Source organism: Tetrao urogallus (assembly GCF_951394365.1).
Source record: "Tetrao urogallus genome assembly, chromosome: 1".
Lineage (NCBI taxonomy): Eukaryota > Metazoa > Chordata > Aves > Galliformes > Phasianidae > Tetrao > Tetrao urogallus.
In genome coordinates, this window is record NC_136813.1 from 116,957,871 (window position 1) to 117,022,113 (window position 64,243).

Genomic DNA, 64,243 nt, shown 5'->3' on the forward strand with positions numbered 1-64,243 from the left:
TTAAATACCACAGTATAAAAAAAAAGAAAAAAGCCAAAGACAATATGACCCACTTGTCTCAGTCACATAGACAACAAGGAAAGACAATCTGAAGCTTCTGAAACACTGTGAACCATCCGTATTAGTTCTGGAGAGGCATATGAGAAAAAAGCAACAAGCCACTCAAATCTTCTCCCACAAAGAAACTTCCCAGACTATTCTGTTTCCCTGAAGGTTTGGGTTTTTTTTAGGAAGTAACAAAAGACTAACACTTCCTCATTTGTCCTCTGCTGAGGTACCCTTGGCACTTGCACTGTCCCCTGCTCTGGTTAGTGTGATTTCCTGGCCCTGATCTACAACTAGATCAAAGCCAGTTCAGGAAAATGAGCTAGCAGAGACCCTGAAAGAACTGTTAACAAGTGCTGCTGCCCAAGGGAAGTTAGCACTTGAATGTGTAAACATCTGCACAGAGAAATTGAAAGTCCATCATTCAGAAGAAGAGCTACTTCCTACGACAGATTAAGGAAAGCCCAAGGAAATCGACTAAAAAAAAGGGTCACAAAAGTTTTTATCTCTTACCTACACCAAATTATCAATCTTACTTAAAAATCCCAGAGGTCTTTTCCTTTAGAAGAACAACAGAGAGGGAAGACATGCTCTTGAAATGGTCAGGGCTGGAAAGACCTGGGAGTTCTTAGACTTCCCTCTTCATACAGCTGCCAATGTGAGAGAAAGCTGAGTGGGATAAAGTTTTACCTGAGAGTCCCATTTGTATTTTTCATAATTCCTGGACATAGGCTACTTTGCTTGCCAGGAGCTGTCTGACCTCTGACGTCTGATGATGCTATTTTGGTCACATTTCACTCTCCTTAGACATCCTTGATGAGTCTAAAGCTGAATCAGGAAGTGAGCACGTATCATTCTCCTGTAATCCAAAAATACAAGCCTGAAGAGGAGGCAAAGAATAGACAAACACTTGATGAACTGAACAGAGTAGGTATGAATCAGAGAAAGTAGGAAGTGATGCCCCTAGCACAGCATGGCAGCGTCCAGGCAAATTCCTCCCTCTAGCTCATCAGATCTAGTATCCCATCTAAACCCATGCTTTGCTGATGCTTCATTCCTAGAGATATTGCAATTAAAACTCAACATGTGTAATTTCCACTGTTCTGTTCAGCCCTCTAGCAAAATCAATAGCCTTGTACAATTTTTTTTTCTTTTATTTCTGTTCCCATTTGTTTCCTGGTGAAAGCTTAAGAGAAGACAGTTTTTTAGTTACCTTACGAAGTCCTTTCCTTCAAAAGGAGGTCCATAGAAACATAGTGAGGAACTGTGAGAGACCAAATTCCCACTAGTCAACAAACTGTAATTTTTTTAACATAAAAAAGAAAGAAAGAAAAAAAACAGAACCCAAAAAAATAGAAAAAACTTGTAAAATCAGCTTTCTCCACTCCTAAAAAAAGAGCAGAGATGGGGCAAAAGAAACAGACCAAGCTTTGACTGTTATTTACATTATCTGAAGGTAGGAAAACAAAAGAAAAAAATATATATAAGCAAGGAGAAGAAAGAAATAGGAAGAAACTTTGTCTCTAGCCCCTTTCCTCCGTCTGTGTTTGGCACTGCAGAAGGAGTGGCAGAAATGGGAAAGGTGCAGTATTTATAATAAGTAACGACGGGAGAACAGGCCTTCACCACTACTAACTGCTTTTTTAGGAACACTTAAACAGCAATATAAAAAGTTTTTTTTAAAAAAGCAACAACTGAAAATTCCAGCGTAAACTGGAAATCTGTGATCTCATTGCTGTACATGCTATTCCTGGATCTGCAGACTCTCTTGGTCTGCCAATGTTGCTGGCAAAGGAAAAGACATAAGGATGCTGCAGCAGCACCAAGATGGACATGTTCTCAAGCCCCCCACAAGAGTCAGCTCTTGGTGACTGACTCAGTAGCTGACAAAGTCCTTTCTACGTATTTGTCCTTTTCACGTATTTGGTGCCCAATGCCAAAAGGACACAGCATTCCTGCCAGCTCCTGGGAAGATAGAAATGTCAAAGAGAGAAACAAATAAATTAAAGACTACAAAGAAACCAAAACGTGAGTATCTCAGAGCAGGGTTAGATACATATCTGCACTCATTCCTCCATGCCACAGTACAGCCATGCACACGGAGCCAGGCCATCTGTACTGCAGCACAGCCCATGCCCATGGAGCGCAGTCTGTATCCACTGAGCCTACAATTTCATATCAAGGTGCTATTGAGGATCTGGTTACACAGTGAATCCTTCATCTCAGTACAGTCTGTATTGAATACAGCCTTATTCTCTGTAGCAGCCACAATCACTATACTAGTGCAATCTATATTTGTAAAGCCATATCTTCATTTTAAAACAGTCTATATTCATATATTCTATCAAAAACATCATGTCCACAAAGCAATATCCATTCTGCCAGAATGGATTCTAGCCACAAAGCCACTCCCTATATCAAGCCTATTGCATCAGCCATATCCCTATACCAGAAGAGTTTGAATCCAGAGCCAAGACTTTGTATTTAAAAGATTTAGAAATGATTTACCAATCCAGATCTCTCCAAGCACCTCAGGTGCATTGCTCAGAGCAATGAAAATTGAAAATATGTGTCCATTGTAGAGGGAAAGAAGAGGTCTTTGTGTGTCAATCACTTTGAGATTTTCCTCTTGTTTAAAAAAATAATTAAACATCAGAAACTGAAAGTGTGTCTGCTTGGAAGTATGGGGAGCTGGATAGAATAATCCCTGTCATTTCATTCCTTGCCACCCCACTCTTTTTTTAGCAGTGATGAGAATTTCACAAAAACCATCAGTTATTTGTTTCTCCCTCTTCCTCATCAAAAGACTGCACCCCAGAAGAGGTAACATCAGAGACTTTGCGGCTCAGCGCAGCATGTTCCATCTCCTCTCGAGGAGACAGTGATTCCAGGTCCCGGCATACTACATCATCTTCCTCTGGAGAGGGCTTCTTGTTTAGGAGAGGAGCCTTCTCCAGCCGTGGGTTCCCATTATCCTCAAGGTGGTCCTCCACGTAAGTGCTGGATTCAGCGCCACTCCCACCCTGCGCAGTCTGCAGAGGCCACACATGGACCAGCCCCGTGCTCTGGATGAAGTTTTGCTCCTGCTGCTGTTGCTGCAGCTGTTGCTGCAGCTGTTGCTGCTGGAGAAGGCTGCTCTGAATCAAAATACTTTCCTGAAGGTTTGTCTGCGATTCATCAAAATTCTGGCCTAAGTAGGAGCCAGTTGCAGGGGAAGCAATGAGGGACTGATCACTGGTCTCCCAGGCATCAGATGAACCTAAGCAATACATGCCCTGTGAGACGTAGGAATGAGGCCAGCTATCATACTGCGTCTGGGCCATGTGCTCTGCAGGAAAAGAAGGGAAACAACACATAGTCAGACAATGTAGACCAAGCTGGTTCATTCAGATAGCTTGGGTGTCTGTACATAGTACTGTATAGGGCAACAAGAATAAATCCTTTACTGGGGAGAAGAGCAAAGATGAAAGGCAGTTCTAAGCAGCAGGCATATGAACCTCATTACATCCACAAGAGACTGCAAGAGTTGGTGGCTTTCCAGTCATGCCCAACAAGCCAAAGAAATTGGGCTTTGGAGCCTCTCTGTTAATGTTAGATTCCTTGGATAGCAAACAGGTGATGGCTTTCTTTGATTTCAGCCCTGGAATTTGAGGCTACAGTACGAAAAAGGGCAAGTGGAAAGAGAGCAACACAATACCAAGACTGAAAGAGAGGTTTTTCAAGATTAGCAAGAGGTGCTGGAGCTCACCTTGGCTCTCCATTAGTTCCTGGTAATTCTCCGAGTAGTTGCCCGCTGGATTCTCCTGATTTGAGTTTACACTCACATCCTCACCATCCATGGAGGACCAGGCCATGAGAGTCGCCTCTGATATAGCAAATTGCTCCATCACTCCTGTGCCAAAGGAGACACGGACAGAGAGCAGAAATGTGTGAACATCTTCATCCCTTATCCCCTTTTTAACCGCATCTCCTGGTCCCACTGCTCCATCCTAGTTCTACTTCAGCAATGCCCATCACTCACAGTTGGCTCTTGCCCTCCCCACTTTGCATTCCACTGGGAATATTCTAATCACAGTCTCTCATCTCCATCTGCCATATGAACCACCCAGAGGTTCTCCTGAGTATGTTTATCAGGTTTCTGCACATTATTTCAGGGATTCTGCTCTGGAACATCTCAATTAACCCAATTCTCATGCAAAAAAAAAAATAATCAGAGCTACCTGCAAGGAACCGGGCCTCCTTTTCGCCATCACTCAGGTCTGAGTAGGCATCAGCATCTTTGCGTGCCGTCTCGTGCGTATGTTGCTGCTGCTGGCTGTTACCTTTACCCCAACCTTGCCATTCAATCATGTGAGCCACACGGCCTTGGCCCATAGCCGTTGGCTTTGTGACATGGTCCTTCATGCTGCGGGATATCCCTAAGGGACCAGACATTAGAAAACAAGGAAGGGCTATTACACAGTTCCAGAGCTGTCTGCCACGCTGTTTTTCTCTCTTGGAAGTGAGATTTCTCCTCTCCTTTCCTGACTAGGTTCAGGCCTTGGGTTGGGTGGGCTGGGATGTATCCCACCTTTCACTGTATCCCTCTCCAGGAGAGTTTCTCCACCTTTTCTTGGACTAGTTCTCAGGGGGGAAAGAGAAACCCCAAATATGAAAGGCCATTTCCTTCCTTGCCTAGAATCCATTTAGAACAGAGTTGAGCATGAGTGGTGAAACCTGGAAGTGAACAAACTAAGAAATAGAAAATGGGGTTAAACCCAAGACAGTTTGAGGGAATACAAATGAAGATGTCAGAGCTGGGGTGCATGGTGAGAAGCAAAATTTGCTCTTTGAAAGTGCAACAGCTAAGAGATTTATATATCTAGAACTGTGGTAGTGGAACTACTCTAAGGCCTAGAGTACGCATGAGTCAGAAGAGAGCAGTTGGGAAAGCAACAGGGAGCTATAGGAAGAGGCAGAAAGGCTTGTGGAGAGAAGCTGCCAAAGATAAACCCAAGTTTTAAGGACCTCACCAGAGAAAGATGATTTAGCCAAAGCCCCAATCCCATAAGCATTGGAGTTACGTTTCAGCTTGGGGAGGATGGAGGTTGTATCTTCCATGGAGAGCTGAAAAGAAAGAATATGAAGAAATGATATACAGGAAGGAGAAAATAAAGTGAATGGAAATCAGTTCAACAATTCAAGAAGGTATGGGAAAGATGAAGAGCAGAAGCAAGCAATAAAAAGACAACAAAACAGAGGATGGAAAAATTAGAGGCTATTTAACTAATATTAGATATTGCATAACTGTGGTACTGAATGAGGTAAGGCCAGTGGCAAAGGCAGAATCAGGCTGCGAGAAGCCTCCCTTTGGCTGCTTCCAATCCTCCATGGACATGCTGCCCTGTTCCAGCTCTTTATTTGAAAGGCAATGCATGGTTGATGGACAATTCAGGAAGCTTACAATGGAGAGCTGACAATGTGATAAACAAAACACACAAATATGCATCACATCACAGTTATTATTTCATGCACTGGTTTCAGTATTTACTTCTTCTTGTATACATAGTTTACATAGTCTTAAAAATGAATGTGACTTTATCAGTGTATTCTTCATTCATTCTAGTATAGAAATGAGATCTACAATTTTACTAAATTTCCTTTACTCTCTTCTCTGTGTTCATCATCAGTCTCTGAATAACAAATATCACAGAATGCAATCTCTCAAGATGAATCCAATAGTCTCCTCTAAAGATGCTGGGCATTGCATTTGAGATTATATTTTCATAAGGGCTAAACAAGCATTGCTTCTGCTCTTCATTTCAAGTCCATCATGTTCATACTGGGCATCCAAGCACAAATATATTCAAAAGTAGTGACCATGATGGGAAATTTTAAATCCTGACACAAAGCAACTATTCGGTCACAGGCACAGGCCTCAAGAAAACCAAGAGGTGCAGTAAGTAAGCAGTAAAGTACTTAGAGGCAAAGAAAAGTAAAGTAAAGATACTGAACTGCATATAATCTCTGCCAATTGCTAAGCTAAGAAAGGTAAGTTTCTCTGAAAAGTGAGTGTAAATGCAGTAGTTGAGGCATCCTGTAACTTTGCAGCCACACGTGTGTGTGTAACACATGAGCTGAAGCTATCAGGAAGTGAAGGAAGAAGAGTAAAAATTGAGAGGTGTAGTGGAGAACATAGTCCTTGTTTCATGATCCATCTCTTTTGATGGTAAAGCTGGTTAAAGAATGTCAGGCTATGCTAATTCTGGTCATTCCATCCTAGGTTCATTATCTGCCCATTTGTTTCAAAATGAGCCACCTCATGAAAATGAACTAGAATAGAAAGTATCTGCAGGTGGTCTCTACCACTCCAAGGCTGGACAGCTATGGCATGAAGGCAAGAATGAAAAAAAAGAGAGGGAAACTCATAAGCCAGCTTTGACATCAAGGTATACAGAATGTACGCAGAATTACACTGAGGAAGAGAAAGAGGCACTTTGAGAAATCAGACTGCCATGGATTCAGAGTGGGTTGGAAAAATCAGAAATTGCAAATAAGGAAATTGTCTTCTATTATCTTTAAGGAAACATGACTATGTGTACCTTGCTTTCAGCTAGGCAGAAGCGCAGTGAGGAAAAATCTGACAAATTTATTCTGGACAGTTACCGCAATGCACTGCAATTTTCCCACAAACATTTTCCCTAGCTGAGCCTAGGCAAAAGTCCCAAGCTATAAGTGCCACAGTGAATGAGCTGTCAGTAGAATGATGATTGGTTAAAAAACTACGTCCCCTCGTTATTAAGTGACAAATCACAGAAAACTTTTTAAACTTTTGAAAGCATCAGGATTTTGAAAATGCTTACACTACCAAAAATGCATCCCTAATTCTACCTTTCAAAGTATCAAACTATCAAAGCTAATCTATTTGAACACGTTTTTTAATCTACTAGAGCAGAATATTTTGGTAGCAATAATAAACACTATTCCCTTTTCAGGATGCTGGTTTTATATTGGTGGGGGAAAAAAAAAACATGTTTTTTTATGGTGTAGGTATTAAGAGCAACAGGGAACATATATTATTAAAATGTTTGCTTGTTTCTTCTTCTACTTGTTAACTGAAGTTAACTGGTTCTGACCGTTTCCCTCAGGGGACAGTAAAAATTGCCTTACTTCTGTATACAGCTGAAAATGATAAAATACACTTCCTACAAACTCCTGAAAAAGATCAAATGATGCTCTAATTAAAGACTATGGGTTTTTAAAACACGCTAGGTATACTTCCCTTTTTATCTAACAGCGTACAGAAATCTCACAAAGAGAACATCAGAAATGACACATATTTGTCTCAAAAGGAGAAAGGCAAGATAATGGCCAGATCTAAATACCCGCCAGACAGCAAAAGCAAACAAAATTTCAGCAGCATCCTGTGAATCTTAAACAACGCTCAGAATTTCAGTGGCAGTTAAGACTTTCAAAACATGTTTCCATGTCATGTTTCCATCATCACTGCCACTATATCCTATGACTAGAAATGTGAACAGTAGTATGGCACACACTCACATTGATACCATCCCAGGAGAAATCTGTCCGTGTTTGCTGAAGAAAGCAAAAAAGGACATCGTGTTAGTGAAACAAACAAGCTGCAAATTATCATGCACCTCTCTAGTAGTTAGTAATAATCAACAGCCTCTATTCTACCTGGGGAATTAAACAATGTGTCTTTCAATCTGGCTTCATTCATAGAATAGAATCATAGAATCGCTCAGGTTGGAAAAGACCTTAAAGATCACCAAGTCCAACCACAACCTAACCGTACTACCTTAACTTTAACAACCTGCTGCTAAATCACATCCCCGAGCACCACATCCAGACTAGTTCCTTGCTGTTGATTGTGGTGTCTGTAGTGCCATGGTGCTTGAAGATACCACAAGTAAATATGATGATAAAGAGTCTAAGGGAGAGAGAAATACAAACACCTTTTGCTAAGAGTCCCCTTCTAACTTCTTTGCTAAATAACGCAACACTGGCAACCTTGTGTGGGTGGTGCATCCCTCCGAGGCTAACACAAGGAGGAGCCACACTACCTATGTATTTTTAGCATAATATAACAAGTTACAGACTGATTTTCTCCCAAAATTATTTTCTCTTGTAATCTTTCAGTTTGTCCACTCTGATCCAGTTTTTATTTGCAAACCAGATCCATTTTCCTTACCAGTCAGTACAGTAGCAATTCATAGTGCATTTCCCTCAGCTGGGAGGGCTCACATCTCATCATCTTGGTTTTGTGATGTGAGCACGCAGGAAGATTTAGATGAATAAATTTTAGTCATAATAACTATTCCTACGAACATAAATGATCCATGAGATAGAGTTCATGTTCAATGAGTTATAGATCTGTGTTAAACTTCAACTGAGTTTTCCATACAAGGTTATGCCCCACAATTTCTATCAGGATTTCACAAAACTCCCAGTTTCTTAGAGCTGCGTTCCAAGATAGCAGTGTAATAAGGAAATAAAATACCTACATGCTGGCGCTTCATCAGATTATCTAAATTGTATGTTATTTATGAACATTATCTGTGATTTTCAAAATGTTATTTGTTTAAAACAGTTTAATATTTTTACTAATCATGAACCTGAACCTTACAGAGCTGAAAATTCAGGTACCTAAGTTGCACTAATTCAGAACAGGAAATGAATCAGACATTGAGGTACTAAATGGTAAATCAATTGGCAGTGAATTACTGGTGAATAAATTCCTAAATATCAAAATGGAGACAAACACATTTCTTCAAAACATGGTATGGCTGTAGAGCCATGGTGTTGGGCATTTTAGTAAATCCATCATTCAAGGAATGCAGACCTACAGGTTTGCCACAACTGCCACAGTTTTATTCATATTCTATCTACCCCAGTTGTCAGTGGTTAAAAGTACTTTCATTTGCAACTCTTACTCACTCTAGATAATCTATACAGAATGACTCAACTCTATTCTAAACAAACCAAACTGCATCCTTGGGTGTGTATTAACACTCTTGTCCTCTCCGAGATGATCCCAGTGATGCGCAGCACACATTTCTGAACACAGAAGGAACTGAAATTTTTCAGTCTCCTTGGATAAGTGTATCTGGGACAAGCACTCACCTCAGTAGAAGGACGATGGAAGCTGCTGCCATGTAGTGAACTGGTGCTGTCCATATTGATTTGGTCCACATCTTTCAGTCCCTTCCAGTCTACTGCAATCACCTCGTTTCCTGTGGGAACACATCAACTCAGGCTTCCAATTGTCTCTACAATGCATTTTAGCATTCTTAAGTCAAGTCAGTTTAGCATACAGGAGAATCACTGACCTTAAGACAACAGTAGCCTTAAACCAGACCTGATTTTAATCAGATCGCCTGTACATCATCAACTACTGCATTTCACACAAATGTCCTCATGTGAAGTCAAGTCATTTGTGTCGTTCTTAAGCAGAATGTAAGTTTGGCTAAACCATAGCTCCCCAAAATAAAAGAATCATGATGTCTGACTGAGAAATAACCAATTCTTTTTGATATCCTGTTTCATTATTAAGCTTTCGTCACTTAAAAAGGCGTTTCTCCTCTCTAGTTTGAATTGGTTTGGCTTCAGTTTAGAGGCGCTGTCCCTGCTTTGCCTTTCTCAGCAAGATTAAAGAGTTTTTTAATACCTGTCATTACATTTCAGAAAAGTTATTCATTCACTTGATTTTCTTCTTGATAAATTAAACAGACTGAGATCCTTAGGCTTCTTATTGTATAGCATCTTTCCATCTCTCTGCATCTTTTTTTAAAAAGACATTTTTTAGTTCTTCAAAACGCAGACATGAAAGAGTGTACAGTACTGCAGGACTGCTTGCACCCATTCTGCTGAAGGTAAAAATGACTAACCCACTGTATCAAAAACTTGCAGCAGATTCTCACGTTCAGCTGTTGGTTCACCGTGATCCCTGTGCTTTCTGCACAGCTTTCTAAGATTTTCAACCATTCAAAGGCAGTCTGTGCTGCCTGATCTTAGAGGCACTTTAATACAACTTAAAAGATCAAATTAAAATAAATATTAATAATATAAAATTAATAAAATTGAAAGAATAAAGACAAAAAAATTACAATAGACTTAATTTTAATATAAGTGAAACTAAATCTGAGTAGTAACACACTTCAAGTAGCCAAGGAAAAAAGATTTCTCCATATGACTGCTCTGTCCATTTGGCTATCCACTGATCTTTTTATTGCACCATCCTTAAACTCTGTTTAAAAATATTTTATTCCCTTATCCATGTCATGGAGTAGAAGACCGTGTTACATTTAAAACTGAGCTTTTGGAAATCTAGAAAGAAGGACAGCTCCTACAGTGATAATCGATTCCTGGATCAATTGAGCAATCTCTATTCTATTTAAAATAGATGCTTGTGGATGTGAATGGTGCTATTTTCAACAGCTTTCAACGTTTTAGTTGATCTTTGCTTGCTTCACCACAGATGCATGAAGACCCACTTGCTTGTCCTAGCAGCTCTGGCATGTCTACACTGGCTCGCCACCACCAGATCTTCTGACAGGCAAGAGGTGTTGTGTAATACCCTTCCCTACGCAGGCCTGTAAGAAGCATGGAGAAGCCTGAGGCACACTCATTAGCTAGATTCAAAATGCAAAAATATTAATTTGGTATGTTAAAAAAGGATAAGCATGGTGAGCCAAAAACCAGCAGAAAGCAAACGTTACTTGATTTAGCGACCACAACACCTCGTATCTCATCACTTTCTAATGTGTAAGATCTCTCTTTCTAAGAGAATCAAATCATATTTTCCCCATCACACTCAAATTATGTTTCTCTTTATCAGGATAATTGGAATTGAGTGCTTTAATAGTATCCCCCATGTGCTACTGACTAGGCTGAACAAAGCAGAAGCTATTCAGAGAACTTAAAAGAAAAAAACATTCCTATACCCTCTGCTACAAAGCTGTGCATCAGAGGTCAGACTCAAACAGATTTCAGGAGGAGGCAGGATTTGGCTACAATGAGCACAACTACCCTTCAATGCTGTGATACCTTGACTAATTTTCCTAGCAAATACATGCATGTATTTGTCCTTACTGAGTTCCCTTACTAATTTCTAATTGCAATTACTATTAACCATGATCAATTCATGTGCTACAACTGTACAATTTTGTGTTAAATTCTGATCAGTTTATTTAGCTTCAGACTGCAGGCATACTTCTCTGCAGGGCATGTTAGATTGTGTGATAAAAGCCCACCTGCACACCCACAAAGGAGCACAGAGAGACAAGGTCAGAACAGAGAGCCCAAATAGAGCACCTGAATAGAGCGTTACTGAAAATGAAGTTCGACTTGTTGGTGAGGGATCTGTACCAGCATTTGGCTGGGGCTGCAGCCTTGAAGGCTTATATGTCTGGGTGCCAGCAACTGTAGATACCAGGATCCAGACACAGCCACTGCACAGAGTGTGCAGCCCAGCTGAACGTGGGCAGGAGGAGCTGAGGAATCAACAGAGGTGAGTGAGAGTCTGACAGCGGAGTCAGGAGTAGGAGTGAGAGCCCACCTCTGCTTGCTGGGACCAGGTTGCCTCTTCTTGTGGAGGCAGATTGCTTCTTTGCTCCATCAGCACCCCGTCTCTCACATAGAAGGGGAGGCTTGGGGCTGTCCTGCTGCAGAGATGATGTACGCAGTCAGCGATGCTGGAGAAGCAGGAGACACTACCACTACGGAGCAAAAGGCAGCAATGCAAAAGCCTTCATTACAGGCTTTAAACAGCAGTGCCAAGGCTGTTTTATCTCCATTTATCCTCAGTCTCATTCCTGTACGTTCAGCTGTTGTTGAGTATAGTGCTGCGGTGCGACTGCAAATCTCGACATCCTGGCATACAGTTCAAAACGGGCTGCAGTGCTGTTCTGAAAACGTACCACAAAGAGACCTCAAACACAAAGAAACCAACCTCAGGGAGTCAGGTGCTCAGTAGATGTGACTTAACGGTCTCAAAGTTTGGCACAGACACTCAATTTTTTTATCTCAGTATTGCTAACATACTGATGGTTTCCATGAAGTGTTAGACTGTGGAAAATATCATTCTGGCAGATGGTGGCATCAAGTAGTTGAACTGAATTATCGTCAAACTATTATTTGTCTCAAAGTCCATGCTTGCTCTGTAGTAGTAGAAGTAAAAGCCTATAAAATGTATTTATAAATTGAATAATTATTGAAAATTCTTGGTCCAAACAGTTTCACAGATACTAAGAAAGATTTTAGGAGAGAATACCTCTTTAATATCTACAAAATGTTTTGCAAGGCAAAAATATATAAATATCTGCTCAAGTGTTACAACATCACACGCTGTGGTAGAAAAGGAAATCTCTGGACTCTAATTGGCGTTGAGCCTGGGGCAATGTTACTTCCACTTACTGAAAGTAGGAAAAGTTTAGCGGTGGGTTATTTTTTCAATTCTGCTAGAAACAGCCAGAGCAACATTAATACATAGACATGAAAAATCAAGTTCTGCTCTGACAGATGGAAGGAAAGAAACAGAAAATCTGGAAGAGACATGGACAGCAAAGTAGGAAAAGGGAAACTAAAAGTAGCACATTATAATGAGTACGGTTTTTATCTGACCTCATCAACATCTTTCTCCCTTCAGTTAGTACGTTTCTCTGTTGTAACAGTGCTTTTCTTCTCCAAAATATTTCCTTTTCTCTTACCCACCTTCCATTTCATCTTAATGTCTAGTTCATTTGTAAACCTATCACCAGTCACCTCTACAGACACAATTTGCTTCTCTTCACGTAGAGCTGATGAACATTTTTAAGTATAAAGGGGTCACAAAGCTAATTTTTAAAGTGGGATTTTTACAAACACATGCAACTGATTTGTTGTGAAAACGTCCTGAAGGAAGGTAAAGCAACATAATACAGTTTCTGAGGGCTTTTTTTTTTTTTTGTACAATCCACATAGAAAGCACAGAGAGGGATTTTGTATTTCCTTGCACATTTTAAAGATCTTTTTTTTTCTTTAACTTCTTGTAGATTTTTATAACATCATAAATTCTGTCACCTTCTAAGACACAATCGATGACTGATGAACGAGCAGGAAGCAAACTATATGAAACAGTGAGATAAAACCAACACAGCTGAACTTCATAAATATATTAAGCCACACTGTTTACAAATCATAGCTCCTATGTATTTTTAACACAAATTTAATGAGAAAAACTCTGGCAGACACTTATCAGAAAAAGATGTATCCATGACAACTGAAGAAATGTTTCTACTCTAAGTCCTTAGGGGGGAAGATATCCCTCTAGTCTTTATACTACTGGTTAGGTAAAAATCAAGAACCAGTTTTAAGTCAGGCCTTTCAAAATAAGAAATATGGAAAAAAAAAATACGGAAAACATATGAAAAAGAGTTGGGGAAGGAGAATATCAGGACATGTTTCCTCCCCTTTTTTTTTTAAATATGGTAACTGTCATCTCAAAAATTAGAAAATGTGTGCATTAGGATTCTCAAGAAATATGAAATAGTGACCATCTTTATGAACACACTGGAAAACTCCAGGAGTCCATCTGCATGTCAATATCCCACCTTGCTAATCTGATTTATTTATTTATTTATGGTAATTTTAGAGCTCATTTTGGTGCATACTTTGGAATTCTACAGAGATGAAAAATTTTCAGGGTGCATTTTCAGTTTCTTTCCATTTCTGCAATAATAGGAAGTTCACCTAGCTTTAAATGACTTATCTGTCATAATGTTAACAAGTCCATCTTTTCTGGGTTTCTGCTTGATATTCTCTCAGTTTTACTTCACTGATACTGTATGTGTGCCTGTATTCTGTTCATTTAACAAAGTACTTGCTTGAATCAGGCATCTGCATCTATGCAAAAGCCTTTAATAAACTGTTTTGTTGCAACTTCTGTGATGGATGCTCAAGATCTTCTTTAATCTGTCTTCTATATTTTGTTTTGTACTAAATAGGACACAACAGTTTTAGAGTCCTAAATGCTTTTTTCTTCCAACATGATGCTTATGAAGATGCATGCCCTATACCAAACATGATTTGTGTCAATTGCTTTCTGATGTGTTATGTCAATTAACATAAGAAGAAACTTAATAATTAAACTGAATTTTCAGCACTGTTATTATCCACTGTCAGCAAACTGCCCCCTCTTTCTTGAGTTTTACTTTCTTCAGAGAGCAGAAACATTATCATTCTATATTGGTAGGCATTGTTAATGTTGGCAAATGGTAAATTATTCTTTTCCATTCCCTTATTTTCCCTGAATAACTAAGAAAACAACAAATCTAATTGCAGTAATTATGAGCAGCCTTTGGTTCTTTCCAAGATACCAATTTTCATGATACTCATGGGATTGTAATATCTTTGTCAAATAGAACATCATCACAACCTGTCAAATATGGTTGAAATGAATGAAGTGGAAGCTACTGGGAAGGGCCAGTAGATGGGTAGATAGTATAGCTTCAAAGAAATCTTTTTCATTCCCACTTGCTTTCCAGAAAGCCACTCAGAGATAGCTAAATGCTGAGGAAAAGAATAAGCCCCTGTGTCAGGTGAAGCATCCCAGAGATGAACCTGAGATGAAAGCATTCAAATTCTCCTACGTCAAGACCAAAAATCAACCTGAGTTATTTGTATGATTGTTTGAACGTGGATAAGAAAACAGAAATTAGTTAGCTACTGTTTGCTTTTTCAGAGTGTAACTAGAAACTGAACCACTTGCAGCATATGAATAGAAAAATGCCTGTTTTCATGGATGAAAGAGAGATAAAGTGCCCATCAGGAAATCTTGGTCTCCACAAAACAGATGTCTTGGAAATTTCTGGCCAAAAATGAAAACACCTATATTTCTGATATAGCTATAAGATTAGGAATCAGGCATGCAGTTATCAGGCTCTCTTGTTTGGATTTAGGCTATTTAAATTATTTCCAAAATCTATTTCTCTGGCCCATGAATATTCTAACACTTTCTACAGGTAGATCTCTTTTTAGAGCTGTTTAGGATATAACGGAGGATATATTAATGAACAAAATGAATAGACCAACATTTTCCTTCTTGACTAGAAATGCTTTCAAACCAGTGCTAAAGGTTACTGCACATCATGTCCTTGCAACTAAAAAGAGCTGAACATAGAGTCTAATGTTAGACACGGATAGTTCTGAGAAGCAGTCATGTCACTTAAGCCAAGGAAGTACTGCAAAATGAAACACATCCAATTAACGCAACAGCAACAAAAAATCTCAAAGCCCTGTCTGTCTCATTTGCAGAACAAGTATCAGTCAGCATGAACAGAAGCAATGGATTTATCCTCATTCTTCAGTGCTTCTCTGAAGTGCAAAGAATGTGTCCCCAGGGGCCTCATTCAGCACAGTAAGTATGGAAACATCAATATGAACTGAGGTAGCAGCCGTTTTTTGTGGGCCTGTAGCCAACATTGCAGAAGCAATATGCAGCAGGCAACTTCATGTTTTGCTCTATGTATTTAAATTTTAATCTCTGAGGCAAACACATCACATGCACACTGTCTTAGAGCACAGGAATATCATTAGTTGTAATATCTATGTCTTGTAGTTTCATCTTCACCAATGAGAAAGAAGGACCATACCAGCTATTCCGCAGGAGTCAACCAGCAGATTGCATTGCACCTTTCCCCCACACTCCTTTCCCTATGTTTGGAGCAGGAAGAGAAAGGCATCGCTACCACCTCCTGCTTGCATCAGATCAGCCCAGTACTGCCCACTGCTGTTCCCCAGCCAGCAAGATGGGAGGGACATAGGGAAGGGATAGCACAGAGCTTTTCTGCTACCCTGCTATCCTCTTTACCCTTTTCCTCCCTCACTCTAATGTGACTATATATGTATGAAAAACACATACAGAACAACCACCTACCCTTTCTTTTCCCATATGCTCTCTCTTTCACACCATGCCCCTCCTCCGGCTCCTCAGCACCTCCCAGTATTATGTTCTGTTTTCTGACCCTGCCAGTCACTAGGCCAGCCCTACTCCACACCCTGCCCCCCAGCACTGCCTGTGGAGCCCAGGTCTTTCCCCTCTTTCAACCTTCCTGCAGACTTCCAGACCATCTCCCAAGCATTGCTGCAGACAAACACCCAGATTCCCATCCCCACTGTCCCACCTGTGTGAAGATGTGACAGATTGAGGAAGGGTCTCTGTTGACATCAAGGGCTCTCCCAGACCTTTTCTTTCCCTCCGCCTGTGGGGTGGGCAACACCACTGCCAAGGTGATGTCAGCAGGCCAAGGGGGGAATCCAATACTGCATCTTCAAGCCCACTATATTCTCCAGACAGCAAGTTAAGTTGGAGGAAGAAGCAAAACAAGAGTTTGCTCAAAACACCAGCCCATAAGGGAAGTACATACTCTCTGCCAAAGTCCCCATCAACCACTCCATTTCAGAACAACAACACTGGTCAGAGCCCATTCCTTCTACAGCCAGGAGGCATAGAGACTGCTACTTCTCTCTCACCACATTCCTCCTCAAAACCAAAGTGTGGGAGTTGCCAGTAGCAATGATGTCTTATGATATGACAATGGCCACCAAACCATAGCAGGTTTTCTTCCTGCCAACACAAGTCACTCCAGAGCAGGCAACAGGCAAAAGACTTGCTGCAGGCTCTACTTTTTTCTCAAGTCTCTAAATTCTGAGTGTAAGGGTGGTGGTATCTAACTCCTGCCTCCAGACTTCTCCAAATGCTGTTTTCCCCATCTTTCCTCATCCTCCCCTTGCTTTCCCTGGTGAAGTTGGCATTTCCCACTAGCCCTCTACTGCAGGGCTGCAAAGGACATCATTCTGCAACAGGAATCTTGTACATCCAGAACTCCTCAAGGGACATACCGGACTTTCACAGCTTCTGAATTGAACACTTCTGAATTGGCTGCTTTCTGGTCCAAGAAAAGGTCACTGGAGAACGGAGACTGGAAGTATTAACAATATAAACAGACACCCAGTCCAGAGAAGACAGTTCTCATGCCTCCTTCCTGTGTGCATTAATGTCTGAAGACTCAAACTCAACCCAGGGTCTGTCAGTGAAGTGGACAGATAAGGAAAGCATATCTGTGGGCCCAACACCCATCCCTAGAGAGGAAACACACTTCCTCTATATCCCTAGAGGAGGCCACTGCAGTCCACGTCTGGACCCTCAAAGACAACCAAGAGGGCAGGGCGGGCCACAGCTGAGCAAGGGAAACATGGCCAGTGCTGTCATTCCTCCATGAAGATCTCAGCTATGGCATCTCAGAATGGTTCTCCCCATCTTTGCATCTTCAGCCACTCCAGTCAGCGCTGAATCTAATATCCATGGCCAGTGGGGGAACAAGCTACTGTCTTTGATACCTGCCAAAGACTAATTGTTCTGGTAAGAAGATACAGTTGACTCTTACCATGGAAGACTCCAACCTCATCTTCATCAGAGAGGGCCCTATTCAAGGAAGTAAGGGGACCAAGGAAGCTAAATGCTTCCCTGTACTCTGGGAACAACATTTCTGTCCACACAACTAGCAGGTATACAGCACTGCTGGTACCACTAGCAACACCACTACTGGACAGCAAGTTCCTCAGCTCTCTTACCTCCTTCTCTCAGCATAAAATCCTATCATGAAACTCTATGGAATGGAGGGATAATCTCCAGTAGGGGCTGGTTGCCCTCCTTACATGGAGCAGGGGGGTTTTCTATTGTGTTCTTGCAAGAGACTTTTGCTGATTTAACTGTCAAGCTACTGTCAACATGCTGCAGAGATAGAAAAGCATGTGACACAAAGATAAAGATTCTTGTCACTACCTTTGGTAGAACAGTAACCTTGTTTACCTTGGAAATACAACCCAACAAGCTCAAAGTCACTGAGGTTATGGCTGTCATTTGATACATCGTGTAGAATTCCCTATGTAGAATGGGAGTCAGTAACCTAGTTGATGTCCATACCATGATATCAGGGTCAGAACATTATAATTCCACTCACTGATACGTGCCTTCCTTGGTTGTCTGGTTTCTTCCAAGTGCTATTGTTGAACAGAGACTCAACAATAGACCATTGAAAGCACACCACACCCTGGAGCAAACTCCACATTTCTCACTATGCTGCCTCTATCTCAATCTCAGTAGTTGAGTATAAACTATTCCTGGCTGAGCTGCAACTATTTCACACAACCACACGTTCTAGAATTATTTTTCTCACATCATCATGGTGATTGCCATCACCTCCTGTAGAATAACACTATCCTATCAACATTTTAACAATCCGATGAAGAATATAATCTGTATAGCAGTCTCCCAGGAGCTCTGGATCAATACATTAGAGAAGAGGTATATATCTCCCTTGGCCCAAATGTGCTAGAAATTAAAGCAGGAAGCTGTGTGCCAAGCTCTCCTACAACTACATGAAAGCAACAAGGCAGTGGAGGAATTTGCCAGAAATGCTTAACTGAGGATATTCTCAGGCTGCAAAAGCAGGCTGCCCCTTAGGAATTCAGTGGGTTCACATGCAGACAGTCATACTGGCCCTGGAAGGACTTTAGGACCAACACACCATTGTCTGGTTGCAGACCAAACTTCTTTGGGAGATGAATAATAGCACTTGCTTTGGTAAGAAGTACAAAACACAGTTTGCATCTTTGCAAGGGGTACTGCTCCTCAAAGAGGTCCAGAGCAGATGCAAGAAGGTGGAAGGATCTTATCTGCAGCCCACTTTCTACATTTGCCATGCTGTGAGGGAAAATACTCAGTGACTGACCAAGACTTCCTGGAGCTCCTTCTCACTGTGGCTCCAATCTCCACCACATGTTCAGTAGAAAAACTTAAGGTTCTGCAAGACCACACAGGCTGAGCCTCCTGAGGGAGATTTTTCCTTCTGTTGCCAGACGCATATGAGAGTTCTTCTGACAAAAAAAAAAAAAAACAAACTCTAGACCACTGCAAACTGAGGAAAGGCTGCAAAGCATCAACCCTTAGCAAGCACATAATGTAGCTGAATCTATAATGTAGCTGAAGTCTGTGCTGGGTCCACCCAAATTAGAGCTACATGATACCAGTACAGAGTAATGAAACTGTACCTGATCCAAGACCACACTGAGACAATCTGCCATTCACTTTATTTGCCTCCTGGTCCCCCAAACAGAAGGAAGTATTTAACAGAATAGGTCACGGCTTTTTTATGGGGACTCTGAAGGCATTCAGTTTCAACTCCCGCTTCACAAAGTTTCTCCAGCAGCTGCATACGTCCACAGCAAGCTTGCTCAACAGGGTCCTTTTGGCTTCAGATGGGGAGTGAGTCAGGGCTGCCCCTGACTCCAGCCATAACCACTCTACCACCACAGAGTCCTTCTTTATATTCTCTTAGAGCATGATGGACCTGGTGTTCAGAGAACTAAACTTGTGGGTGGTCTCATAAGTATACATTACTGACATGTCTGGTTTCTAAAAGATGTGGCACAGATGGGTCTACCAAATACTGTATGTAGCACCTTCTTCTGCCCAAATAAAACAGATCAAGAGGTCTGTCCTGGGAAATGCTTACACGGGCTGCTAGCAAACTCGTGGCTACACTCCACCAGTACCAGTAGGGTACACATCTCTTGCTCTGAGAGTCTACCCCTCTGCTATCAGCCACCTTCTAGCTACTAGCTGGAAAGAGTGGACGGTCAAGGCATCTTGAGTGGCTGCAGAAGTGGGCAGAACATATGCAGTAACATTTTCTTCAGGTAAGTTCTTGGTCATCCATCAGTGAATACTGACCATGCCTCAGCACTGCATCAAAACCCCGTACTTTACCCATGCAACACTGACCAGCCTCTGAGAGAAACTGCTAGAGTTCTGAACAGACTCTTGCATAGCTTAGGCAGTCCAAGCTGGATTGTGCTGGCATATGCCTTTCTCCAACTCTTCTGAAATGCCTACACGCCTAGCACAAGAAGCCTTCTGCAGGATTTTCTCCTACTTTTGCTCTTTCACAGAGCCCTCCTCAGAACCCAGAAGCTCTGTGGTGCAATCAAGTCTCTCATGATCACCAACAAAGGGAAATGTCTTTTGAGCCCCTGCTGCATAAAACCGACCTCTTGAGCAGGCAGTAACCTTCTCACTGCATGGAAGGATGGCCCCTGCGACATTACCAGAACTGTGGACCACTGGCTGTATGGTCAGTCAACCCTACATCACTTGCCTGGTGTACTCAGATTACACCACTTCTCCTACCCAGTGGGCAAGTCCCACAGGAGTTTAGATCCCTCCAACACTTAAGTCCATGGAGGTCCTCCTAAGGCCTTGGACTGTGACTCCCTGTTCAACCTACATGCCACTCTGGCAAGCTCTGAACAACCAGTTGACCATCCCTGAGAACACTTCTTCACATTCATGCATGAACTGAACAGCTCTACTTCCTCACCATCACATCCTCACCATCATATCCAAACCAGATGTAGAACCACTCATTGTCGGGAGAGGATGAGGAACCCTGCTGGCCAGTTTCTACTCTCTGCTAATCGTCCAGCCCATGTGGAACATCTGATGAAAGATCTTACATGATGGAGATAACACAAGTTTATAAGTTTGTTCACAGGATCCCCTGACTCATATCTCTTCTGCAATGACAGCCTGACTTCTCCAGAATATTTTATTTAGATTTTGGCTGCTCTTCTTACTAACTTAGTTGTACAGTTCCCACCACAAGCCATGTTTAATTCTGATCCTTTTTAGTTCTTTTTTTTCATTTCACATTTATTAACATTTACTAGCTTACCTGGTATGCCTGTCTCTTTTACTTGCCCACAGTTTCCTACATCTTACAATTAGTTTAAAAACTGACTTCACGTTACCTACCTTCCAATCTTACAGCACCAAAGTAATTGTAACAGTACATAACACAATCAGTAGTTCAACTTTTTCAGTCTCAGGTTCCTCCAGAAGTCTTGTACGAATACCACTTAATGATATTTTATTTTTTTGCCTACCTACTTTACAACATCATGTACTGAGGCTTCAATCTGAAGCTGAGCTTCTTATGCATCTTTAGCATGGGAAAGTTCCAGAGGATAAACTTTCACAAATTCCACCACAACAAGGAGATGCAAATAAATATTATTTAATGGCATGAGGATTTTTTTTTCTTTTTTTAAATTATTATCTGTTTGCTTGCCTGCTTGTTTTCTGCTATGGTCTTAAACTCTCTCAGTAAACTACAGCCTCTGTAGTATTAACATTATGCACTAAATTCTGATCATTGCACAATGCAAATTATTTGATTTTTTCAGTCCTTTTGACTGGTTCCTGGAGCAAATGTTTTAACTCTTACATCACACTCAACTTACACCCTAGACATAGAGTTAACTGAAGCCTACTGAGTTTCCTGCCTTCACTGTCTTTCAATCTTTCTGTGGCTGTCACTGTCACTTGTCACCAGTCTGTCTAGTGACAGTAAAAATGGTCAATAACTCCATAATAATATAATCCCTAGAACTTATTTTCCCTATTTAGGTCTGGAACATCAATCCACATGAACATTTGGATCACCATACTATTTTTCCACTTCTGTTAAGAATTTCTGCAGTGACATTTTCCCCATGAACTGTGTCTGATCAGCATCCAAACAAACAAACGCATCCTCCCAGGATACAGAGACTGTTCCCTTTTACAAATCGAGTACGCTCCTGGATTTGAGAACTTGCAGCTTAAACTCACAAAGAAACATCTCAGTTATCCAATCCCATCTTCTTAAAACAGCTAAGGCTAGAAATATTCCATTCTTTAGTTACATTTTCCATTGCTGCACTTGAAATACATTTTCATTTTTTTAAATATTGCCTTTTACATATTCAGATGACTGAGAACTCAGTATAATTCTTGGTAAATTATTCCAGTAGTTAAGAATTTTCACTATTTGACTGTTTGCCTTAGTTCCAGTCCAAACATGTCAGCCATCTTTCCACTGATCTTAACTGTTTTCTGCCAGGTTGAAAACACAGATTGTTTTGACGCTTTTTCTTCACTCAAGTACTTAAAAACTGTCACCGAGTCACCACTGTAAGATTTGATTCATGGTTCACATAGTTATTTTCTAAATATTCTCCTGTCCTGCAGCACTTTCTGAAATGAGAATAATATAATTAGACAAAGATTTTTCTATTATTTTTTTCCTCACAAACACCAAATACAGAGAAAATACAATCTTCCCTCTTCACTTCAATATCCAGCTCTTCATAGATCAAAGAACCACAGCTTCTTTGGCTGTAGGATCACAACAGAAGCTATTGATCCACTGATTATCTGTTCAGACATCTCTAACCTTTTTCAATGTGACTGCTTTCTATTATAGAGCTCTGGTCCTGTACCTGCTGTTCACATTCTTTCATTAGATATATGAGTTGACATTTAGTTAGTTTAAAATACACACTGTTATTCAAGATTCAGTAATCCAAATTAATTAAACTGTTCCATTTCAGTAATTTATCTTTTTCATTTGTATTTTTGTTTTTAGTACTTCATTCAATCTTTCTTTCCACAAACTTTATCAATATTTTAGATTTCCATGTTATACCGCAGGTACTGACACCTATATTGAAAAATATGGAATCACATAAGAAACATGAACGTTCCAAACATTATTCTATCGTTGTTGCTATTCTGATGCACTTAAAATGTACTATATTCGTATAATAATAGTAAAAGAATAAGTACTCAATTTTTTGCTAACTGACCAGTGTTTTATATAATTTATATATCTTTTTTTATTTAAACCTATTCCCAAAATTATAGGTGAAGTTATTTCCATCACTGGCATTCTTGACTGCAGGGAGTCTCACTGATGTCACGATATGAAGTTAGCTTGCTGAGATCTGTTATGAATAAACCCACTCTTGACTGGCATTTTATGCTTCTAATAAGTACCCAAGTCATCTCACAAAACTTTAAAAGTTTTGATAAAACCTAACTTTCCACCCCCGGATTTTCCTTAGTATTTCAAGATTTACTGGGGAAAAAACTCAACAACCTACAGCTTTGAATTTTTGCCCAACTGTTGAAACGCTCTTCAGTGCAAGTTCTCTAAAACTGGCTATTTTAAGAACCAGTCTGACATTATTGTTGTTTGCTGTTGGAAAACATATTAAATGAGATGAAAAGTATTCTTCTCTATATCCCCCCAAGAAAACAGGCCAAAAATACATTCATTTTCTCTGCTTCAATGTACATCATTCTATAGAAGCCATTGACTCCCAGCTCTCAAATAACTACATGTAAGAATTTGCAGACTCAGTATGCTTTCCTGCATTATATCCCTCAAAATCACATAAGCAGTGCTGTCCACAAAAATAAATGTCTCTGGGCAATCAGCAACATGCTCAAAACAGCTGTCCTGCGCTAATGACCTTCTCTAATACACTTAGCTTGGACTTGTTTTTTAGTAGTTTCCTTAGAAAACTAGTCTTACGCAACTGGGCGATTTGTTAGCTCTCTCCCTGCAACAACTTTGAAATCACAAACTTATTTCAATAAACCTGACAAGAGAGAAAGAGAGAGAGGTCTCAAAGATGATCAGTTTGTAGACACTTCATGATAACTGGTCGCAAGGTCAGTGACAGGGTCTCCATTCAGACTCTTATTGGCAGAAATAAGGTCTTATCCCAGAGCTCTTTGGCTGATTTTTCAAAGTGATCAGATAGAGAGCAGCTCAGAGGAAGAAAAGTCCAGACTAGAAAGAAATAGGAGCTATTGCTTTATTAAGAGAGACCAAGCATAAAGCAGTCTGGTAGGAAAGGTGTACCTTCATCCCTTTTTTTACTTTTCTACCTCCCAGCTAAGAGAGAAACAAGATATCCAGATGTCCTTCTTCAAGTATGCACACCCTTTTCAACATAGGTAGAAACAGAGGTTTCTACAGGGTCCTTTGCATTTCTCCTTTCCACCTATGTGCATGCAAGTAAACAAATAAATCCCTAATGCCATGACTCAGTTTTCTTTCTCATCACCTTCTCCACTCCTAAACTTCTCCCTCCCAATTCTTACCACTGCCACAGTTACTCACTGAGAGGGAAAGGAGGAACCAGACAGTGCATCTCCTTGATACGTACTGCATATACTATACTTGCCACAACAGATCTCAATCCATACAACCTTCAGATCTTTTGTGGAGATGAATAAAGAGAAAAAGGAAGGGGGTGTACACTGAGTCTCCCAGGTGCTTACCCTGCTCTTTTCAGTCTCCTATCATGCTCCCATTCTGCTGAATCTGAAGTAGATGAACTGGAAGCGAGTGGTCTTTGGCTCCATTTCTCCTTCTGTCGATGCTGTGAGCCATCAATAAACTTTGTGCAGTGCAGCCAGTGAAAGAGCAACACAGAAAGTATGGGCTCCTCCAACCTTACTAGCATCTGCATTGCTTCTCTCTCTAACTGTATAGTGACCATTCTGTTATGAAGTCCAGCAAATCTGCTAGCTAGATTCAACAGATCATATTTGACCCAGTGAGTGACAAATGAACTGCCTTTTCCAATCTGCAACCCAGTGAGACTGCTGCTGTGCATGAACATACACCAGCTAACACGAGCTAGTTTTTCCACAATTACCAAGTTAAGCAGACATGGAGAGGATTTCAACTGACAGCTAGAGTTCTTACAGTGAGGTGAGATAGTCTGTGGAATATGGTATTCCAAGTAGTTAAAGTGATGGACAGAAGAATAGTAGGAGTGTACTAACGCGCAGAAACTTGCAGTCCTCTGACAGCACATGACTGAAGCACTGGGTAAATCTGATTCAAAAAGTCAGCCACTTCAGGCTTTGGGTTCTAAACACAGGATCACAGGGTAATTCAAGCTGGAAGGCACCTCTTGAGTTCCAAACTCAGAGTCATTTGTGAAGTTAGATCAAGTTTCTCAGGACTTTAGCTTGTTTGGTCTTAAACAGACAAAGAATGGACACTGTGCAACCTCACTGGGAAAACTGTTCCAGTGATTGACAATTCTCATGGTCATAAAGGTTTTCTGGTATCTAGTGCAAACATTTCTGTTTTCTCTTCCCTCATACTTCAAAAGTACTACTAATTTCTTGGAATATTTTTTCCAAGATTTCATTTCCCTTCATAAAATGTGTTTGCTGCTGGCTTTTGCGAAAAGAAATCAGAGACATCACTGGGAAAAAAAGCCTTGAGTTTGACATTCATTTAAATCTATTTGAAGAATTAAAGAGAGATCACACTAGTCAGAACAATCAATTCCATATGTCTAAGCTATGGTCAAAGGAACACTCGCAATGCATTCAGAATGGAATACATGCAGATACGTAGGCAGGCCTGAAATATCTTGAATTTGGATAATTCCATTACAGAAAATAATCAAGCTGATCTTTGCATGTGGTTGGCACTCAAGTATCTACAGGTTTCCAACTGGATATTGCAGCCTTAAATGTCCAGCAACCTCAGTGATGAAAGCCTCCTTTACATTCACTGAAATTAAGTGCAGCTATCATGAGAGGCACTGGGCAGTGAGGAAATGTGATGGAATGAGTGATTATCACCAATAAACAGACCTGACCTGTAGCTGTTATCAGAGGCAGAAGTGAGCTCTGATGCTAGAAAGGGCTCTGGATTGTTGTGTAACTGATATAACACCATGAAACAGAAAACACGTATGACACTGAGATATGAGTGGGAGCATCCATGGAGAAGGTGACTGGATATCCACTCAGTCCTTTAAGATCACCTTTCAATTTTCTCATACTCAAAGAAATACAAGCCTAATCACTGCCACTGTGATTTCTGGTATCTCTTATAGGACTGAAAGATGTAATATGATTTCATTTCAGTCTTACACATACGGAGCTGCTCTGCTATGTTCCTCTCCATTACTTTCCCCAGGGAGAAATAACTGGAAATTTTATACTTAGGAAAGAAAATGTGAAGTTGAGGAAAGAAAATGTGAAGTTGAACATCACCAAACGTGCAGACTATGACTTCTAACTAGATCATAGGAAAATGTCCCTGGGGGAGATGGAGAAATCACGTGGTTTGCTTAAAATTGGAATGGAAAAAGGCCCAGAGCAAGCTCAGGGCACAATCCTGCATTGGTCCCTGTGTGGTGACTAAACTAAATGTGACTGATTGTGATCTTTCTAGCACTGATTAAACCCCTCAAATTCTGCATTCAAAATCTGCTACATGCAAATTTCAAGGTAGAAACGACAGAAGCATAGCATCCTCCTATCTCTGGCTTCCTCTTGAAAAGGCAACACAGAGCCTGTATATTAAACATTCTGCAGAAATCTAACCAGTACACCACACAGCAAGAACACAAAGTTCTACTCACAATAGGGTATTCATTTCCAACCCTAGAGCTCAAACCTAGCACTTAAATACATTGCAAAACAGGGAATACAACCAATAACTCCATGAAGGCTGAAATGAAAAATCTAGGCTGTCCAATGAGAATTGCTCCTAGCAAGCCCAAGCAAAATTAAAAGATCCAACCTGCACCCAGTTCAGCCTCTAGTATTGTAAAGAGATGCATATGAATGTAAATCTATGACCTACATGTATGAATGATACTTGCAACACATTAGTTATACTGGCTTTTTGTAACACAGACACCAGGTCAGAGATCATAAAAATCCTACCATGCATAGGAACAATTAGCTTCATGGTTAAGCAAGAAAGCTTTGTGGCATTCTTAAGTCCACAGTGGTTGCTACCAAATGCACGTTTAGTATTTATCTGAATAGTGTTGTGGTGAGAGGGACCAAAAATTAATGCTATCGTAACAACACACACTGTTAAAAGTGGTATAGGACATTTGTCAGACAGTGGGAAAATAATGTCCTTGACAGCGTGTGTATATAAAACACATGGGAAGGGCAGGAAAAGAGGCAATGCATGTTTTGATGTGCTGCAGCACACAGACCTGTGTGAGTTTAAAGAATCTCAAATCTTTGCCATGCAAACATTCCAGAAAACATAAAAGATTTCTTTAGGTCACAAGGCCATCTGCGACCAGTTAAGAAAGAAAGACTAGTTGTGGGAATTAAAGCCTAAGGCAGACATTCGAGGCTGCAGTGTAAAGTTTGCTTCTGCATGAGTATATGCTTATGCTCACAAAGGGCTTTCTCACTAATTCAAGAGGTGTCACAGCAGCAGACTTTGATGTAGCCACTCAGATTTACTTTAGGGACCTGGTTTGATCTGCTTGTCCTCGTAGTTTTCCCAAATGTCAGAGTGCCTGTGTGCTTTTGGGAAAGATTGGAGAAATAGGTGTTTCACCAAACGAGCTGTTTTTCTCTCAAGGGCTGTTTGGGTGGCTTGAATGACGTGTTTCCACATATCTGATGTCTTCATATGCGGCGTGGATGGAAATCATTTTTTTCTGTGGGGAGGAAAGCGTGCCCCTCAATCCCAATTTTACCTAGAGGGACCTGCGCTTACCTATCGAGGGACCTCGAGAGATCGAGGGATATATGCATGTGTGTAGGAGGAGAGAGCTAGGTTTGCATAGCCCAAAGGCTTGGAATCCTCTCCGAAAAATGCGTGGCCCAGTGGAAATACGCTATTTCTCCTACCGCGTCCCCTCGAAATGGCTCCGCGAGAAGGGAAGGATTTCGTTTTGCTCGCCGCTCTCCCCCGAAGCGCATGTAAGGGGGAAGGAGGAGAGTAGACGTGCAGATCGCGCAGCGTTATGTATGCTCGGGCGACAATAAACCGCCGCCGAGCGAAACAGGGAGCCGCCGCCGTCCGCCCGCTCCCGCCGCGGGAGGCACGCCCCGCACCCTCCCGGAGGCAGCGCGCCGACCCGCACCTCCGGCAGCGGAGATGCCCCCGGCTGCGCCCCGCGCCGACCCTGCGCTGCCTCTCGCCCCGCCGGGAGCGGGCAGGGTGCGGCGGGGAGCGGTGGCGGGCGGCTAATGGCGCTGAGCGGCGGCGGGGAGGAGGGGGTACGAGGGGCGGCCCGCGACCCACCGCGCCGGCACCGTCGTGCGGAGGAGCGGGGGCTGCGGCCCCCCGAGCATCCCCGAGCACCGTCCCCGCCGACGCCTTACCCACGGTGCGGGATCCGATGCAGCCCATCACTCCGGCAGGTCTCCGGGAAGAGGCGGCGGTCTCGGCGGCGAGGAAGCGGAGGACGAAGGCGACGGGGAGAGGTCGGAAAGGAGCCGGTGCCTTCAGCGGGAGGCGCCGGGCTGGCCCAGCCGGGACCGGCGCGGGGTCATGGCCAGGTACGAGCGCGGGCTGCCCCCGGCGCGGAGACGCGGGCCGGGGGATCCCGCGGGCCGGCAGCGCGGCGCCGATTGGCTGCCGGCCTCCGCGGCCCGGGGAGGCAGGGCCGGGCCGGGCCGGGCCGCGCCGTCCGCCCCCGGGGAGCGCGGGAGCGGGGCGGAGGCGGGGGCCTGGCCGGCCGGAGGCGGGCGCCGCGCGGCCTCTCCCGCCCTCCGGGACAGCGCAGGTGAGCGGCAGGCGGGCGGTGCTGCCGCACTGGCGGGCGACGAGCAGGTGGGGCCGGGGGCGGAGGGGAGCGTCCCCGGAAGGAGAAGCGAGGGGCACGGGGATGCTGGAGATGGAGGCGGCAGCACAGGCGGGCTGGAGGGCGGCGATTCGCGCTGGTTTCCCGGTAACTACACTTGCAAACTTGATTCAATTAAAGGCAGCCCCCCTAGCGGCGGCGGCGGACGAGTCCCCCGGGAGGGGCCTGGCTTCTCGCAGCTCTCGCTGCCGGAGAGCCGCCGAGGGCGACGGCGGGGGTCCCCGACCTGATTTGCATCTTCCAGAGATGCTGCCGCCCGGAGCGCTCCCACGTGCGGGTGCAGACTGCGGCGCTGCCCTCCGCCCTTCCAGCGGTGGACAGGTGAAAGGAGAGAGCTCAGCCCTGTGGAGGATCGCCTCTGGCCTTTCCCATGCCTCCCTGCCGGCATGGTTGTAAAGAAGGATCTCCAGGGGCAGGTGCTACGTCTGCCCCCTTCGCGGCTCAAATTTGTCCTCGCTTGATGGCAACAGGCAAAGTCGTCCTTGTCCACTTCCCCGGCACCACCGGCTGTCTCAGTTTTCACCTTCCCACCCTCGTGCTGGGATGTGCTCGTGGTTTCTCCCTGTTGCTTTGTGCTTCCTTCATCTACAAATCCTATCCGATCTCACCAGCTTCCTTCCACCAGCCTAGCAAATTAAATTCTGTTGATCCCATATGAGTTATTTTGTTCTCAGCCTTGGGCCTCATTCATTTTTGTTTATGCTCAAGGCAGCTGAGCAGTCTTACTAACAGCAGATATGGGGAATAGGTAAGTTCATTCTCCCATATATGGCTTACGCTGAGCCTAAGGAAGCATTTAAAAAAGAAAGAAAGAGAGAAAGAAAAGAAGGAAGAAAGGAAGAAAGAAAGAAAGAAACAGAAAAAGGCTTTACATAAAGAATACATGTTTTGCCTGAGACTCTGTAGGTAGAGAGGGACTCTGCCTATATAGGCTGCTTACAAAGTAAAAGTTACATAGGAAAGACACGCAGAAAAGAAAAGATGGCAATGTCTGAATACAAGCAGCTGTTACATATGTTCGCCTTCTCTGAAGATCTAGTAAGCATGGTGAACATAACACTCCTTAAGTATAAGAGATCCCAGTCTCCTGTCTGGGTTCCCGAGGCCGCCATGAATGCTATAATGTTCTTCACAGCACATTCTTGCTTTCAGAGAGGATGAAATTTCTCCACAGTTGTTTTTTTCTCCTTCCTCCTCCATGCATTTCCAAATTTGTCAGGTTTCATGCTGTTTTTTTTTTTGTTGGTTGGTTTTTTGTTTTTTTTTTTAATGACTCAATATTTTCCTGATGTGTCTGAACTCCTGAAACCTAAGTTTTAAAAATGCTGGGAAACTGTAGATCTTGTGGAAGTTTGTTACCTAGAGGTGTTTTAGCCTCTCTGAAGAGCACATCCACATTGACTTCCAGGTCTAAACTCAAGGACAGGGGAAACAAAAGCAAATTGAAATAGGAAGAATGGTATTTTAAGACACAAGGCCTGTCTTAGATAAATGTTTTGTAAGCTAGTGACTGCCCAGGCAGCTGTTGTACGTGGATTGATCAGGACAGCTGTCCTGAGAAGGCTTACCAAAAACCCGACCAAACAGCTTTTGCATCTTATCCTTGCAGAGAGAAGATGTATTACTAATACAGCTGTGGGCGATTTCTTAAGTCTTTCTCCTTCATGTTTCAATTTTAATCCCCTTCTCTCCACCCACAGTCTAAAATTGTTACTCTGTAAACCTTTCTGATCTCAGGCATATCTTTGCACTGGTTCATTTTCAGTGGTGGTTTCAGGTAAGTCACATTGACTCCTCATTTTCTTTCCTGGGCTTGACACTTTACCTTGTCTATCACTTTGTCTCAAGCTCATCATCATCCCTGGGTCCTTTCAACTCCGGATTTGGCTTTCCTTTCATTGAACTACAATAAAATCTGCATCAGTCTGTTCTGACTTTGGCCTCAGGGTATGATTCCATAAGTAGCTGAGCAACTCCTAGCACTTACTGTGCCTGAAAATCAGCTTTCCAGTTCTTGATGGATTGGCTTTCTGCTGCTTTAGTGACATGGTAGTTTACACAAGGATCTGGCAAGTGATAATGATGCTGTAAGGTACGGAAAAGTACGGATCAGGCAAGCAGAGCAGAAAAAGAACTGGCAAAGAGGAGGACTTCTCACTTCCAGGGATGACGAATATCCAGTGTTCCCACTAGATTATACCAAAGTGTCTGTTCATTCACTGCACAGAACTACTGACCTGCCCTCATGGCTGGTGCCACGGACTCCTTTTTTTCTTGTTTTGAATCAATACCACCTAGCTGTGGAAGTACTTCTACCTGTTAGCACCCAACCACCCACAGCCATGCTTTATCTGCCATTTCTTATGTTTAAGCAAAAGATAGTGTCTTTATTGGTTCTTACTCTTACATTTATTCATTACAGACCTTATGTATATAAATCTACTTTAAATAGTAAAATTCATTCTCATGTGAAGCTGGGAAAACTTTCTAGGCTATCAGTAGTTCTTACAACTGCTTGACTCTTCCATACAGGAGGTTCCATGCGAGCTTATCATCAGAGAACAATTTCTTGTTTTTAATAAGCCAACACCTAACTTTTCTTCCTAAATTCACTTGAAGTGCAATTTTTATCATAAATTAGCATAAGAAAAGAGCAGCTATTTTACATTCTGAAAAAATACTGCAGCATCTCAGTTATTAGATATAGCTTAGTTTGTTACTGACTTCTAACATGCTCATATAGTGTGTGTAGGAGACATTTCCGCTTCTGACTTTTGATTCAAACAAAGATTGTGTCAAAATGGCCACCAGGAGGATTTTTTTTTCTATTGAAGGAAGATGAAATTCTAAACTCAAGCCATATCTGTTAATGTCCTATGATGTCTTTTCCGCACAAGGCATATTTTATGAATATTCTCATGTATGAGAAAAGCAAAAGGACTGAATCTCTGAACTAAAACAGAGCATAAGCAGAGTAAAGCTGATTGCTTTTCCTGAGGTGCTGCTGCAAGGGTCAAGAAGTAAATGAACAAAACAAAACAAAACAAAAAAGTGCTTTTTTTTCCTTTGAAATGCACTTTCTGACAGGTTCTGAAGATCTTTTTGAGTATTGCAGGTACTTTCTTAGATAATTAGGCTACAGTTTCATGTGGAAAGTGTGTACAGAGTATGTTTTGTGTAGTGGTGATTTAAATGCTGATCTGAAAGATCTTGGTAAATATGTGTTCACATAGGTGCAATGTTCAGTGGTGTAAATTCTAGCTGGAGGCCAGTAATGAGCAGAGTACTTCAGGGTTCAATACAGGATCCAGTCCTGTTGAACATTTTCATTAATGACCTGGATTATGGAGCAGAGTATGCTCTCAGCAAGTTTGCAGATGCCACAAAACTAGGAGAAGTGGCTGATACAACAGACGGTCGTGCTGCCATCCAGAGGGACTTCAAGAGGCCGGAGGAATGGGCTGAGAGGAACCTCATGAAATTCAGTAAGAAACGTACAGTCCTGCACCTGGGAAGAAACAGCCTCGAGCTCCAGGACATGCCACCTAACTGGAAAGCAGCTCTGCAGAAGACCACTAGGGGAGTCCTGGTGGTGAGCAATTGAGATTGACAGACCTGTAGTAAAAAAAAAAAAAAAAGTGTGTGCTCCAAGTGAGCACTTGTTTCAGGGTTGAATGCCAAGTTGACCTGTACAGTTGGGAAGTGACAGGAGCCGTCCATCAGCTTCTTTCCCCCATCCCTGCACTCAGGGAGAGGTCTGAGCAGGAGAGGGTGGGAAGAAAGATGTGCTTGAGCAAAGCTCTGCCTAGCAGAGACATATATATAATAGCATAGAGCAAAGCAGTTTCAGAAAAAGATCTGATTTTTAACAGCTTCTTCCAAATCCATACTGTAGCACTTCCATCATAACCCCGAAGACAAACTTATGCTGTAAATTGTTAATGAATTTTTATTTGCTTTTTAAGACATGCTGTTAAGCATTGATTACCTTTTCTTTAAGCTAGTGATTAATTGTACTATTAAACCTAATTTTCCCTATGTTCCCTGTAGCTCTGTATATATATATATATATATATATAAAATATATATATAATATATATAATATAATATATATATATATATTATAATATATATATTATATAAAAATCTTTTAAGTTAGAATACTGGAGCAAATTCTTCCTGAGAAACACTGCTTGTAAAATACAAGGCTACTGTCACTGTCACACTTGCTTAATAAATATATTAATTTCACATTAATTAATTATCAGGGATGGTGATTATATTACAATAAATAATGTGCCCCATGTCTTCTGCCTTAAGTCCCTTTTAAAGCTGTGCAAATGCAAAAAATTACCAATATAAATCTTGCCACTGAATGTTCCACTTTTAACTAAACTTTGCTAACTCCAAAATAATTTAAAATATCATCCTTCTCTCTGTCATTCATCCTAACATTAATTTCCATCCCCAAAGATCTCATCGGCAACCATGTCTATCCATCTATGAAAAGACTGAAAAACAACTGCTCATTTTGCTTTCCTTCTTTGATTTTTTTTTTTAAATCCTTACTTATAATCCCATAGCATGACCAATTTACATCACAGAAGGATACAGACAACTTCATACATTGCTTCTTGCAAGATGAGTCTTCAGCTGTGGAAAATAAGCAGAGGCCTACTAACTTTGTAAGTAGGAGATGTTTACAAAAAATAATGTGTGTATCAGATCTATAGAGGCAGGAATCACCCTCCAGGGACTGTTGCTCCAATACACTTCTCTGCTGGCCTTCTGCCACTGGCAGTATGGATTCCTCAGTAAATGCTTCTTCTGGCAGAGATCTCTGTAATTGCTTCACAGAAGTAATGGAGTAGATACCACAAGAGTTAATTCTACATCAAGCTGTATTAGCTACTAGTAGGATTTTTGAGAGGACTAAAAAGGAAATGAGATAACAAAATGACTCATACCATTCTTTCTTGCTTGGGAGATCCTTCCTTCAGTGCAGGAGACAAAACCTTTCTATGAGATTCAAAGAATGAAAAAGGAAGTACCAGCCTGGTTCAGCTACTGAAAGGGTGTAGCATATTTGACATACATAAATGGAAGGCTGGGTCCTTTCAATCTGGGGAAATATTTGAGGCTATGTGCATGAACTGAAGACAATAGGTGAAGGTATTGACATAGGATATATTTGCATTACATACTGCAAAATAAGCTCATGCATACCTACATGCACCTCCAAGCAAATGTGATATTGTTCTGCCCATATCTAAAAGCCATAAAAAAATTATAAGTTCAGTAAAATTAATCCACCCACTCAGTAAAGTAATTATCAAAAATTCCTCTTAGTGCTCAATGGCATTTTCTCCTATGTTGCTGAAGAGAAGTAATGGTGGCACCAAAAGATTATTTTTCCCCTTCTCATGCATGGTGAGTTCTCAAAATGGTCTATGCTGTCAAAGTAGAGACACAAACTTTGGATATCCTAGAGGAATCTATTGGAAACTGAACACTGATGGAGCATCCCAGGAAGGATAATGAGGAAAAGAGAAAGAAAAAAAAAGGAGGGGGGGAAGAGAAGAAAAAAAAAAAGAAAGAAATGGCAACTCAAAATTTGGTGAATCTGCTGTAGTGAGAGTGGACAGGGTGCTCAGCATCACGTAGCTAGTATCAAGAAACAAGGTCTGGGGAAATAGTTTTGGAGGGTCAGAATGGTTACATAGTACGCACTAAGAAAAGGGACGCTGGCATGAACTTGAGATGTGTAACAGGGTGCAAATGCCTTTGATGCAGTATGAGTCTTATTCAACTTTTTAAAAAACATTTACTTCATTCTCTACTGAATGTCTCATTCCCAGTGAAACATACAGCAGCTACTTCTCATAAATGTCAATTGAATCTGTACCAGTGGTGTTGCTCAAACTGCATTTTTAAAAATAAACTGCAAGCAGTAAATGTGCTTTCTAAATTTCTAGTGTTATGTAAAAAGGCATGGTATTTTTAGCTTTACAAAATATCAGTTGTCATCTTCTCATTCTGTCCCTATGGTGTATTAGAGATGGGGAACGAGGAGCTTTCAGAAAGTGAAGCTATTAGCTCTTTATGAGGAAGGGATTTTCTGCAATACTGTTATGCAAATCGCAATAAAAACATTCAGCAAAGTCACAACAAAGAAAGTACTTCTTATTTTAAAAGCCAGTATTTCTGTCCTCACTACCAAATTGTTATGTCTGGAATAACAATAGTATAATGTATCCAGAAGCAAAATATCAACCAGAACTGTTCACTCATGCTGACAGAATGGCCCTCGCTTTCAAAAAATTATCCAGAAAATAGTCTCTGACACGTAACACTGAGCACGCAGCTGCTGTGAGTAAGCACTGGCACATCAACATTGACTAAAACTGGTTTTGGAATCAAGTCAGGCCTACTGCTGTTTTTAGGAGATCAGAATAAACCTACCTGCTTTACTATGCTGTAATCCGTATGAGATCTTAAAGGATCTAGAATGACTACCTTTGTGCTGATTTGGGGGTGACATTTCGTTTCCTGTCTGTGTTTCAAGACTTCTGAGGTCTAATGTTCTCATCTGCTGACAAGCTCCTTAATAAAGCACACAGGGACCTTGCTTCTTGCTGTGTTCTCTACTGAAATTTGAGGAACAGGATCTTTGCAGCTATAGAAGAGTCTGGTGAAACCATTTGCTGATACTATATGATGCTTCCTGTAGAGAGGCATCCCCTACCAGAAGCAGACCAGGAAAGGACAGCATCTTGTTTACCGCCTCACCTTAGAGTATATGGACTCATACGTATCAGCACTGGGCAAAGACCCTGTGATTTCCATAGACAGAAAAGTGCAGGAAAGACAATAGCCACCATTTTGGACAGTATTACATCCAACTGATAACCCTTCCACTTCTCATAAATATCAAGGAGTGCTGCATTAGAACAGTGTGATCTTAGCCAGAGCTTAGACATTGCTGTGTCTTTATGCTGGCAGACAATAATGAGCTATTTCTTCTTAATCCTTGTTGATTCTGTGGCTGACCAGCAGCTGCAATTAGGTAATGTTGCCATGAATCACTTATGTTTTAATGCTTACAAGTACTTTCTGTGATGGCTTGTCATAATCCAGCATCTTTAATTTTCAGCCAATTCTGTCCTGAGCATGCTTTAAAATAAGTAGTTTTAAACAGAAACAAGACACCTATTGATTCAATACATGTTTTTTATTCACAGCATTGTACTGTGATCAGCCATCACTATGTTTCAAAAAGCTGCTCTGTTCTCACATTTTCAAATTTAGTAGGCCCATCCTCATACAGTAAGGCTCCGGAACAAAAAGTGCAGTAGATGCAGAAGTATTTCTTCTGCATTTTGGGGGACATCAGCTTTTCACTGTTCCCACAGAATGTTGCTCTTCCTTTTAATCTCCCCAAAGGTGCAGTTGGTTTCAACATGCAGTAAGAGCATTTATCATACTTTCATATTTACTACTTCTTCATTTTACTATCAGCGAGATAAAAGAGTTGAAACAATTGTACACGAAAAAAGTTACGGTCTCATCGTCTCTCCAATAATTTATTGATATGTTGAGGAAAGTGGAATTCTTAAGACACTGGGCAACAAGAATGTAACTTGAAGCTTCGCTCCTTGGTTGGAGGTGTACGGGTTTGGAGAAATGCAATTTTTGAGTAAAGAGCAGACAACTGGAGGCTCTAGGACTCTAGTAAAGATCAGTCAAAGAACAAAGCAAAGAGGATGCAGCATAATGTCTTCTCATCAGTATATGCTGAAAGACTAAATTAATTCTGAGACCAAGAGAATTGTTCTAGCTTCCTAAAAATACGTCACATAAAAGAGTAAAAAAGTTTCTATGTTTTATAGTCCCTCTAACCTTGACTGCAAGCTAAACTCATCAATTTAAATTTAGGCTTTTGGCACACAAGATCTGCTATCTGTCTGCAGTGATATCATGTTTGAGAAGTTATGGGCAATGAAAAGCATCAACTAGACCAAAACTTTGTCCATGTTTTCCAAAGCATTATCCCTCTCAGTACTGATTAGTATTCTGTACCCTTCTCTGTCCTCTTAGTCAAGAAGACTAATTTGCGGTGGGTAGTTTCAGCCCTATGTAATGCCTACTTTTGAAATTTATGAAGGGATGGATATAGTATTTTTAATATATGTTAAAACTTGTATCTCCATGGAGATTTCCTCTTTCTTGAGTCAGAAAGTATGGAGAAACTATGGTATCCTGGTGTGTTCTGCTTTGCTCCCCTAGGTAAGTGGACAACCATAGCTGAGAGAGCTCCATCCCTTTCAAGGTCTTACATTTGACAATACTCTGGCTACGTCATCATGCACTGCCTGCAATTGTTTGGATATCGTATGTGGCTTTTGCACTGTTTTACATTTACTGCACCCTTGTACAAATCCATAATCCTTGCTGTACTACTGCATAAATCTGTTTTCAATATAAGCATATACTTTCTTTTATCAAATCTCATTTTTGTTTTATATTATTAAACTAGAGGCATAATGACCACCTTGGCGGGACACAGTCTTGGTGAGCATGGACATCAAGAGCAAACAAACAGGAGTAGGACCAAGAAGTTTCTTTGAATGAGGTTGAATACTACATATCAAGATGTTGGGAAGAAAGACCACGTTTCCCTGAGTGGGAGGCCCAAGACAAACAACTGATCGGGAGGAATAAATGCGTAAATATCACATTTATTTCTTTTGGCAGCAGTAAGTCCAATACTCTGGAACATCAGTCCAAGTCTCCGGAACATCAGTCACACTGCAAAAAGTGGTTTGATAGTGGTTTCTTCATAATCTGAAGCACTTAGCAGCCTGATGAGATTCTACTGGCTCAATTTCACAAGCATATTTCACTACATTCTGCTCCCAACTTTTAGCCATCACTGCTGAAGACATGACCTGGCACTCAAGAATCCCAGGAAAGAAGTATATTTTCATATGAAGCTTGACCATTGATGGTCTCCATGTAGATTTCAACTGGCCAAACACATTACCTACAGCTGTTTGCATGGAACTGAAGTATTTTGGGTAAAGATAAAGGTTCCAAGCAACTTGTTTCATAAGCCATGGACGCAAAGAGTCAAGAGGTTTGACAAGTATGTAGGACATGCTCATCTTTTTGACCTTAATGGAGAATGCCTTAACTGAAGGAAATATGTCTCCAGAAACATCCACCGCTAACTTAATTGATGCTGTCCCTCAAGCCCTTGTCTGATGTATTTACCATTATCTGGTGACAGATACGGATAGTTTCATTAGTACAGGAAAAACCCTCCACATTGGCATAAATGGGTAGTCAACCAATCCACACAATAGGCTATTCCTATATTATCCCAGCGCACCTTTGGAGAACTGCATGTGCAAATTGTCAATGACTTAGTAATCATAGAATCATAGAATGGCCTGGGTTGACCTAGTTTCAACCCCTGTGCTCGCCAACCACCAGACCAGGCTGCCCAGAGCCACATCCAGCCTGGTCTTGAATGCCTCCAGGGATGGAGCATCCACAACCTCCTTGGGCAACCTGTTCCAGTGTGTCACCACCCTCTGTGTAAAAAACCTCCTCCTAATACCTAACCTAAATCTCCCTGTCTCAGTTTAAAACCATTCCTCCTTGTCCTATCCTATCACTATCCATCCTCATAAACAGCCGTTTCCCCTCCTGTTCATATGCTCCCTTCAAGTACTGGAAGGCCACAATGAGGTCTCTCTCCCCAGAGCCTTCTCTTTTCCAAGCTTGACAAGCCCCATTCCCTCAATCTTTCCTCATAGGAGAGGTGCAAGAGCCCATGGGCATGGCACCTCCTGCAGCTGAAGCTAGAAGGCCTCATCAACAGGCTCTCCCTGATCAGGCGGCCTGTAGCAAACCCCAATCACTAGATGCCCTTTCCTGGACTGATCCATGATTTTAACCCACAAGCTCTCAACCTGATCGTGGCTGTTTCTCAAGACACAGCTCTTTGCAATATATCCACTTCCTAACATAGAGGGCAACTCCGCCACCCCTCCTACCCTGTCTATCCCTTCTGGAAAATCTGTAGCTCTCAATCAGAGTATTCCAACTGTGGGACTCATCCTACCATGTTTCCGTGATAGCAATTAGGTCAAACTTTCCCAGTTGCACCACAGTTTCTAACTCCTCCTGTTTGTTTCCCATGCTGCATGCATTGGTACAGAAGCATTTCAGCTTGGCTATTGGCCTCGTTGACTTCTAAGAGGAGCCCTCCCTAATAGCTTCAGGACAACTCCGGGGCTTTCCTCTACCACCTCCCAAGGTGACAGTGTTCCCATGTTCTTCGTCATCCAGTACACCCTCTTCCGCTGCCATATCTAGTTTAAAGCCCATCTAACCAGCCCAGCCAGCTTGCTCCCTAGAATGTTTGTGGCTCTTTTAGTCAGTCACCTCCCATCTGCTGTCAGCATTCCCCCTTTTTCAAGGCTGCATCCCAAGCCATAGTACCCAAAGTCCTGAGCACAACACCATTTGCAAAACCATTCATTCAGCATGTCTGCCCTCCTCCTTTTGTATGAATCCCAGTCACCAACTGAGAGGACAGAGGAGAACGCTACTTGTGCTCCCAATCCCTTCAGCAGTCTTCCCAGTGCTCTTAAGTCCCTTTTGATCACCTGAGAACTTCTTGTGCCTACCTCTTAATTTCCAATGTGGAAAACTAGTAAAGGATAATAACTGGAGGGCTTGACCTGGTGAGTGCTGCTCCTACCAACATCTCTCACCTGGGCTCCAGGCAGGCAACACACCTCCCTGTATGATGGGTCTGAGTGACATATCAGGCCCTCAGTTCCCTTCAAAAGGGAGTCCCCAATGACAGCAGCCCTTCTTTTTTTCCTAATAGATGCTGTAGTGATATGAGGAGCAGTCTGATGAGCCCTGGACAAACTCTCCTGCATGGATGGACCTTCACCCACATCAACATCCCCCTGTCCCTCCAACTCCAGAGCCTCATACCTGTTATGTAAGGGCACTTGGGAAGGTGGGACAGGTTGAGAGGCATTCCACTCGCTGCCCCAGACAGGGACTTGTTTCCATCCCTTACTGTCTCTGAGGTGACCCCCTCCCATCTGACTGTTAGAGGATAGATGATCCCCCACTGCCTGAAGAGCATCTCCCCCATGCCCTTCACTGTAGGGATGGAGGAGAGTGACTCCACCCATCAGTCTCCTTCCCACAATCCCAGATGCTTCTCAGCCTTTCTACTTCCTCCTTTAGTTCCACCACCAGGCTGAGCAGATCATCCACCTGCTCACACCATACCCAGGTGGTATTCCTGCTGCCCTCCTGTAGCAGTCACAGTGCCAGGCATTCTCTGCAGTCTGAGACCTGAACTGCTGCACGGACATACATACTTTCAAGACTCCACGTCCTTTTTAGCAGCAGCTCCCCACGTGTAGAGACCATGACTGCGTATCAGTGTGCCAAAAGATCAACGACCTGTTAAGTGAGTTAAGTGGCCCCTTATCCCTCCTCCTATATGGCAAGCTGCCCTGCCCTGCCCTGCCTGCTCGCCCTGCCTGTGTGAACTCGTATAATGAGGTTAAACTTTTTGAAAACCTCTTCAGCACTTTGATCAACAGTTAGGGCTACCGGTATCTCAACATCACTTTGCCTACCTACAAAGTGCTGGCAATGGTGGCCTGTTACTGCTGATATCCTATTCCCCACAGTCAGTGGCTCTCGTGTAGGCTTGACCACTTTGTTAGGTAAAGAATGAACTTAGCACACCTTTTCAGTAACACCTGTCACACCTTTACATTTTCAACTTACTGAAAATCATAGCTCTAAGGTCAGCTATCTCTAATAAATTACCACTTTCCACAGCTGCTACTAGACAAACAGCGGCACTATTGCAAGGCCCTGCTAATTATCCAGGCAACCCCAGGAAATAGTCCAGGATTTTTGTCTGGGTTGTAATCATCCCGTTATTTATACTGGCAGTAAATTAACTACCAAACATGCTGGTAACAAGTACTAGCTCCATACCTCTTGCTTTTGGAAAGCAAGGTCTTAAGGAGGCTGCACCACATCAAAGCTGTACACAGATTGTATTTTACTGTGCACTTTGTATACAGTCAGCATTTCGCTTATTTGTTTCTGGAAGCAGACTATTGGACTATATGCCTGTATTGTCTATTTTGTTTATCACTTTTCTCTAGAGCCCTGATTCCTTAATCATCTACAGTGTGTATGCACTAGTTTTTGCTAGGACTCCAATCTGGTTTGAAACAATTACTTATTTTTGTGAGGCTCAAAAGAAAGAGTAGTTTGCTTCAGTATCCACTTCCTACAGAAAATAAAGGTATGGACTATATCAGACTTCATTCTTCGTGACCAGAACTACACATCTTTGTGGTCATGTCACAAAAAGACAAAGCTAGCAGTCTCCAAAAGTCACTCTGTTTACTTGGCTCCTTCAGTTCTCAAGTGTGAATATAATGGCACTCGGGTAGAGACAGTGACCAGGATCCTGTTTTGTGATAATATTACTGAGACTGTAATATATAGATTGTGAGAGACAGCACCTCTGTCCCTGAAGCACTGAGCTGCACCAGCTACTGTGGGAAAGCCACCACAGAACTTCTACTGTATGACATATGAGATTCAGTATGAACTAAGGGAGCTGAAGATCTGGTTTTGCCTCTTATTTTTGGTATGCCTACAAGACTACACAGTGTAACAAAGAAGAAAGGTGACTTCTACAGCAATTAGGATGGAAAGAGGCTTGTACCACATACGGGAAGAGTAAGCTCTTTAATTAGCAGAGTGACACATCTGTTTCTTTGACAGTTAGTTCTGACAAGCGCTATGTGCACAAAACAACTGAATACATCTCAACTTTTCTTGCTGGTGGCAAGTAGTAGGGCATCAGGCTGTGGAAACTGCAAGGGTATAGCTGCTTTCCAAAGCAGAACAGATTTGGGCAGAAATCCACATCTAGCCACATCCATGGGCATGGTGCAATTACTCATCTGTGTTTCAGCTGTGTTCTCTAGGCCTTGGCTGACTAGTTGGGGTTTTCCAGAGTCACAGAACAGCTTATCCTACCCTAAAGGTAAGAGATACTCACTGAGCTAGCCTGTTTGCTCCTCAGGAGTCAGGTCCTGCTGCAGTGACAAGATGTGGGAGAGCAATGCTGCCCTGTCATGAAGGGGAGAGGCAGCTATTCATCAGGAAAACTTGGCATGAGGAAACAAGGAAACAGAAGTGAGACTGATAATATCTGGGAGCTGAACCTCTGCCATATTTCTGTTCAGGAAAGACCTGCCAGCCCTGTTAGAAATGTTGCTTCTCCCCATAATAGACCCCAAGTCTCTGCTCCCCTGGCCACTAAGATGGCCTGTGACACATTGGTATGCCCATGATCATATCACAGAGATGCCTCGCTCCCTCTTTCTTGTATACATCTGCATTGCCTCACTAAAGTGTTTCCTACCAGAGAAGGAGGATTATTTTGTTGTTCTTTACAAATTATACTCTTTCTAATGCTTTAATCAGGGACACTAATTTTTTTGTGTGTGTGATTAGAATGGCCTTTTGAAGTATGTACATATGTGTGTATAATGCAATACTACATATTATAATATATATTATAAATTAATTTGAAGATATAAAAATAATCACAGCATGGCTGAGGCTGGCAGGGCCCTCTGGGTCCATCTGGCCCAAGCCATACTCCAGCAGGGACACACACAGCAGGTGCTCAGGCCCACCTTCAGGTGCCTTCTGAAGATCTCCAAGGAGGAGACCCCACAGCCTCTCTGGGCAACCTGTGCCAGTGCTCCATCATCTGCACAGCACAGAAGTGCTTCCTGGCATTCAGAGAGAACCCCATGTGTACCTGTGTGTGCACACTGCCTCATGTCTTGCTACAGGGCACCACTGAAAAGAGCCTGGCTGTGTCCTCTGGGCACCCTCCCTTCAGGTATTTATGTATGTTGGTAAGATCCCTCAGTCCTCCTCTTTCCCAGGCTTCAGGTCTCAGCCTCTCCTCACAGGAGAGATGCTCCAGGCCCTTAACCATCTTGGTGGCCCTACACTGGATTCTTTCCAGTCAATCCATATCTGAGCCCAAAAATATATTCAGCACTCCAGGTGCAGTCTAACCATTGCTGAGTAGAGGGGACAGATCGCCTCCTCGACCTGCTGGTGATATTTTGTTTAATGCAGCCAAGAGTACTATTAGCCTTTTTAGCAGGAGGGCACACTATGTTCACTTATGTTATGCTTATGTTCACTTGGTTTCTACCCAGACTCCCAGGTCCTTTTCTGCAAAAGGGTGGCCCCCAGAAAGTAGCCCTGGTGCTACGCATTGTTTTCCATAGGTGCAGGACTTTTTGTTGTTGAATTTCATGGATTCTTGTCAACCCATTTCTCCAGCCTGTTGAAGTCCCTCTGAAAGGCAGTGCGGTGTTCTGGTGAAACCAGCCACTCCCCTCAGTTTCATGTCTTTCTGTGAATGTATTGCAGGTGCATGATGATCATCCATATTGATGAAGATGTTCAATAGGACTAGATCCTGTACTGACCCCTGTGGTACTCTGAAAATTACTGGCATCCAACTAGACTTTGTGCCTCTGACCACTGCCACCTCGGCCCAGTCATTCAGCCAGTTCTCAAATCCATTTCACTGCCTGCTCATTCCATCCCAAACATCAAAAGGTTTTCTATGAGGATCTTACAGGGGCAGTGTCAATTACACTTCTCAGAGATCACTGAAGTTCTCCATAGCTGTTGAATGAGCCCCTTCAAAGAAGACAGTCTGCTTTGCATAGCAGCCTTGGTTTTAAAGGGAAAAATCAGATGCACTATCTATCTTTCCTGGGCAGTTTGTTGTTTAGGGACTTCTCCAAAAGAATTCATGACCTTTGCAAATAACTCTGCAAATTCCTGACTGCATGCCAGTTTCACAGATGCAGGAGGATGATTAGGCTTATAAAGACTGCAGCCTGTGCAGTCTCCAAGTGTACATCTCTATATTTAACTCTTTGGCACCCAGCTGCCAACATGCATCCTAGAAGGGGAATGAGGCACTCCAACTTGAAATTACTTTTCAATCAGGACAGTGGGGCCTGGCAAGTGCCCCTCCCCTTTCTGCAAATTGAGGCAGCCTGCATCAGCAGGACAGTGATATCTATATGGTTGTAGTCGTTTATCTGATCCAATGCCACAGCACATGTCAGCCTTCGTCAGATCTAAGCATTTACATGGAGAATTGTCATGCAATGCACAGGAGGGAGTAAGTCAAGAGCATGCTAAGAGTCTATGCTGTGAGAACACAGTGGATCCCCCAAGAGCTCCTACCAGAATGCATTTCATGCTCCAGTCGGTACGCAAGCAGCCAGCCTGCTGCAGGTGGCCTTGCCCTAGACAGTGTGGACCTAACATCGTCTGAACCTCTTGGCCTGGGGACAAAATTGGACCCATTATTTATTCTCAATTTTTCTGTTCCCACAGACAACATTTAAATAAGAAAGTGTATACAGGTTAAGCTGATGAGTAGCACCTTAGAATAAATTAAAAGAAAAAAAAAATAGTAATTAGACTAAACAGAAGCTACATGATTAAAGAAGTAACAGAGATGCAAGACAGGTATGAGTCAGGACTTTTCATTGGTTACAAAAACATGGACTCTTAAGTAGCACTAATAATGACTAATTCATGCTAAGATAAAACGGCACTAATAGATCTCTTAGTATAGATGAAAATTACACAGATTAAGATATTTTACATTATTAACATAGTTAAAGCATTTTGTCCAGCATCCAAATAGCTTTCCTCTGCCCTTTAGCTTGCTGTTAATACTGAAATCTGCAGTTACCTGGAGCCCTCTTGAATTTAGGTAAGATTTTCTTCCCCAAAGGTTTAATTCCCTATTGGTGATCTTGGAAGGAATCATTTTTGTACCCAAGAACTTATGTTTTCTTATCTTAATTTTATTTTATAGCCACCTAATCACTGCCAGCATACTCCTAATTTCAGTGCAGTAAATGAATTTGTCACATCACTTCTGTATTGCATTCATCTTTACTTACTCGTTGTATTTTGCAACTTGATTGCCCATAAGGATTCTTTATGTTTGTCTCCATGAAAACTTAGTCTCTCTTAGGTGTGTTCATTCAACTTCAGGAATTTCTAAGCTTTGGTTTGACAGACAGCACTGGGCCTTGCTTACTTTCGCAGATCTCAAAGAAGGAGCCAGCCAGAACTGCATAGTCTAAATCCCTCCATCATCTGCTTTGTAGTCAGCTGTCATTCCACCCAACATGTGTGGAGCAGTAGCTTTCACACCACAGTACACTCCAAAATACCAGATCACTATTTCCATGGCATGGGACAGCCAAAGGGATTCAAGAAGAGGACTACTGCTTATTCCAGAAAACACAAGGTCAAGCCCATGTCCTCAGGCACAACAAGCCAAGTATACCTGCTGATCTATATCTGTTCCCAGGCAGCTGAACTCTTATTCAGGAATAATATTCTGCTCCTAGTAAGGGGACTGACTGCTGCTGTCTGTATCTCAAGGTACTACTTTGAGTTTGCAGCTGAAAAATGTCTGCTCCTCCAAGCAAAGAACTGCATGAAGAAAGGTTATCAGCACAAAGAGAATTTTTTTTTTAATCCACAAAATCAAATTAAAGTTTTTCTCTATGTATTCTGACATACTCTGATTTGAGAACTCTGTCTTTCACATCTCCAACCAACTAAACAATTACCTGTTTCATATCTGCTTCTCCATTGTGAGAAGTAACATAAAACATCCAGGATGGACTCATTTTCTTTTTTTTATTTTCATTTTCCTTGAGCTGATGTTTTTAACATGACCAGATTGGTGAGACAATAAAGTGTACAAGCATCTGGATTTATGTGGATGTAACCAGAAATGATGAGAGGGTAGAATTTTTTCATATTCTCTCAGCACTTTTTAAATCTCAGTCTGAGACATTCTTTGTTTTCTTTGGAGTCAGGGCTAGCAGTGGGAACAGTGGTATAATACTCTGAGGTCATGCTGATTGTGTGAGGTGCACTGCAGTGTACCAGAACTTCATTACTTTTTACTTCTGCACTGACATCTTTCCCTGAACAAAAAGGAAAAGGACTGTCAGCACTAGAAAAGCAACAGTATTAGAAGACTCAGCACAGCGCAGATAAACCTTCCTTAAACTACACAATTATTTTATGCATTAATTACAGTAGTTAGTGGGACTGATGACATGCCTAGAGAAGTCGCATTATAATAATATTTAGCACTTATATGAGAATTAAATATCCTTAAGAATTTAACAGCTCTAGGCCAGCAGTTCAACAGCTGCAGCTATGGAAGCACTGAGATGTCATGACAGACATACGGACAGATAGATTGGTATAGGTGGCATTTTCAGTTGTGTTGAACTGGAAAACCTTAGAGTACCATTCATTTTCCAGCTGCATCATAAAACGCATTACCTCTTTGTGCCAAACCTGCTTATAAAATTAATTTGTTTACGCTGGATTTCTTAAGCCTTGTTGAACCTCTCTGTGCAGCTCTCTGATGGGAGTATACTGCAGTAATGTACGCTGGGAATCTAATTGGCATGGCTCACGGTTTGCTCAGCCACCTGCAAATGAATTACCGGTGCTGGAAGGTACCTTTGTTTCTAAGAAGCAGAAAAGCTCCAGATCTCATGAGCATCACCAAATACAGAAATTCTAATTGGAGGGGCATTAACCCCAATATTAAGGCTGAATTCTGAAGACAACATTTAATGATGGCACAGAGCACAAGGAATGCTGCCTTCATTGACACTCCTCTTTCCTGAGAGGCGTAGAAGCAAGGAGAATCAACCATTGCAGTTGATTCAGACTGATGCAGACTACACACTCTACTGCACTGGGCCAGGTATCGAGCAGGACCGAGCCCTGGCCAGTGCTGGGCCAAAAACAAAGCCCATGTGCAGCACAGACCATACAACGAGGCAATTCAAGCAGCCGGCCTTTGATACAAAAGTTCAGTTTCTGCTTCGCAGGCAACGCAAGAAGAACAAACCCCACTTCTGCACTGAAGAATCATGGGATGCGCGCTTTAATTTCTGGAAGACAGGGGCAGCGCCTCAGCAGAGCCGCAGGATTTCTCCCTCGGCTCCAGCCCGGCGCCGGAGCTGAAGAAGGGACGGAGGGAGAGAGCTGCAGGGCGGAGTGGGGCGCGGGGAGGGCGGGATGGAGGCGGCCAGGGCCGCGGGCCCCAGCGGGGCGGCAGGATAGGGGTAGGGCAGCCCGGAAGAACGCTTCTTGGTCGCGATCGCCGACAGGAAAGCCCCCGAGAGCCCCTCTTCGTGAGGCTGGGGGCGGGGAGCGCGCCAGATGTCAGCCCGGGGCTCCCGCCGCAGCCCGAGCCGGCCCGTCCCCCTCGGGCGCTCCTTCCCCCCTTACCTCATTGCTACATTCCCCGGCGAGTGAGCTCAGCTGTTCGCACAGCCTCTCTCCTTTTATGGTCAAACAACTTTGCCTGGGCGAGGCTTTTCCGAGAGTTGGTCGGAAGCGCTGGGACTCAGCAGCTCCCCCCTTCATTTCTGTTGCCTCTCCCGGCGGGCACGGCGAGGCAGCCCCAGGCCCCGGCCCAGCAGCCCCCCCCGCCTCTCGCCCCGGGGCGGTGGTTCCCTTTCTCGCTCCCCCCGAGGTGAGTCGCTCGGCACGGTGAGGGGCTTCGGTCGGCAGCGCCGTGCTCGGGGGATCGCGGTCCTTTTGGCGCTGCCGGGCGGCGGCTGACCTGTGGAAACGCCTCCTGGACCGAGGGGTTCGTTTAGGTCACGATTTATCTATTTGCCCGTTTGGGTGGGGATGCCCTTCTGCCGGAGAGCGGCTCCGCTCTGAGTGCGAAGGCAGTGGGTTTTGCCCGCTGCTGGTGCAATGGAGTCGGCTGGAGCTGCTGTACGAGCAGGGGGAGAGGGAGGAGGGGGTGTTGCCTCGGTCGGGACAAGCTCTCTTTTGTGTACGCGTGGATGAGCGAGACACCTAGGGAGGCTTTTTCCAGATGTGCTCAAGAGAAGAATCTGAGGCTCTTTGTGCATGAAATTTGTTTAATAGATGAGCTTCTGTCTCTCTGGGAGTACCTTGAGAAAGTGACGGCGCAACTGCTTGCAAATTCGTAGAATTTCCTAACGCTTTAAATATGTTTGCATAGCTTCTTGGAGTTCTTTTCCCTTTGCACAGGGAGGAGGAGGCAAGGCTAACATATGTGGAAAAAGCTCGCAGCTCTGAGCTCCCCTTCCCCCATCCTGCTTTTCTGCAGGCTCTGCCTTGTGGCTTGCGGAGCTGGTAGGACTTTGCTCTGTGAAAATTTGCAGTTCGGGGGCAGGTGGGGAGAACTTTCTGGCATCAACCTGTATGAGAAGGTGAAAAGAAGCATGACTCCTACATCTTGTTTGCTTTATGGTCCGTGCGGGGTTTTTTTTCTTTTTTTTTCCTTTTTTTTTTTTTTTTTTTTGCTATGGCTCTCATTCTGCACCCTCCCCCCTGTATCTAAAGGGAAGTTGGCAAATAGGGGAAATGCAGATGCAGTGTGTCAGACCACAGTGTTGAAACAGCTCTTACTGTGTGCCCCAAAACAGACTGCTTTCTTTCTACCAGCTGAGGTGGCAAATGGCATTCTGCTCTTTCCCTCCGTGTTCTTTCTTTTTCACTGCCCAGGAGCTTGGCTCCTGAAAGTTGTCTTGAGGCCAAAGAACTGAGAACCATGTGCATGTCTAACAGCTGGCAGACCTGTCACAGAACCTCTGGGAGGTGACCTTGCTGCTGAGGGGGATGCTGCTTGGTCCTACAGTTCCTTGCTCTGCAAGTGTGTGAGGCAACTGCATCCTTTGGGGGATGTCTTTCTTCACAGGTCCACCTGAGTCATCTAACTGCTGTTATCAGCAGGCAGAAAACCTCTCACCTCAGGGACACGTGAAGAGCTGAGATTAGATCTGCTGGTTTGACACTCCCTCTTCCAACTGCTTTTGCAAACAGTGCCACAGGACTAGTGTTCCTGATAGGGTTCAGATGGTACTGACAGCAGTGTGGAGCAGGGGAGACACAGCAAGGCCAGCCTTCCTCAACCTGTAGGGTCTGTTTGGGGGCAGGCAGATAACAGAAGTGAGGATGAGCAGGGGCAGCTGCTGTATGTAGACAGCTTTGAGAAGAAAGGGCCTTAAATGTGACACTGCATACTGGGAAATAGGCTGCTTTGGGTTCAGTGAGATAGCAGCTGCTGACAGTGATGCCAGCACATTTTATGAAGTGGAGGATGTCTCACTGCTGGCTGACCTCAGTCTGAACAGCCATTAGAAATTACTCTCTGACTGTGGTGTTCTGCTCCTAAGAGCCTATTCTGGTAGGACTATAGCAGGAGATTCATTACACTGTGACAAAACAGTGGAGCACAAGACAGTCTAAGTGTCTCTATCAGCAAAAGCCTCTAAAAAATGCTCAGAGGTCTCTAACTAAAGTTCAGTAGCTCTGTAGGAGCTGTAGACTGGGTAGAGTTCATCAGTCTCTTCTGACTTGCTGGCTCCTAGCAGTGTGAGGGATCAGCAACAGACCTTGCTGATTGCTTTTCTGCCTTGGCCCTTTCCCATGTAAGACCATATGGGGCATGCTCTGCTCAACTCTTTGTCTGCAGCTCACTGTTTTTTGAGGAGCCCGGAGCTGTTTGTCCAAGTGCATGCAACTTGTCAACCCTGTGCAAAGGAAAAAAAGAGCAGAAGCATAGCCTTACTGTTTGTCTATGTTGTTGTGTGTTTGTAAACTGTTACAAGGTCCATCTTACCAGGAACCACAGCAGCACGTAGAACTGAGCACGTAGCTCTCACCAGCAGCCATGGGTGAATTAGTGGTGGGTGGAAGTTGGTGATGCCAAAGCTGTCCTAGCAGCTATCACTTAGAGCTCTCTGCAAGCAGAGTGGAAGGGCACTGGTCTGAAACACGGGCGTAGAGCCCTGGGCTGGCAGCAGTGCTGTTGGGCTGGGGCGTTAGAACTGTAGGCGTGCCAGGGCTGCAACAAAGCATCTGGCTTTCAGGAGATTTTTAGCACAGATGAGATTTCCGACCTGAATTCCAGGGCTGAAGGAATGCTGGAAATGTAGCCCTCAGGCTCCTGAAACAGCTGGCTTGGTGGGGCTAGCCTACGCTTATTCAGATTTGGTGACAGAAAGGAGGGAGGACGGAGGGGCTGTCATGGCTGCATGTAGCAATGCTCACCCTGCGCTCAGAACAAAGCTGAGTTATTTGGGCATACCGCAGGCAGGCCAGGCCCTGCACGTGGCAGGGCTGCAGCTGCACTGCCTGCTGCTGTGTGTGAGTGACCTGAGCTCTGCTCTCCAGTCTGAGGTGCTGACTCTCATGGCCCCAGAGATGCTGCCCTGAGCCCTTGGAACTGCTTCCTGGTGGAGGCGGAGCAGGCGGCTGGCGCAGCCAGTGAGGGTCAGGGGATGCTCCTTCACCGGCAGTGAAAGGAAGAGGGAGAAAGCAGAGGGCCCTGCCGGGGAATGTGGCACCAAGAACGCCTCACCTGACCCGTTGTTTCTGCCTCTGCCTGCACACAAGGCTCTGGAGGTAAAGTGGGTGGGATGAGAGGTGCAGGGGTGTGCTGGGGACTGAGGGGACGTTGCTGGGGGTGTCACAGGCTGAGGACAAGAGGAAACAGATGACGTTATCTGGTAAGTGGGGCAGAGGAAATGATTCCAGTCGTGGAAGAGGGGTGCTGTGTGTCGTGTGGGGGTTGCTGGGTGAAGATGCTTGCACTGGTCGTCAGCTCCTTCCTGCATTGTGTGTGGAGGGGTCTCGAGCAGCAGGGAGCTTGGTTTTCTCTGTAGCAGCACATGGCTGACAAGAAACGCCTTTGTGGTCAGCACTGTGCGGAGCTGAGATAAGGCTTATTCAAGCTGCCTTTAGTCGCCGTTCCTCCTCCTTCCTGTACTGATTCTCAAAGTGTTCTACACTCTGCTTTGGCTCCTCGGCCTTTGCCCAGACACAAGCTCCTGTATCTCTCCATTGTATATTCCTTTCTATTAATTCCCACTTGGACCAAGTCTGAATTTATATCACTTTCCTCTCTCTTCTCTCCTGCCAGCAGCCAAAAAGATGGCTTCTCCAGGTACCCCAGGGACCCGTATGACGACCACAGTCAGCATCAACATTTCCACACCGTCCTTTTACAACCCACAGAAGAAGTTTGCACCTGTGGTTGCCCCTAAACCCAAGGTGAATCCCTTCAAGACTGGGGGTGCATCGGAGTCATCGCTGCCACAGCCTCCTGGAGCTGGCGCCCAGCGTGCCCAGATAGGGAGAGTGGGGGAGATCCCCGTATCTATGACAGCAGAAGGTAGGTGAAGAGGGGTGTGGCAGATGTGGATATGCTTCTCAATTCTCATAGTGCGAGGTCTGTAACTGGGTTAAATATGAGAATCACTGTAAATGAAGTAATGCTCTTGCTGTAGATGCTTGCAAGTTTCTGAGTAAGATAAAGGGGGTTGTAAAATGATCTCAAAATATGTGGCATCTCAGTTAGGAAAGGAGTTAGGAAAGCAACTGCACTTAGATTTTAGTAAAGCTGGAGGAATGCAGTGCTTTTTCATGATATTCCCTGCACGTATAATTTAGTAACTGCAGTAGTATTCTGGCCAGCAAGTCGAAGAGCAAGTATGTTGCAGGAACATTCGCCCTGATGCTGGTGCATCACACTGTTCTTTTTCTTACTGTTTCATCTTAACTTGAGTTGGTTGTCTACAATTATAGAGACCCTTCTTGTGGACTCATCTTTAGCAACAAAGATTGCAGTTTCAAAGGAAGTAGAAATAATTGCATGAAAAGAAAAGGAAGCTAACAAAACCAGGAAATGAGATTTGTATAACTGAGTTTTATGCTTTCTACTAGTGGTTTGGGTTGAGTGTGTTTTCCTGTGTAGACTGACTTTGTGCTTTAGTGTGCTTCCTTTTTAATTTTTTCTTTCTTTTTTCCTATGGGTGTTACTTGTTTTTGTTGCTTTTGGTGGTTGGTTGTTTTTCTTCTAAGGAGCAGAAGGTTCCTGTGTAACACTGGTGTGTCCTGTATTAACTCAGTGGGCAGCTGATCTAATGGTAGTAAGGCTGATCCTGCCCTTGGAGGCAAATGACTAAACCATTTTTTCCATTTCATGAGTCACAGTGGCCCCAGGGTGTCGGTGCCTCTGTCTTGTAGAATTGCACCACCTAACTGGTGACCTTTTGCTTATACGTTGTTGGCCGGAATCTTGATTCTGTCATCCAAGGTCTTATCATAGTTTTTATGCTTTTCTGCTAAAGTTCTGTGGATTAAGAGTGTGTGTGTAGGTTGCATCAAATTGACGGAAATATATTAGCTCAACTACAAAAGCAAACAAACGGATGTTAAAAATTGTTTTTCAGAATATAGTAATGAGAGAACTGGGTGTTAGTTGTTCCGCTTGCACGCTTCTTTCCCTGTAAAGCTTCTTTTGGAGGAACAGGCTTGATGGAGATTAGCAGTACTGTTTGGCTTAAGCCGTCACGTCACCAGTGGGTAAGGGCTGCTAGCAAAGCTGTACTAGCAAGGCAGATGAATGACTGAAACTCAGTTTTGACTCAGTCAAGGTATGCATCTGATTTGATTCTTCCCTGATACACCTCTTTGATCATTCTCTCCCTTTCCTGTATACTCCCCAGAGGAATGATAGTATAACGTGAACCCATAGCAATTGGTTTCTCTGTTTTAAATGGCAGGATGACTAAGTTGATATCACTGTTGTAATGTTATATTTAATACTGGTCATGCAGGAAACTTCTTTGTGCAAATAATTCCTAAAGCAGGCTCTTAGTGCATCTTTTTGAAGCACTGTGACAGCAGAGCAGGGTTTTGCTTCTGCCTTGTTCTTTTAAATAAGCCAAAAAAAAGAAAGCTCATGCAAACTTGAGCTTACTCCCAAACTGTAATTTCAACGAAGAAATACTGGCTTTGTATTACTTTTTTTTTTTTTTTTTTTTTTACTCCCCAAAAGCAGAACAAGAAGACTTGGAAGAGGTACTGCATACCAGTGCAGTTTATGCATTCCACTGGCTAATAAGATTTCAGCTTTCATTTTTTTAAAAACATTCAGTTCGTCTCCTTTAGGTTACAGATGAGAAATCCTAACAAAGCCTGTGTAAAACAGCTGCATATAAAGATAAGACAACTTGATAACTGCTGTGGAAGAAATACATGGAGCAGCAGGAGTGAAAAACTTGATCTTTAACCCTGCTGCTGGTTGGGACTAACTGGAAAGAGGAGGGGATGTTTAGTATAACCAGAAAAAGGGATGTAGAATTTATACCTGCTTGTCTTTGTTGTGCTTGGATGATGAAATACCTTTCTCACATAAAGGGTGAAGGGAAAGAGTATCTTGTTTGACCTGTGTTGTAATAGACATCTTTTGCCTTTTCTACATGCAAGGGTACAGAGAAAGAGGAGGAGTAAGAAAAAACATTAGGATATGTTTCTCAGTTACCCAGTGAATTTCTAGTGACTAATGCAGTAGCTTATATGACAGCAAGTAGTTTGGACAAGGTGAAAGCAATCCTGTGGGGTTGTCCTTGATGGATACTGGGGAGCACTCGCTGTAATACCTTCAAGGTGCCTTGTGGGGTTTGTAACTGGCTAGGATGAGAAATGATTGAGGCCTGCTCTTGTTTTCATTGTTCTTCATAGAGCTGCCGCTGCCACCTCCTCCCCCACCTGGAGAGGATCTAAGTTTCTCCTCAAACTGTGCTTTTCCTCCACCCCCACCACCCTTTGAAGAGCCTTTTCCACCAGCCCCAGATGAAGCTTTTCCTTCTCCTCCTCCGCCTCCTCCACCAATGTTTGATGAAGGACCTGCCCCACAGGTGAGTGAGGTCAAGGGAAGTATAATTTCTTTTGATATTCTGAGCTGGAACAACTTCTCAGTGCTCTCTGGATTCAACAGCAGGAAGCTCAGAGATCTGGGAAAACAGTACCAGTTTGCTTAGCACCTTAGTGTCTGCACAGTCCTTTCCTATAAGATGCTACAGAAATTCAGCAAATATAAATGCAAAGTTCTGCACTAAGGATGGGACAGCCCCATCTGCCAGCATAAGTTGCGGTCAACTGGCTAGGAAGCAGCTCTGCAAATGAAGGACCTTGGGATCCTGATGGACAGTGAGTTGAATGTGAGCCAGCAATGCACCCTTGTGGCAGTAAAGGCTAACCACATACTGAGCTGTATTAGTCTTTAGGACAGGGAAATGATTATTCCTCTGTCTTCAGTGTTATCAAGGCTGCATCTTGGAGCAGCCAACTGAATTTTGCAGTTTGGTCCCATTTTGTACTAAACCCAGACGAATACTGAAGTAGCAGTAGTCCAGCAAAATCTTACAGCAGTCCCTGAGGGATGGAGCTTGTGGTATGAGGGCTGCATTTGTTCAGCTGGCAGAAGAGGAGCAAGGTCAAAGGTGGGGGTCTAAATGATGTTTGCAATACAGAAAGGAGGAGAGAAGACATGCATCTTACGGGGGTACAGCAAGAGAACAAAGAGACAAAGCACACAAGTTGCAGCAAGGTAAATTCCTGAAAAAAGAAAAACCTGTTCACCTCCAAGAATGTCTCAGCACTAGAACAGATGCCTGCAGAAGCTGGGGAATCTGCATGTTTGAGGATGTTCAGAAATCACCTGATCAAGGCCCTGAATGACCTGGTCTAGCTTGAGAGTCAGCTCTGCAGTGAGTAGGGTATTGGACTACAGGCCTCCAGCTGTCTTTTCTTACTTGAATCTTTCTGTTAGTCTTACTGGGCTGTTTGTTTTACCACTTCTGGTAGATTTTGGAGACTTTGTCCTTGGAGACTGTTTCCTGTTTGTCCTCATTAGCTTTCTACCTGCTCAGAACCAAGAGCAGATCCCAGGTGTAAAAATCTGCTGTTGTAGGGGATGCACCCACTTCCCTGGCTGCTCCTGTAATGTGCTCTGATCCCTCTTTCCATGGATGGTGGTATAGGTGCGTGGCAAGATGAACAGCATTGATCTTGAGATTGACTCATTGTCCTTAATGTTGGAAGACATGGAGAAGAATGACCCCTTCAAATCCCGGGTGAGCTGTCTAGAATGTCACAGATGGAAAAAGAGATGACTGGTTTGCTGAACTGAGATAGTGAGAAGGATGCTACTGAAGATTCAGATGTCTAAATCATAGCAAGAAACCTACCTGAAGAACCAGAAAGCACAAACCATGTATCTTTTCAAGATTAACTATGTAGTAATGTAGGGACTCTTATCATTGTGAGTCTGGGGTACCTACTTACCTATTCCTGTAAACAGTATATTTTTCTTTTGTAGTTTGTTGATAACTGCCGGGTTCTCTGTTTCTTCCCTTTACAGATACCTTCAGGATCCACAGGTTCTCTGGAGAAACCATTGACTCCAAAAGCTCATGTGGAAATCTCATCCGCACCCAGAGATCCTACTCCTCCTTTTCCTTCCAAGTTCACTCCAAAGCCAAGTGGTAGCTTATCTTCCAAGCCCCCTGGATTGGATTCAACTCCTGCCCCAGCTCCGTGGGCAGCTCCACAGCAGCGCAAGGAGCCCCTAGCATCAGTCCCTCCACCCTCTTCTCTCCCGTCTCAGCCTACTGCTAAATTCACACCACCCTCTGTTGCCGGCTCTCCTGGATCCAAACCAGGTGCCACTGTTCCCATGGCTCCTTCAAACTCTGCAAGATATCCTACCTCCCTTCAGACTCAGTTCACTGCCCCTTCACCCTCAGGTCCCTTGCCTCGACCTCCGCCTCCCAATTTCACCCATGCTCAGCAGTGGGAAAGACCTCAGGTGCAGGAGAAACCTGTTCCCACTGAACAATCTGCTGCTGCAAAAGATGTGGTAAGGGTCAGAGTTGTGCCTCTGGGCAGGTATGGCATCACGGGGGGGTTGAATTGGAGGATGAAGAGGGAGGGTCTGTCCCAGGCTCAGGGATGTAGTTGAAGTAGTTGCTCACTTGGCAGCTTTTGTTATGTTATTGAGAAGCGGAGCTAGGAACAGTGCTGGAGAGGGACAGAACTTCATGTAAAGGTGGAAAAAAGCAAGCAATGTGGATGGCACACTGGATAGAGAAGAGATGTAAAGTTGAGAGAAACAAGTTTATCACTGACAGAGTGGGAATGAGTCTGTGTGTATTCATCCTTTGGGATTGACTATTTTCTCTTCAGCAGCATAGACCCAGTGCAAATCCACCTAAGGGAAACTCTCCTCTGACCATGAAGGAGGTAGAAGAGCTGGAGATGTTGACTCAGAAACTAATGAAGGATATGGACCATCCACCTCCAGTAGAAGCTGCTACTTCTGGTGTGTGTTCTTTTAGTGAACAGCAGCAGGACTGAGACTGTGGAGGGTTATTATCTCTCCTAATCCCTTTCTACTCCTGTTGGCAGAGCTGTGTGGCTTCTGTCGGAAGCCCCTGTCACGAACCCAGCCAGCTGTGAGAGCTCTGGACTGCCTTTTCCATGTGGAGTGCTTCACCTGCTTCAAGTGTGAGAAGCAGCTGCAGGGGCAGCAGTTCTACAATGTGGATGAAAAGCCCTTCTGTGAGGACTGCTATGCCGTGAGTAACTGGGACAAAAGCTGCTGCAGAGGGCTGAGCTTGCTGTGGCTGTTCTCTCCTGCTTTTCCTTCCCCCTTTTCATTTCACCTGTCTGGTGTAGTCTCCTGGGGATGGAGGTTTAGATTAATGTTGTCTTACTTGTTTCTTTTGTGTTTAGGGAACCCTGGAAAAGTGCAGTGTCTGCAAAAAGACCATTACAGACCGGATGCTGAAGGCCACTGGTAACTCGTACCATCCTCAGTGCTTCACCTGTGTGATGTGCCATACTCCTCTGGAAGGGGCCTCCTTCATAGTGGACCAGGCCAACCAGCCTCACTGTGTGGATGACTACCACAGGTATGGAGGGAACACATGCATGCGGTATCCTAAAGCAGGCAGATTCCCTCACATCTGTTTAGTTTTCTGCTGCAAAATGGACTTGGGTTACTCACAGTGAAGTTTAAAAATGAGTCAGCAATGCACTGTGTTAAAACTAAGGTCTTTTCCCTCTTTTTGTGTGACTTGTGCCTCTGTTTCCATTACTTCTGTATGATGGTGAGAGACCTGCAGTGGTTGTCATCTCTGCTGTATTTGTGTGTTGCAGGAAGTATGCTCCACGCTGCTCAGTATGTAGTGAACCTATCATGCCAGAGCCTGGGAAAGATGAGACAGTGCGTGTGGTGGCACTGGAGAAAAACTTCCACATGAAATGTTACAAGTGTGAGGTAACCCTGTTGGCCCCACTCCTCTCATTTGCATTATCACTAAGCATCCTTGAACTTTCCTTTCTTGACCGAACACTAACGGTGTCTTAAATGATTTGAAAGCATGTTGAACAAGGTTTGGAATCATAGAATATCCCAAGTTGGAAGCGACCCGCAAGGGTTGCCAAATCCAACTCTTGGTTCCACCCAGGACCACCCAAATTTCAAACCATGGACTATGGGCATTGTCCAAACACTTCCTGAATTCCAGCAACCTGGTGCTATGGCCACTGCCCTGGTGAGCCTGTTTCAGTCCCTGACCACCCTCCTGGTGAAGAACAAGAAGAAGGTTAGATATTCACAGATCACAGGTTCAGAGCAAGGACTTTGCAAACATGTAGCCCTATCAAAGCCCTAATATAGCAGCTGTGTGTGCCAGGAGATCTTATAGGGTTCACAGAGGGGACTGTGCTCACCTGCTCAAAATGGTTTCTCCAATTACCACAGTCATAGAAAGAGTAGTGGGCTATGAGCCGTTGTTCTGATCCAGTAGAACTGCTTACATCCTTGTCTCTGTCATCCTGGCCGTTGGCTGTCATTGAGCTATCCCTCTTATTATTCCCTTGCAGGACTGTGGGAGGCCCTTATCTATTGAGGCTGATGAAAATGGCTGCTTTCCACTGGATGGGCACGTACTATGTATGAAATGTCACACCGTTCGTGCTAAAACAGCGTGCTGAGGAGTTTGGAGTGAGCATACCCTCAAGACCCCTGCACTCAGTACTCTTTCCTTCCCCACCGTTGTCCTGCCCCTCTGCCTGACAAGGCAGATTGCTACCAGTGAAGACTCTGCCAGCACAGTTGGTTACCCACGTAGGATTTGCCACTTGTAGACTTCACTATGAGCACCCACTAAGAAAGGACCTCTTCTCCCACCGCCACTTCCTGGCCGTACTGTATTCCAGGCTGAGGACTGTGACTGAGATGAGTGCAAAATCTCTGTTTCCTCAAGATAAGAAGAAGGACCAAATCTCCACCATCACCTGGTGGAAGTAGCAAGAATGACCCGGTGGCAGCTGCTGAGAAAAGGCTGAGCATTCTTCTGCTGCATGAAGCCAAGAAATGATTTCACATCATAAGGTGGAAGCCGCCTCCATCTCAGCACCGCTTCTGTCATAGGTTTTCCCACGCCACCTCGTTATCTGGATGTCTTCCCCTAATGCCTTCATCACTTCTGGGTAAGAGTGTGGAAGCAGAGTGTACTGGGAGCTTCTGTTCTAGTTGCTGGAAAAAGCTAACCTACTATAGCTTTTCTGCTTCTAATGGATTTTATTGGCTAACTGCCCTGTCAATTTTTTTTTCTTCTTTCCTAGCCAGACTAAACTGGCAGTGTTTGGAATCCTACTCTGCTCCTGAGTTTGGACAGTTTAATCTTAATTTTTTTCTCTCTCTAAAATGAATTGCTTCCCAGTGTGGTTTCTGGACAGACAGGGTGGCAAGAATAACAAAACAGTCCAAAGAATGGCTGTCATAAGCATATAGTGAGGAAGTGCCTCAGTGAGAGGATGAGGACTCAGCACACTGAGGAGCTCTCGGTGTTCCAGCAAGAGTTCTTTCACAGCTGTCAGTAGGAGCTACGTTGTCACTGCAGTGTACTGTCTGACTCTGTGTTACTGCACTGAGCCTCACTCCCTAGACTAGAAACTCTTCGCACAGGGCAAACCTTTTGAATAACTATGCTGTCCGACCACTGTTTGCATCCAATAAAATTGTGAGTTTTTTTCCATTAATATGTCTCTGCTGCATTTGTTTAACAACTCATGAAAGGTGATGTCTTGGGCAGTAGAGAATATGTTGTTGCTATTCCACTCAGCTTCCCAGAGATGGTCAGACTCTGAAAATGGCCTTTCTCCACGGCCTTTCTCTCTCCACATATTGGTTTCCTTTTCAAGTTGTTTGGTTTTATACTTCCTTTCATTTAAAGCAATAGAATACCACATTCCAGTACAGCAAGATGGTAGTCTGCTTGGTGAGGTATTACAGTTCAGTTGCATTAGTCTGGGCTAGAGTGCACAATGAGCTTTGCCTTCAGTATTGCTATTCAGACAGAAAGCGTTTGTACTTGGTGCTTATGATTTAGAATGGTGATGTTTCTGTCACTGCAGGTGAAACTCATTGTGGTGAGCATTAATACTTCTACACTTCAAAGGCAAGAAACCTAATCTTGTTCTCCTTCCAGTTTTGGGGAAATATTTAATGTCTGCTTCCAAATCCATACAGTAAACGTCTGGAAGTTTCCTATAGGATAAGGAAGGAATAAACAAATTCTAGACTGTTTGTTGCTGTTGGTTGTTTTAGTTACTTAGCTGTGTCTTTTAGCTTGTGATTAAAAGTTCTCATCCATAAACAGCAAGGAGCACAGATGAGAAAAGCAATGATGGGTGAGAGAAGCACCCTAACCCAACTCCTTGGAGAGCTATCACAGGACTATAATAAGCCCGTGTTTGGGACATAAAGAAAAACTGGGAGCCGCTCGCTGGATTGTCTTGCATATTAGGGGAGTTACTACTTTTGAGGGGCATGGAATGCAGAGGAAATGCATTTGGAAACTACAGTGTATTTTATGAGATGTTTAGGGGCAGGAAGAGGGAGTGATCAAGGAGAGGAAGTAGCATGGGAAAGACGGGAAAGGGGCATACAGAGGGCTGGCTGCAAGCATGCAGTACATTCATCTGACTGTGCTCATCTTAACAAACTCCTTTTTTAGTTATTTTCTTAAGGGACTTCGCTTGATGTCTGTTCTGAAGGGTCTAAATGCTAGCAACTGGAAATAATGAAGTGCATATATATTGTATGGATGCATATGTTGGTGCACAATTACTAGTGAGAGTTAAGTCAGAGTAGTTGGTGATTGTATAGGATAAGAGACTTAAGAGCCAAGAGCTGGGCTGATTGCTGCGGAGACCTGCGTGAGAGTTGGCTGCAAAAGCCCTCAAGTCAAAACCAGCAGTAAGCCTAGATCAGCTATCAGAGAACGTTTTTCATCCACATATGAGAGGTGATGAGAATATCAGGAAATTAGACTCTGTGTCTAAAGCTAATTACCAGAGAGATCCTGTGTGTATACACACAAGGTGGGCTGGGTACCCACCACCAGAGTGGGGCTGCAGGCCATTGAGAGCTGATATGTCCTGGTGCCAGCAGCTGAGAAGACCCAGCTACTGGATGGCTGATCTCAGACACTCAGTTCTACCAGAGGAGTTTATAGTGTTTATATGTTTCTCATGAACAGGCTCATCCTGATCGGCCAGAGAAGGGAATGGGATCGGGTTTGCTGTGCTGTGCTTGCCTGACTGCTATTTTTTCTGTCTATGAGGCCACTCATGTACAAGTGTATGTACATGCATTTTGTTGGAACGTGTGCAGGAGTGCCTTCCGGGAATACACGCTCCAACTTGCTACTGGCTGTACTTGAAGACATGGTGCAGATTCAGCGGCTCCTAACAGCTGAGGTTGGAAGAGACCCCCATACCCAACCTCTGGCCTAAAGCAGGGTCAGTCAGAGCAGGTTGCTCAGGACTGTGCCCGATCAATTTCTAAGTAACTCCAATGATGAGAGCTCCATGACCATTTTGGATTTTACTGCAATTAGAAAGTTTTTTTTTAATTTCAGATGGAAATCCATGCAGTTTCATATACATTCACTGCTGCTTCTTTCACTGGATACCACCAAAGAGAGCTTGGCTTCGTCTTTTTCACTATCTTCCCTCATCTAACTATATACAATGATAAAAGCTACCCTTCTCCTCATAAGGTGAAGCAGTTTTTCCTCTCAGACATCCTGTATGTCAAATGCTGTAACTTAGACATATTCATGGCCACCCCATGCCCTGCGCCATCATGGTGGTGATTCTGCCCCACCATGTGGCCTGGGCCAGTCCCAGACACACACCCATTGCTCAGCAACAGTCAAACATCAGTGTATGATTGCGACTGCCTGGGCTGAAATCAGTGCAGGAGGAGGGTAAATTGCAGTACTTACTCAAGTTATGGCAAATAATTATATGCATTTTGATACGTGGGCTAAACACAGTCCTGGGAACAGTAAAAAATATGCAGCCTTGCTTTCCGTCTTGGTAAAGGAATTTAAGAAAAGGTTTCAAGGTTGCAAAAATAAACATCATCAATTTTTCTCTCTGGATTTGACTCCATTTTCAGTTGATGTAAATACATGACTTGGAAATTTTCAAGTGGAACGTGTAGAGTTGCAATCAGATATTCAACTCGAAAATCTGGTCATGTCTCTTTACCAGACTTTTATAAGCCCTATCTTAACAGAAAAAAAACATCCCTCCCTTCTCAACTGTGCCTCATTCACACGATCGCTCTTTGGCAGTCTGTACGTTTCTGAATAACTATCATCAAGGATGAAGTACAGGAAGAGTAAAATTTCATCAAAAATCTCTGATGAACACCTTAAGAACTCACTAAGAATTGCAACCACTTCCATCAAACCAGACTGATATGTTAGTTTCACAAAAACAAGGTCAAATATCCCACTAGTTCTATGTTTTCTCACTTTTTTATGTTTTAATTAAAAAAAAAAAAAGAGTTTTGTTAGTTATATACATTAACTGTATTCTATAATTTATATGTGGCCCAAAACAATTCCTCTTCTCTCAGTACAGCCCAGGTAAGCCAAAATGTTGTACTCCCATGGTGTGATCCCTTCAAAATCTTGCTGACCTTACACTGATATTGTTGCAGTAAATCCATGTCCTTGTACCCGAGTTAGACAGAACATTCTGTCTCCTCAGAGAGGAGAGGGGAAAAGAAGATCAAGAGCACTCTCAGCAACTTTGCAGATGACACCAAGTGATGCAGTTGACGCGCCTAAAGGTCGGGATGCCATTCAGAGAGTCGTAGACATGCTTGAGCAGTGGGCCCAGGTAAACCTCATGAGGTGTAATAAATCCAAGTGCAAGGTCTTGCACCTGGCTCATGGCAATCTCTGCTATCAGCGCAAGCTGTGGGATGAAGGGATGGATCACAGCCCTGATGAAAAGGACTTGGAGGTACTGGTCGCTGGGTGTGAGGCAGCAATGTGCCCTTGAAGCCTAGAAAGCCAACCGTACCCGGGGCTGCATCAGAAGCAGCGTAGTCAGCAGGGTGAGGGAGGTGGTCCTGTCCCTCTGCTCTGTGCTGATGAGATCTCACCTGGAGTACTGTGTCAAAATGTGGAGTCCTCAGTACAGGAGAGGAGTGGGCTTGTTGGAGTGCATCCAAAGGAGGGCCACAAAAATGATCCAAGGGATGGAACACCTCCTCTACAAGGACAGATGAGAGCTGGGAATGTTAAGCACCACAGAGGAGGTGGCTCTGGGGAAACCCTTTCAATATATGAAGGGGATCTATAAGAAGGAAGGGGACAGACTCTTTAGCAGGATTTCTTGTAACAGAACAAGGGGAAATGGTTTCAAAACTAAGTGAGAAATTTAGATTGGATATATGTAAGAAAGAAGTCTTTTGCCATAAGGATGGTGAAGCACTGAAACTGGTTGTCCAGAGATGTGTTGGATGCCCTGCCCTTGGAGACATTCAAGGTCAGGCTGGACAGGATTCTGATCTAGCTATAAATGTTCCTGTTTTTTGCAGGGGAATTGTATTAAATGACCTCTGGTGACCCCTTCCAACTTAAATGATTCTGATAAGAATAGGCCCCTTCCAGTTACTCATGATGCATTTTCTAATGCAGTCTAGGCAGTGTTGGCCTCCTTTGCTGCCAGGGTGCATTACTGACTGGCGTGCCATTTGCTGAAGGTGGGACGTGCAGATACTTTCACACTTTCTACCCAGTCAACCTCCAGCATGTACTGGTGCGAGAGGCTACATTTCCTTTGTTACAGGGCTCTTCATTACCCTCATTTCCCTTTATTGAAATTCACAAGACTCCTCCCTTCCCTTTTTTCCATGTGCCAAGGTCCCTCTAAATGGCAGTACAACAACCTGCTGTAGCAACCACTCATACCAATTTTCTGTCTTCTGCAGGTTTATACTAAAGCCTATGTTTGCAAGACACATGCTTTTATCTTGTGTCAGCCTCATCAGAGCTTACCATCTAGCTTGGGCACTGTTCATGCAGCAACTTTATTATCTATGCTTCATGCTAAAAACATCTATTACTAAGACTGAACTTCCTGATAGACTAACAAGACTCATAATACAAGCTTTTCTTGTTGGCAGTGACTTACTTTAGTTGCATGAACTCAAGTGGCTGATACATGTATATTAATGGTTCCTTGTTTATGCTCTGCTGCTTCTCATCTTGAACAGAAACCATTCTTCTTGCCTTAAGTTGCATCTCTTTAGATCTGTGCTCCTTAGATCTTCTGTAGGCATAGGTGAGACCTTCGCAGAAGGAGGATGGCAATTTAAACCCTTAAGAACTTGGAGCATTATACAATTATGCAAACACACCTATCTACAAGTAACTGATTGCTGAATGGCTAGTACTCACCATCTTCACAAAACTTGACTTAGCACAAGTGCTTAGAAATATCTTAAGGTTAGTACAGCCAACTCACCCTAGGTATGACGTGAGAGTCCAGTTTGCTTTCTGAGGAAGTCTTAGGACCAGCAGAGTGTGATTTTTACTTTTTTCCCCTCTTCTCACCTAAATACTTTCTTCTGCAGCAAAAGGAAGTACTACTCACATATTTCATTGAACTACATGAGTAGCTTCTAGTATTCTTCACAGTTTGGGGTAAACACAGGAGCTGTACAAAGTTGGACTTGGTTTACAGCTGTACATTACAGCAGTAAATCAGTTTAAAGAAAAATGTCTGAAGTGACCAGCTGCACATGCATCCCTTCGTCTTAATGCAACTGCATTTGCACATCTGCAGTTACATGGCTGCCAGTCCTTAAGCTTGGCTGAAACAACAAAAATTGGATGTAATCACCCTGCTGGAAATTATTATACATATTCTAGAGCAGAGGTCACAAAATTATTTGAAATAAGCCAAAGCACTCCAACACACAACCTGCTCTGCCTCAAATTTATTTACAAAATACTATTTACAGTCTGTAGCACTTCTGTCTTGAGTTCTGATAAATAATAATACTTCCTTCACAGAGAAGGAATGACAGACCACCTCTACATTTTTCTGTTACAAATACCTTATTCTGTCCCTCTTTCAAAAAAGGGGCAGAGAAAAATTGGTACCTACAAGGTTTTGTGTCTATGGAACAAGTAAAGGTATTAAGCAGGTTGAAGAGAGGTAAATCACTCCGCTGAAGTACATGTGCAAGTAAGCAACATGCCAAGGTTACAGCAGG

At 43.4% G+C, this 64,243-nt stretch overlaps 2 protein-coding genes across 2 annotated transcripts; one reads left to right on the forward strand and one right to left on the reverse strand.

Annotated features, from left to right (window-relative positions):
• Positions 1–2,816: 2,816 nt before the first annotated feature.
• On the reverse strand, positions 2,817–9,273 carry FAM131B (family with sequence similarity 131 member B; the record flags this gene model as incomplete). Its single annotated transcript, XM_079541479.1, has 6 exons — positions 9,169–9,273; positions 7,585–7,620; positions 5,058–5,151; positions 4,266–4,463; positions 3,794–3,937; positions 2,817–3,373 (listed from the first exon to the last, which is right to left on the reverse strand). The coding sequence occupies exons 1-6, from the start codon at positions 9,220–9,222 to the stop codon at positions 2,817–2,819; spliced, it is 1,083 nt and encodes a 360-aa protein (XP_079397605.1). The 5' UTR covers positions 9,223–9,273.
• Positions 9,274–28,107: 18,834 nt separating this feature from the next.
• On the forward strand, positions 28,108–57,645 carry ZYX (zyxin; the record flags this gene model as incomplete). Its single annotated transcript, XM_079541372.1, is given in 11 exon segments — positions 28,108–28,148; positions 28,150–28,268; positions 28,271–28,303; positions 50,720–50,971; positions 53,326–53,501; positions 55,007–55,504; positions 55,834–55,966; positions 56,053–56,222; positions 56,380–56,558; positions 56,806–56,926; positions 57,535–57,645. Coding segments are annotated over 11 exon segments (1,833 nt in total).
• Between the last annotated feature and the right edge of the window lie 6,598 nt (positions 57,646–64,243).